At 54.0% G+C, this 60,948-nt stretch overlaps 2 protein-coding genes across 6 annotated transcripts in view; one reads left to right on the plus strand and one right to left on the minus strand.

Moving 5' to 3' along the window:
* Nucleotides 1-10,374, plus strand: part of INSYN1 (inhibitory synaptic factor 1) — an 11,957-nt gene extending 1,583 nt beyond the window's left edge. The window contains exons 2-3 of the mRNA XM_004758373.3: nucleotides 1-334; nucleotides 9,579-10,374. The exon at nucleotides 1-334 is cut by the window's left edge and continues 393 nt beyond it. Of these exons, the coding sequence (XP_004758430.1) occupies nucleotides 179-334; nucleotides 9,579-10,301 (879 nt within the window). The 5' untranslated portion in view covers nucleotides 1-178 and the 3' untranslated portion in view covers nucleotides 10,302-10,374. The remainder of the gene's footprint in view (nucleotides 335-9,578) is intronic.
* Nucleotides 10,375-28,587: 18,213 nt separating this feature from the next.
* On the minus strand, nucleotides 28,588-58,807 carry CD276 (CD276 molecule). 5 transcript variants are annotated; one of them, XM_045070533.1, is made up of 11 exons: nucleotides 58,480-58,684; nucleotides 48,991-49,050; nucleotides 45,380-45,518; nucleotides 42,495-42,833; nucleotides 41,962-42,276; nucleotides 41,034-41,372; nucleotides 40,524-40,820; nucleotides 37,077-37,211; nucleotides 36,004-36,045; nucleotides 34,534-34,569; nucleotides 28,588-32,405 (listed from the first exon to the last, which is right to left on the minus strand). In XM_045070533.1, the coding sequence occupies exons 3-11, from the start codon at nucleotides 45,462-45,464 to the stop codon at nucleotides 32,383-32,385; spliced, it is 1,611 nt and encodes a 536-aa protein (XP_044926468.1). In that variant the 5' UTR covers nucleotides 45,465-45,518; nucleotides 48,991-49,050; nucleotides 58,480-58,684; the 3' UTR covers nucleotides 28,588-32,382. The 5 variants fall into 5 exon arrangements, with proteins under 5 accessions (XP_044926468.1, XP_044926469.1, XP_044926471.1 ...); XM_045070534.1 differs by lacking the exon at nucleotides 58,480-58,684 and adding an exon at nucleotides 58,217-58,449; XM_045070536.1 differs by lacking the exon at nucleotides 48,991-49,050 and having other exon boundaries at nucleotides 58,480-58,807.
* Between the last annotated feature and the right edge of the window lie 2,141 nt (nucleotides 58,808-60,948).

Below are 60,948 nucleotides of genomic sequence, written 5' to 3' on the forward strand. Positions count from 1 at the left end.
GCAGAGGAGGCGGGGTGGCAGGGGGCAGGGGCTGGGTGAAGGCCACCCAGGGCCAGGGTGGGCTGGGGGGCCGTTAAGATGTGGAGCTCTGCCTGGCCGAGGGGGGCTCCGTGGTGGCAGACGCAGCGTGTGCCCGGCTGGGGGGAATATGGGCAGGCCTGCAGCAACGTGGTAAAGGATGAACATTCGGGGCGCCCCGGACCTCGGGCAGCCCAGTGACGACCCCAGCAGTGGTGGCCAGCGGGAGCGGATCCGACAGCGCATGAAGATGGTCATCGGGCAGCTTGAGGGCATCCTGCAGGAACTCAAGGAGGTGGCCAAGGAGCTAAGGGAGGTGAGTGAGGGGCCAGACAGCCCCCCAGACCAGTTTTCCTGGGCCTGGCCCAAAAAACACACATATGTGTTTCCATTTGTGTGTGTGTGTACTCAAAGCTGCATGCACACGTGTCACTTTGCTGGGTACTTCCTTTTCCTTGTTCTCCTTTCCCCCAAATCTGCTTTGCTCGGGACCTCAGCATACTCCAGGACTAGCGGGGCCCTGAGGTAGCAGAGCCAGTTTGGGCAACATGTCATGGGCCCAGGGTTCTGTGGTTAGCACTCGGGGCTGCCAAGGTGATAAATATAGACTAAATCCCACCGTAGCCTCTTAGTGGGAGACACTCTCCTGGGGCCCAAGCTGGCTTCTGATCCCACCATCTGCCTCCCAGACTCCGACCTGCTCAGAAACGGTTCTGGAAGAGTGTTGATGGCCCTACTGAGAAGGCCTAGCTCAGAGCATTCTCGAGAAGTCACACTCAGGCTACTCAGAACCCTTGATCCAGGAAAAATTGAAGCAGCTATATGCTCCCTGCCCTGAGATGGGAATGCATCCAAGCGGCTGCTAGTGGGTACCAGGGTTCCTGTGTACTTTGGTTGGGGGCTGGGGGCTGGGGGCAGGAATCTCATCTAAACGTGTGCATCCCTGTCCAGAGTTCTGAATGTTTCTGCCAAGGCTGAAAAGTCACTGAGAGATCCTGAGATGTTTGTCCCTCTCTGTCTCTCTAAGTGGAGCCCGGTTTAATTACTGCTTCCCACATTGCTGGGGTAATGAGGTACACATGTCCTCAGCCCTGCCCCCTGGGCTGTGTTCAAGCCCAAAATGCATGACCAGCGTTCTGAGCCACTGGCCTGAATTTGCCCACTGGGTGCCATTATGCCAGCCAGGTGGGCTTTAGGCAAATTTCACCTCCCTATAACCAGGGCCCCTGCAGAGATAGCAGAAAGAGTGATTTAACGGGAGTTATGGGTTCCTGCTTTCCCCAGCCAGCTGTGCGGGAGGATGGGGGCTCTAGGAGGATTGAGAAGAAGGGGTGATGGTAGGTGCCAACTGCAGCCTGACCTGAGAGCCAAGGAGCAGGAGATGTTTGAAGGGAGCTGTATCCAGAGCAGAGGGGTTGTGGAGAGGCTGGGACATGACCTGATGTGGGGCAGGGCAGGGCAGCCCCTCAGCCCAGAATCAGCCTTGTGGTGAAAGCCAGATGCCCCCAAGCGACCCGTCCTCTCCCAACCTCACTGGTCCAAAGAACAAAACCCCTCTTTGTCACTCCCTAGCCCATCTTTTTCTAGACCCTCTTTGGGTCCATCAGGGCCATGGGAACCATCCAGAGTCTCGGTCTTGGGCAAGGGTATGGGACTTATGCCAGGAAAGAGCCCACCCAGAAAAGAGCCAGGACTGACTCTAAGCCTGGAAATATGACAGCACAGAACCTACTCTCAATTGAGCATCTTCCCCGATCCGCCTCCCCTGTCCCCCCAAACATGGTCCTCCAGGTCATCCATAGGTCATCCATGCCAGCCCTGTCCATTTTCTGTTTGAAGAAACTGAGGCCCAGAGAGGGCTAGGGCCTTATCCAAGCTCACACAGCCTGCCAGGGACAGAACTAACTGGAACTCAGGTTCCTGTTGCCTCTTCTGAGGCTAGAGCAGGTGGGCCAGCCAGCGACCTTTTTGCATCTTGACTGGGTCTTCTAGAGATGCTATCTTATGCTCATGCCGTGATGCCCTGAGGGGGGCGCCCTTCTGGGGACAAGGCAGGGACACCAGAAGTACTAGGATTTATTTGCAGATTTTTAGATGTTCCCTCTCTCTCTTCTCAGCACATACACTCACCCACCCCCACGTCTCTAACAGCAGAGCCTCAGGTCCACAGGCTGTGCAGCCCAAAGGCCTGAGCCAGGACAGAGAGAGATGCATTCCCTCCCCCTTTATACCCTGGAGGCCATGTGCCTCCACCCAAGACTTTGGCAGGTTGCTACGGCAACCAGCATCTACCCCGTATGCCACTGCCTGCCCGCTGCCAATGGCACCCAGCTGGGAGGGGGGCAGGCCTCAGAACTCCCCCATCCCCCAGGCAGGGTCTGGACATGGGGTGATGGGCCAAAGGGAGTGTTGAGGAAGGCAGGTGAGGCTCCGGGAGGCCCAGGCAGAAGAGGAGACACCCTAGCTGACTTCCCGTGCGATGGGATTTGTCAGGAATGGAGCTACTCAATGGGGATGCCATGACTTGGTTTGGTGTATGGGGTTATAGCCCTGATCTTGGTTCTTGACCCTCCAAGGGGGCTTCTAAGGCAGGATCTACCTGGCTCTTCTCAGTCCCTTTGGGTCTACCCATGCCCATCCGGGGCATGGATAGACCCAAGGTCCAGAGGGTAGAGGCAGGTGCTTGTTTGTTCATTATACCTCCTTCCCCAGACACGACCAGCTCAAGGCTCACTGAGCTGAGGACAGCAAAACACTTAGATATAAAGGCAAGATTCGCATGCAAGACTGCGGGGGGGAGACCACAGGATGCTTGATTGAAGGAGCAAGTCCATTCTCTTCGTCCTGCTGCTCCACTTCCCTTAGCCCCAGACACCACTGATCAGGGCAAACTCTCCTTGTCCCCTGGAGCATACAGCCTGAAATTCACAGAAAGACGACAGACACTAAAGCACTTCCTCCCCCAGACCCTGAGCCTCTGTCTCCTCATCTCTGAAATGGGGATGCCAATCTTCCCCATCTCAGGATGCTCTTACAGGGATTTCTCTGGGGCTTGGTATGTGGTAAGTGGGGCTAACACAGCCCTAAAGGTTTTTGAGTTCCCTCTCCCAAAGCTCCCCCGCCCTCCCAGACCCTTGCTCCAGCTCTCACCGGGCTCCCCCATGTGATAAGAAGCGAGGTCCGTCCCATGGGTGGGTAAAGTTCCTTAATGGACTAAGAGAGGTGAGGAATGTGAAAGTGCTTTGAAAGCTGAAACTGCCGCAGAGGGATGTGACAGTCGATCATTAATTAGCCCTCATTCTCCTAGGTTCCCCAATACTCCAGGATGCCAGGCCAATCCCAGCAGGCTCTCAAAGCTACACAAAATTCCATGCATCTTAACTCAGATGCAGTGCAGTCCAGAGGCTAAGAGCACAGGCTCTTAGAGCCAGAGGTCTCTGGTTCAAATCCAAGATCCTCTCCCTTCCTAGCTGTGTGGACTTGGTCAAGTTACTTCACCTTTCTGGGCTTCTGTTCTCTGGCAAATGAGGATACTGAATGTTATACCTCCACGACCAGCCCCAGGCTATTGTAAGAATTAAATGTACTACCGTGCATAAAGTACTTAGCACAGAGATGGACACAAAACTAGCTCCACATCTTTTCGATATTATTAATGAGACATTCTGGCATTCGCTGGCTCCTTACTCCATGTGTGGCCTTGTTCTTTTGAAGTCCTATGAGCTTCTTAGTCATTATTGGAGTGGTCCAAGCCAGGCCCCTGGCCTTCTGGCTGGTACCCTTCAGCCTTTCCTGCGATAGACAGTGCCACCCTCTTCCAGCATGGAAAGGGGTGCAGAGTGACAGCGATGGGGGAACGGGGTCTCCAATGAGATGCCTTTGGAAGAGAGACCCAAAGCGTACAAGACAAATAGATATCCAGAAGAGCCTTCCGGGCAGTAGGTGCAGCTCATACAAAGGTCCTGAGGAGGAAGTATGGAAGTATACTTGGCATGTTCGAGATCAGCAAAAAGGAAGCCAGAACAGCTGGAGTGGGGTGAACCAGGAGGAGAAAAGCAGGAAAAAAGAAAGGTCAAAGAGAGAGCAAGGAGTCCAATTACACAGAACCTTGTAGACCATGGTATTCAGATATACCCTCCGTGAGAACACCACATGCTCTCCAGCAACCTCCTACTTGTGGTTCTGGTTGGGCATCTGCCTCCCCACTGCTCTCCTGGTTCCCCACCAGCTGCGGGGCCCCGAAAGTCAGGGTCAAATACCCTCATCCTTGCCCTCCAGAAGCTGAGTTCCTCCCCTTCCTCCTGCCCAAGATGTCACTCAGCATAGGAGCTCATAAATGAACCTCAGGTTCACTGTGGGGGGACATAACTTGGCATGCCTGCCCACCTAGGGTGGCCATGGAGGATCCCACACACACACACCTGGTTTTCACAGGGAACAGGCCTGCTAGCAGTTGTGCAGTCCCCTGGGCAAGGGGCTGCCTCTGGGGCGGCATGGAGAGCCAGGGGCTGTGCAGGCACGAGATGGTTGTGGCCCGGCCAGGAAGCAGCAGGGCAGGAGAGGCTGGGGACCACGGAGCTGTGCCAAAGTGGGTCAGCTCTATCACCCGCAGCTCAGCAAGAATTGTGCGGAGTTTTTCTTCTTATTTATTTATTTTTTTTTCCCTCACCTTCCTTTCCTCCCTTTTCCCTTTGCATTCTCTTCCTTTGGACAGATTCACGAAGCTCTCTGGCCAATTAGGCCAAATTGCAGGATGAGAGTCATAAATCACAGTCAGCTCTCTCCCCCCTCCCCAGCTCCACAGCCCCTCCCCCCGCAAGACAATAAATAACATAATCACAAAATTAAAAAATAATCAGTGGTCATAAATAATGCAGATCTCCAGTTATGTAACCAGCTGCCTGGGGAGCTGGGAGGGAGGGGAGGAGGTAGCAGTTTGCCGAGGGAGGTGAAGGGGCCAGAGGTGAGGGAGATACCTGTGCTGGGAGTCCTGAGTCCTCAGCCCTGACTCTGGGGCCTTAGGGAACACAGATGTGCTTTCCTTGGCATGGAGGCTCAGCCAGGGCTGGAGGGAGGGCTGGGCAGGCGAGAGAGAACTGTGGAACTCCCTCTCAGAAGAGCAGCCCCCAGCAATGTTTTTGTTTGTTTTTGTTTTTGTTTTTGTTTTTTGCCCCCAGCAATTTTTTTAAGGCCTCTGTCTCACCTCATCCGCTCATCAATGGCTGTATTTGCCAACAGTGTGCCAATCTCTGTGCCAACTGGGGTTGCCATGGTGGGCAAAACATTCCCAGTCCCACCCCTCGGAGGGCTTACTGTCTCGGGGGTGGGGGGACATCCATCATATAATATACATGCGCATTAAAGTATAGCAGTGATAAATATCAGAAAATATTTTTAGGAAAGGCACAGGGTGCCTTGAGAGCCTGTCATAGGGAACCTGTCCTCAACGGAGCGTCAGAGAAGACTTCCTTCTGGAAGTGAGATGGATGAGTAGCAAAGGAGGGAGCATCCCAGGTGAGGCCCAGAGGCAGAAGCGGGCTCAGGGGAGTGTGTAGAGCTGGTGAGGAGGCAAGCCTGGCAGACTGGTAGCACCTGCTGGAGGACAAAGACCCTCCAGGCCAGAGTTGGTGGGGGTTTGCGTTCGAGAGGCTCAGGAGTCTGGGTAGCAGGGAAGTGCTGGAAGTGGAGGGGTGATATGGTCCCCTTGTCTGATTACTGAGTGCCTTAAATGTAGCAGGAGTGGGGCAGGAAGCTGCCACCAGACAGGGACAGTCGTTCAGATGAGCTAGCTGAGGCAGTGAACAGGACAGCAGTTGGGGATGCCCTCGGGGTGGGGCAGGTTTGTCATGGCTCTCAGCCCTACCCTTCCCCTCCAGATCAGGCAAGTCTTGTTCTTAAGGTGCCAGGACTCCTGACTTGTGGGCTCCGTTCTGCTCCTCCAGTGCCTGGGGCTTACCTTAGTGTCCCCATCAGCAAGCACAGTGAGGGGCTGAAGTCAGCAGTGTTTCCAGTCCCTTTGGCTTTGAAGCTCCATGATTCTCTGATTTTTATGTTGTCATTTCTCTCTCCATTCTCTCTTCTCCCCCTCTCGGTCCTTCTGTATATATAATTATTTCCCTGCACTCCAAGACAATCCCAAATTATGTGCAGGCAAAATGATTATTAAATCTCAGAGAGAAATCACAGATTTCGAGGCATCCGGAGCAGACAGGCAGGTAAGGTGGGGATTGCCCGCCCTCCTCCATCCCCACGGACCCCATGAAGTGAGGTAGAGGGGCCCTGCCTACCGTCTGGGTACACTGGGCACATGACTCCTCTTTCTGATCCTCACTTATGTCATTCAGCAAGTAGCTGTGCCTGTCCCTCAGGCTCGGGGCCAGATTTGCCTTTGAGCTTCATTACCTCTTGGCCATAAGACCCTCTTCTGCTTCCCTCTGCTCTGTCTGGAGACAGACCTACTTGAGGGAACATAGGTACCCCCCATGTGCTAGGATTTGAAATGCCCAACACGTCCCATTATTCTGCCACAGGCACTGGAAACTCCCATCCGCTCTTGGGCCTGGTGCAGGCGCCTGGTCCCGTAGGAGCACCCACGGGCACACGGTGGGTACTGATCTAGTCTGTGTTGTTCTACCTGCTTCCCGTGCGTCATGTCATTAAATCTTCCCAACGGCCCTATCAAATAGATACAACTCAAATTCCCCTTCATGAAGACACTTAGCACAGGGACGCTGGGTAACTTGGCTAAGGTCACACAGCCTGTCAGGGTGAGGCCAGGGTTTGGACCCTAAGTCTGACTCCACAGCCTGGCTTCTTAAGTGCTGGTGGTGCCAATTCTGTGTTTTAAGCCACACCCATAACTAGTGAGGCCCCGTCACCCTGGTGAGGAGAGGAGTTTCATCCCACTTTCAGGGAGGACACGGAGACTGGAGAGGGAAAATCACGTGCTTCAAGTTCCTTAGCTGAGACGTGGCCTCCTTGTCATGACTGCTAGTCCCCCTCTGTCCCATCCCTCCATACCCTGGGGATGGAACCAGAGAAGGGTGTTCTGATGGAGAAGGGGAAGGGGCTGAATGGGAAGGCTGCCTGAGCAGGTGGCCAGCAGGAACTTCTTGGGTGGGAAGGAGAGTGTCCAGGCCTGACAGCTTTAGAGATACTGCCCCTTTAGAGATCCCTGGCCTGTGTGGTCTTCCTCACAGGGCATTAGGAGCTCCAATTCTGGGCCCAGCCTGGCCTCAGCCAACCCTGTGTGGTCATAGCCTGTCACTCAACCAGATTCCTATTAGCTGTGTCCCCACCCTGTACAACAGCAGACTCAGGCTCAACTTGGTCAGGGTCTCATTTGAGGGTATGGCTGTCCCAGAGACACAGGGCCTCCCCTCTGGCTGGCAGCACTCTGAGGTTCTGTGTCTTTGCCATCCCAGGCCCCAGGCCAGTGGTTCTCAAAGTATGCCCCTGGATTAGCCCCTGAAAGTTTGGGTATGTGCCTTCCCAAGTCCCCCTCCCCCACCCCAGGACCTACTGAATCAGAAACTCTAGGGGGTAGGCTGGAGCACACTCCAGTGTGCGAGCCGAGCCCCCTGCTCTGGGCCAGGGCTCCCAACCCTCAAGTGGGGCTCGGGCTGAGCAAGGGCTTCTAAGGGATGTGAGCTTCTCTGAGGGAGAGGGAGTCACTTGGGGGTGGGGGGCATAAGACAGGGTGGCCAGATTGGAGAGTGGGACCCTGTCCCCATTGCCCAAGCCCAGAAATCACAGCAGCACCTCATAGTGGTGTGCAACTTTGCAGGGGAGCAGCAGGAGGGGCTGGAAACTATAGCACCCCCCCCCCATCCCCTGCAGTTACTTGTGCCTGTGGTGTATCTTCTAGAAGCTCAGGAGAGGATGATCTCATGGGTGGAAGTCTGACACTTAGTAGGTGCTCAGAGATGGGAGACGATGACACTGTTCTAATCAGTGCCCCAGGGAGACTTTTCACAGCCCTCCTCATTGCTAAACATGAAGCCCTGGTGAGGATGGCAGGGCTGGGGTCATCACACTTGAATGGTTGAGGTCCAGAGAGGTTATGTGACTTACCCAAAGACACACAGAACAATGTCCAAGTTAAATCTGAAATCCAAATGTCCTAACTCCCCCAGTCTGCAGGTTTCAGCCAAGTGTCCCTGCCACCCTGGGGGCCTGGAGCTATGAGGAGTGAATATCCCTAGGCATGGACACCCCAAAACAGCTTCTCAAGTCATCCCTATAAACACAGAGTTCTAAAATGTCAGAGATGGAAGGGACCTTAGAAATAAACCATTCACCCAACCTCCCCATTTGCAGATTGAGAAACTGAGCCTCAGAGGGAAAATGACGGACCAGGTCACCATCAGAAACCGCTCCCCCGCCCCAACTTCTGACCAAGGAAACTTCCTGCTGCCCCCAAACACCTCAGTCCATGATTTTTGGCTTTGTTTTCATCTTGCACATTGGGGGACTCTCTACCCCACCCTCACCGACCACCTAGCACACCCCTGGGCAGCAGTCATCCTCATAAACATCCGTTAGACTAGGGACTTCCTTAGTTCGTTCAGTAACAGACTGCTCTGACCCTGGGAAAAAGCCCCAGGGAGGTGCTTGGGACGGATCCTGGGCTCAGTGACTCACTGTGTATGTCCTGTCCTTGGGTCATTTGGGTCTCTTGGTCTCTCTACTTGGCTGTTATTGTTTGGCTGTTTTCAGTTTTGGTCGGAATCATTTCTCCTCCTCTTACACGGTCCTCTTCTGACATCTCTGATGGGGTCTCCCTTTTCCTCTCACTGTCTTCATCCCAGTTTCTGTGCTGCAGGGCCTAGGCGAGGGGACGTCCTGAGGCAGGCCACCTGGATAGAGGCAGGGTGTCCCTGCACATGGGGTGAGTTGGGTGCCCTGAGCTTGGCAGCCAAGCTGCCCCCTAAGTGCTTGTCACAAGCGGCTCTGGGCCTGAGAGGGGGGTTTCCTTACTGCTTACCAAATGATGCTTGTGTTATTCCTTCCCCAACAGCCAGGGTTGATCTCCACTCATCAGGGCACAGGGTGGGGACGGAGGGAGGAGGCTCTGGGGTTTGTGGGGGTGTGGTGGAGGAGACCCACGAGGACAGTCATTGACCAGCAGCACAAGCTGGTCCAGGAGGGTTTGGAAAACGGGGGCAGAGTCTTCCTCATGGTCACTCCATATCATTTCTTTTCCAAAGGTGTGTGGTCTGCTCATCTCTTCACTGAGTGGCCTTGCTGGAGGGTCAGCCCTGTGTAAACAGCTGCCTCTCCATCTAAGGAAAATGGAGCTCTGAGCACCAGGGCTGTGCCTAGAGCAGCAGCTGGCTTTGGGGGAGAGGGGTGTGAGGGTGCAGGGCTGGAAGGAGGGGCTGAGGAGTAGGAAATGGCCCAAACCTGCTCACCCTTGTCCAACATGGGCCCTCAACAGGTGGACAAACCTGTGACCATCCTCTGGGGTCATCAGCCAGGCATCTAGCAGGGTGGGACGGGGACATGCTTGCACCCATATGATGCTAGGCCCCCTCACCCCTCTTTCCTTCCCCGGCCAGGTGGTGAGCCAGATCGATAAGCTAACCTCAGACTTCGACTTTGAACTGGAGCCAGACGACTGGACCACGGCCACTGTGAGCAGCACCTCCAGCAGCGACAAGGCGGGCGTGGGCGGCCCCTTCGATCTGGGGCACCTGGACTTCATGACGGCGGACATCCTTTCAGACAGCTGGGAGTTCTGCTCCTTCCTGGACGCATCCACGCCCTCGGACTCCGTGGACGGCCCTGAGCTGACCCGGCCCGGGGCTGGCCCTGACTACCGGCTCATGAATGGCGGCACGCCCATCCCCAATGGGCCTCGGGTGGAGACCCCGGACTCCTCCAGCGAGGAGGCCTTCGGTGCTGGTCCTGTGAAGGGCCAGCTGCCCCAGCGGACCCCGGGCACGCGCGAGAGGGTACGGTTCAGCGACAAAGTGCTCTACCACGCTCTGTGCTGTGATGACGAGGAAGAGGACGGCGAGGAGGTGGTGGCGGAGGAGGAGGTGGGCCTGTCCCCAGAGCCGCCACGTCCAGAGGCCCATGTAGGCCCCCTCAAGCCCTCCCCTGCTCCCTATAAGCCAAGGCGCTCTCCATTGACTGGCCGCCGCCCAAGCTCCACCTTGGCCCCCGAGCAGACTCGAAGGGTCACAAGGAACAGCAGCACCCAAACGGTGTCAGACAAGAGCACTCAGACGTTACTGCCCTACACGGCTGCCAAACAGAAAGCCAAGGGGAAAAACTAGGGGCTGGGGAGGGGCCTGGGGGGCGGTGGGTACATAGAGCTATAAATATATATATATATATACATATATATATATTTAAACAAATGCAGTCATAATAAAATTTTAAAATGCTAAGTATCTAGCCCCAAAGGCCCCAGAGCTTTCTCGGAGCTCATCTTAGACACAGAGGTGCCCCCTCACCATCTAGGTCCCAGAAGGGGTGGCCAGAAGCCCCTTCCCTTCCTTCTCATCACAGGGCTCCTGGAAGGGGTGTTCAAAAGTATGTAAATTAGGTGGGATTCCTCTCTCAGGTTCCTGAGCATACTGGCTCTGGCTGCTCGCTCTGGCCCTGGAGCTGGCCCTGTCCTGGAGGGGATTTATCTGTAGGTGGCAAGCTCACAAGGAGCAGAGTCCAAGGTCAGGGTTAACTCTTGGTCTGACAGGCAGGACTGAGTGCCTAGCGGGTCCCTGGGTCACCCCAGCCAGACCCAAGATCATTTACATCCACCTCCCCCCATGTTTTCTGCTCCAGGGCAGACTTTTGCCTCCCCTTTCCAAAGGCAAACTTACCTGGAGATCCATAACCCTACCCCACCCCCTTCCATCTCAGGGTTACTGAGGACACAGAGCAGGAGCATGGGCAGGCTTCCATGCTGGGGAGCGGGCTTCCCCAGACCCTGGAAGATCAGGCTAGGTTAGGCGGAGGCTTGTTTGGGGAGACTCGACCACCCCCAATCCTTCTAGCCCCCATCCTCAGCTTTGTCCTCTAGGGACAGAAGACTCAGGGCAGAGCCCCAGCCAGTGCCTAGTGTGGCCTGAGTAGGCCCAGTGTAGACCCGAGGCCCATGTGAAAAAGCAGGCAGCAGCCACGGGGCGCGGGAGCGGGGGGAGCTGTGAATGAGGGCTCATGGCAGGCACCTGAACTTCTCCAAGGAGGCAGACCCAGAGAGGAATCCAAAGGCCTTACGAGGCCCCTGCTTCTTCACACAAGGACCTGAACCCACTTTAACAGGTCTCGAGGGCCACCAGCAGAGACAACATGGGAACCCACAGGTAAAAAGGCTTCATCTGGGGCGCGGCCTCCACAGGGACAGCACCTGCCTATCCTTGAGCCAATAATCACAATCCCTGCTCACCGTTTTTGGGCAGGTCTCTGCCACTGCTATACTGAGTGTGTTTTAGAACGTTATCTCATTTGATCTTCCCAATAACCTGATAAGAGAGGAACTCTTACTGTCCCCAGTTTTCAGATGGAAAGACCAAGGTTCAGAGATGTTAAGTAACTGCCCTGAAGTCACAGAGCCTGTGCCACCCTGCCTCCCTTGAGTGTGTGGTTTCCAGGCTGACCCTGGCTTTGCTCTCTTGCAGCTTTGTGACCTTGAGCAAGTCCATTTGCCACTCTGAGCCTATCTACCTGGTCTAGAAAATGGGGCTGCTAGTCTTCACCTACCTCACTGGCTGCCGTGGGCCTTTGACAAGATAAGAAATGGGATTGGACATGCACTGTGATCAATGTGACTCCCAGCCTGGTTTCCAGTGTTTTCCAGGGAGGGGAGCATCAAGGGGTATGGGGAAAGAAACCATACACACCCCCAACTGGGAGCTGTCCCTGGGCCACTGCTTTGCCTTGCCCGCCCCCTCCCCCCAAGGCAGCTTGAGGCCGGGACAGCCGCAGCTCCATCCACTGACCCTCCCTCGGAGCAGGGAAGTGGTGGTCAAGGCACAGCAAGGATGTCATTCCTCGGGGGGCCTCCCTGCTGCCCATTTCAATTAAGGTAGAGTTACAGCCCACCAGGACCCATTGGGAGGGGTCTCTGCTGAGACTGCCCCTGCCTGAGCCCAGCAGAGGGGAGACAGAAAGATGGTGCAGACCAGTCTGGAACAGAGGCTGAGGGTGCTATTGGCATGACACAGGCCGGGCCAAGGATGTGTGGACTGCAGCGTGGGGATCTCCCTTCAGGCCTGGGCTGAGGTCAGGAGTCAGAGCCCTGAAGAGCTAGCCACGGTGCAGCCTCTGGGGCAGAAATCCATGGGTGGGCTGGGGTGGGTGGTCGTGCTAATTGCCGGGGCCAGCCTGAGAGTTCAGGGTCTGAGCCCCTCTGTCAGTCCAAGGCCACTCTTGGGCGGTTCAGTGATAGGACGTGGCTCAGAGGATGGATGCTAGGGGCTCCCCTGAAGAAGGAGCCAGCTGGGGCCTGCCCTATCTGACCATGGGGATGGGGCAGTCCCTTCCCGGGTCTGGACTCACCTAGCTCTGAGGGAAGACATCCACTTCTACCTTCCAACTTGTTTTTCCTCTCTCATGGCCAGATTGTTTCTGGTCTTAACAACAGTCAGGGTAGAGAAACTACAGAATGGTCCCCATTTCACTGAGGAAGAAATGGAGGCCCAGAGCCAGAGATCTCCGAGAGAGAGCCCTGGACAAGGCATTGGCCTCTCCCAGAAGCCCACCCCCCACCCCACCGCTACATACACAGCCATCCACTCTAGCTCTGGGCGTCCATGTGGGCATGGCTGACATCTGTCAGCTGTTCCCTGTCCCGCCGCCTGGCTACTTGCCTCAAATGGACCAAAAGTGCAAGGGGGCCCTGGAAGAGGAAAATGGGTAGAGGTTCTGGAAGGCCAAAGAAGTCATTGATTCCTCTTATAATTATGCTATACCCGCATGGGCTTCCCTTAGAGTGGCGTGGGCTCCTTGTGGCTTGCTTGTGACTTGAAACGCAAAATGTGGCCACCCAGGGAAAGAATTGTGGCCGTCAGAGCTGTGGAGCTGTGGGAGACATGAGCCACAAGCTCCCTGTCCTTCAGACAGAAACAGCTGTCCCCGAGATCCTCCTCCAGACCTGCCTGCTCCTCCATGGGCAAGTCCCTCTCCCTCTACGAACCTCTGGCAGTTTCTGGCTCTCCTCACCCAGTATGTCTATCAGATCTCCCTATTTCTGGGAAATCTTATTTTACTGACCACCGACTGTGTGCTCATGCTTGTGGCAGAGGGGGAGGGAGGCGAGCTTGTGAGCAGGAGGAGTCCTAACCGTCATAAATAGCTCACATTCACTGAGCATGTACTATGTGCCTGGCCAGTGTTCTAAGCATAAGCCTTATCTCATTTATTCCCCACAGCAAACATGAGATAAGCAATTTGATGCATGCCTATTTTCCAGATGAGAGCCATGAAACTCTGAGAAGTTAAATAACTTGCCTGAGGGCACAGGGTGAGTGATGGCACCAGGCTTTGACCCCAAAGTCAGTGACTTGTCATTCCAACATCTGCGGCAGCCAAAATCCATGGTCGGGGACCTCTGGGGGTGAGGGAGGGGGCTGGAGGTCTGAGAGACAGGTGGCCTGGTGAGGACAGGGAGGTGTTGAGAGTGTGAATGACGTTCAGTCTTTAGAGAGCTTGGCAATTAGTGACATCAATGCCATGGCCCTTGACACAGAGCTTGGCACCGAATGGATCATGAATGAGCCCCATTTGCAGAGGGGGCATTCATCGTGGGTTCGTTCAATCCAATTTTATTGTAGACCTCATTTGTGTAGATCTTATTTGTGTCCGGTCTCACGCTGCTTATGCACACACATACACACAAGCCCCCGTGGGGATCTGGTCTGGTGTGGCTGGGGGCTGGGAAAAGGCAAAAGGGAAGGGTGTGAGGCCTCAGGATGAAGGAGTCAGGGGTGACGTTGTGTCCAGACTCTGGTCCCTGGGAGAGGAGCCAGGAGCATGAAGCTGCAGAAAAGCTAGGTGAGGAGACCACTCTGAATGAGGTGGACATGGTGGCAGTGCCCCCAGTGTCTGAGAATAAAGAGGTACCACTCTCTCCATTTTACAGGCAATGGACAGGTGATCCAGTCTCTACATGCGGTCTGATGGGACCAAGAGGCAGAAAGGACAGAAAACCATTTAGAGATCTCAGCACCATCCACCACCCCCCCGCCCCCACCACCAGAGGCAAAGTGAGGCTGTACTGACAGAAGAGGGAAAGGGTAGGAAGGAAGCTGGGAAAGTGAGGCAGGCCTAGCCTTCCGCCTTCATCTCCTGAGTCCCCTTCCTCTGCGCCAACCCCTCTATCTCCCACTGTCCAGCTGTGACTTATATAAGAAAACTGACAGTTATTGACTACCTAGGATGAACTACCAGTAAATGACAGGTTTAGTAATGCCCAGTACGTCGTAAGTTGCTCCATAATTATTTATTGAACCCTTGGATGAAATACAATCTTCACTTCATAGATGACAGTGCAAATGAAGACACCAGGAATTTGTTCAAAGTCGCACAGTCAGAAATTGAGGGGGCTGGGAACTTGACATTGCTAGTATTATTTACTCTATATGTTTATGGAGTACCTCCTCTTTGTAATTGTGTTAGACACCATGTGTCAATGATCTCACCTACTCTACAACACCCGTCCAGGTAACTGAGACCATTACCATTTTACAGATGAGAAAACTGAGACACAGACAGGTAGAGTATCCTGCCCCAAATAACCAGCTTCTAAGTACAGAAACAGGATCTGGATCGAGACTCCCACACGTTCCCCATCCAAAGTAAGCTTTCCCCTTCTCCCGTCTCCAGCAGAGCCTGGAAGCCAAGGGCTTCAGCCATATCGATGCCCACCCTTTTCTGATCCGGGCTGAACTGGCATTTGTTAGGAGTTACAGGGTGTGGGAAAGACTTCTGGGAGGAGGACGGACTTGGAATGGAATGCATTTGCCACGGAGTAGAATTTGGGCACCTGGAAGAGGGCGCCAAGGGTATTTGGGGCCGGCAGAGCCTTGCATAGATGGCTGGGACACGGCCGTCCGGCGGAGAGTAGAGAGACCATGCTACAGCAAAGGGTTGGCACCATTTGGGAAAGATGGGAGCACCAGCAGCAAGGGACTTAAGAGTCTCACCACCCTCCTCAGAGCTGCTGCATGCCCCTGACTGCGGGGGAAGGAATCTAGCTTTCCTGTCTAGTCTGGGACTGGGAGAATAGATTAAGAGAGCTCAGTCAAGCATTAGCCAGGAGAAGCGCTCATGACAGGGACCAACTGTAATGAATGGATAAGAATAGCACGTGATTAGCACATTGCTAAGTAAAACAGCACATTGCTAAAGCCCTCCAAAGTCATTATATCTTAACAGGTTAAGCAGTGTTCCAGCAACGCATTCTCACAGAACCTTCCTTTCCCATCAGGGTGGGGGTTGGGACGTGGGGGCCACATTGCCCCCTTCCAGGCGGATTAGCCAGAGACCCTGATGAGACCTGACTCTGCCCACGTGCCGGGCCCGAAAGCCAGCTGCGCGGAGGAGCACACCACTGTCAACACCCACCTCTCCCACTTCACCTGGCCCCAGCCGTGCCAGCCGAGGAGACCGAGGTGGGTGACCTCAGGCCAATGCTGTCCACACCCAGGCACCATGGCTGATCAGATCTGACTCCCTGCCAGGAACATTCAAGCTCACACACCTGCCTGAGGCTCTCAGTTCCCTGTGCAGGCTGCTCCCTCTCTCTCCTATCCCTGCTGGAACATGCAGAGGGCAGGAGCTTCTCGCTGCAGGCAACCACACAGGGCCCCAGACCCTGCAGGGTGTACTCCCTGCCACCTGCCACGTTACAAATCCCAGTCTCCAGGACCAACTCACCAGCCGTTTGCTCTACCCCACCCATCCTCCACCCTCAAGAAGGCAACACAGGGCGGAGGTCACTATAGGTCACAGCCTGCAGAGGAACAGTGGAAAAAGGCCGGGGAACCCTGACTTCTGTGGAGGTTCTCTAGGGTCAGTGGTAGGGCCTTCCTAGGAGACTTGTAGGGAGGCAGCCAAGCCATATACTGATTATGGGAAGGATTCCAAAGGAGGTCGGGATGCTAAGTCCGCTTTGGAGAGATGGGGAAGAGAAGTTCACTGGCAAGCCAGGAGTACAGGGGGCAGGAGAGAACACTGGCACCATCTCTCCCATTTGGCCCCACCACTGACCATTCCCTCCAGGGACAATGTTGGAAGGAGGTAAATCTCACCCAGGGTGAGAGTGGAGAGTTAAATCCATAAAACTAACAAACAAGAAAGGATGATTCCCTGGAATGATGAGCCCAGCGTTTGGCCTGTGTGGAGTGTAGCCTGTGATCCCAGAGGCATGGGGGGGCGGGGGGGGGCAGGGGGTTTCTGGGAAAGGAGCCAGGAACGTGAAGCCAGAGATCAGCCTGGTGAGGAGATGGCTCTAGGACAGGGCCCAGGGGTGCTCAGCCTAACACTCCTTTCATGGGTGGCACACTGCAGTGTCCCTGGTACCTGAATGAGGGGCTGCACCTCTCAGGATTGGCTTCACCCCAGATCTTGCGTAGACAAGAGGAGGGGATCTTTCAGGGTGGTCACCAGACAGGGAATACAGTCTTGCACATTCAGTGGATGGGTTTTCCTTGGGTTCCTGCCTCCTCAAAGGAAAACCCAGTTCAGGCCCGCCCTCTGGCTTCTTCACAGGAGAAGAGTTCCTCCCGCTCTGGCTGGAGGCTGGGCGCAGGTCAGGGAAGCTGCAGGAGGACCTCCTGCCCTGAAGGGGGCGCTCTAAGAACTTCTCTAGCCCAGAGGCGCCCCCCTCGAGCCCCACCCACACTACTCACTCTCCAATTCCCTTGGGTATTTCTCTGCCTCTCCTGCAGAGGTTGGAAATTGGTGGCCTAAACACTTGCTTTGCTCCCCACACAGAATTTGAAGAGGATTTTACATAAAAATACAGATTTCAGGTTTCCGGGGGAGGGGGGGCGGAATCCCCTCACTTTTGCTCTAAGAAAATTGTCTTTAAAAAAATATATCTGACATTACTGGGCGAGTATCACACCCTCCCCCCCAGTGGGGCGGGCACTCCCCAGTCCCCACACTCCGCCCCTCCCACGAACTCCCCTGGAGGCTCTCAGTCATCTACAGTAACTCCTTTGGGTATGCAAGTCTGATTCCTCTGTGGCTCCCCCCTGCCCTCAGCTCACCTTTTATCAGGCCTCTTCCAGAACATACCTTAGATCCACCCTCACTACTGCACTGGCCTGTGTTTTCCGCATGCAATTGTCTGCTCCTGCGGACTGCAAGCCCCTTGAGGGCAGGAATAATTCGCCCGCTCCGGGGAGCTGGCACAGGTTCTCAGTGAATACGCACTGAATGGATAGGTCTCTCGCCCTTGCTCAGGCCCTCAATAGCCCTCCTTTGCCCACATGGTTCAAACCTCTTTCCAGATCCAGAGTGGGGGCCAAGGCACCTAAAATCTTTCCAAGAGGAGGGGGCGTCATGCCTGGTCTTGGGTGGGGGTGGGGGACAAAGGGACAAGAAGGGCACTTTGCCGACGTTCCTGCTCTTTGAGGTGTCCAGCCTCTGCTGGAGATGCTAAGGCACTCTCCCAGTTTTGTTTTGATTTGTTTGTTTTCTAATTCAGAGCATCATTACAGGGCTGAAGGATGATTTCCTACTTCTTAATAAAGGAATCTTCAAATCAAATACGGCTTGTGTTTATTCCACCAATCCACTAGTTCTGGAAGGATCCTCCTCCAACTTCCAGCCTCCTGCCTCCCCCAGCCACAGTGTTGCCTGTGCCCTGCCCAAGGGTACCGGTTGAAACCTGGGCTGGGCTGGCCCTGCTCACCTGGTCTCCTCAGACCTCTTCTCATTAAAAGGCCTCCTTGCTGTGGCTGGGGGAGGGCCGAGGGGCTGAACCTTCTCTGAGAGGCCCCACAGAGCACAGCGAGCTCCCGGTTGTCACTCTGCTCTCCCCACCCCCCACCCCCTCTGGTTATCAGGGACCTTCCAGTTTGTAATGAGAGCTCCCTTCATTATAGAAAAAGCAGCTTAATGTTCTAGAAACTCACTCTCCTCTCTTCCCCTGCCTCTTCCTGTCCCTGTTTCTCCTCAATTCATCAGGTGCAAAGCAAGCTTTGTCTAGTCATCCTTCACCAGGAAGATGACACTTCTCTGCTTTTTAAAGATGTGAGCTCTGGGCCACGGACACAGCAGTAGGGAACGGCTGTACTGAGTGAACCGTTCTTTCATGAGAGCGCCCCAGTGATCAGGGGCATTCCTGGGATAATTGGAGGAGATAAGGACTCAGCTGCTGGACAGGCTCAGTGTACATTCAGAATTAGGGCTCAGGAAGAGGTCAGGGATAGGACTCAGTCTAGTCTAAAGGTAGGGTTCAGTGTGTGACCAGGATCGGGGTTCAGTGTGTGACCAGGATCAGGGTTCAGTGTGTGACCAGGGTCAGAACTCCATGTGTGACGAGGGTTGGGCTTCCTTATGTGATTAGAATCAGGACTCTGTGTTTGACCAGGGTCGGGACTCCATGCATGATTAGGGTTGGGGCTCTGTGTGGGACCAGGGTCGGAGCTCCATGTGTGACTAGGGTTGGAACTCTTGTAGGACCAGGATTAGGGCTCCATGTATGACCAAGATCGGGGCTCAGTGTGTGACCAGGATCGAGACTCCATGTGTGACCAGAATCGGGGCTCAGCGTATTCTCTGAGTCAGCTCCCAAATCTCTAGTGTAAACCATTCTTTACATACAAAATGCGAAACAACTTATCACCTTCCTGCTTTCTAAGCTCTTGAGAAAGGAAGAAGGAAGAGGAAGAGGAAACTTCAATGGCTCCTGGTGGCCTTTAAGATTACACAGCAGGACATTGAGTCCCTCCATGGGCTGGCCCCTGCTGGCTCTCCCTGCCTCTCCCACCTACCATCCTTCATGAAGGGCAGACGAGTGGTGTGCCGTCCTTCCAGTACCCAATTCCACTGTGCCTCTGTGTTCTTTGGGGCCATTTCCCCTCGTGGACTGACCCTGCTTCTCCTCTGTCCTGTGCAGTTGCTAAAATTCGGGCTCTAAAGTAGAGCACAGCTGGGTTCAGAGCCTGCCCCTTAGCGCATGCTTGTTGTGGGGCTTTGGGCAAAGAGCTTATCTTTGTCAGATTATGGGGGACAATTCAATGACACCCATGCATGGGCCAGGGGGAGGCTTTCAGAGTGCACCCACAAACAGGTGTTGAGGAATATTACTCATTGTCATCATTCATTATTCCCCACTGGCTGGCATGTTTGCGAAACACCCGGCATCCCGTTCCTACCCCCTCCTAGTGGCCTTGCTGGACGTCTGTGGCTGGAAAGCTAAAAATGACACTTTTGGGCCCCCTTGCAGCTGAGGCTCTGTGTGTGAGCTAGGTTCCAGCAATTAGAGGCACTTTGGCAAGACTCGAAAGGCAGATTAGGAGACTGTATATGGCTGCTCTGGGCTGTTTTCGGCCAGCAGCCCAGTTGTGCAAATGCAATAGCATTTGAGCATCAAGTCTTCGGACTCAGGAGTGTGGGAAGGCAGGAGCACGTTCCTTGATCCCTGGACCCGGCTACGGCAGCATTGAAACCACCGGTTCCAAGGATTCTGCCCCCACACCCCGCATTCTTCTGTTGCTATAACTGATTACCACAGTTCAGAGGCTTAACATAACAAATTTATTCTCTTACAGCTATGGAGGTCAGGATCCAAAATCAATCTCACTGGGTCAAAATCAATGTCGGGAGGCCTGTGTTCCTTCTGGAGCCATGGACAAGAACCCATTTCTAGGCTGTTTGCATTCCTTGGCCGCTGGCCCCTTCCTCCATCTTCAAGCCAGCTTCTGTTTCTGACCTCCCATTCCTCTTCTGACTTTGCTTCCTGCCTCCCTCTTATGTAAGGGCCCTTGTGATTATACTGGCCCACCTGGATAATCCAGGATATCTCTCCATCTCAAGATTCTTCACTTAATAACAACTACAATGTGTCCCTTTGCCATGCAAAATAACACTCACAGGTACCAGGAATCCGATGGGATATTTAGCCCCCCACAGTGCCTTTCCGATTGTCACCATGTGCCTGCTGGTCAGTTCTGCGGTATTCTTTTTTTTTTTTTTTCTTTTTAAGGTTTTATTTATTTATTTAACAGAGAGAGTGAGAGAGCACAAGCAGGGGAACAGTGGGGAGAAAGAGAGGTAGAAGCAGACTCCCTGCCAAGCAGGGAGCCCAATGCGGGGCTTGATCCCAGGACCCTGGGATCATGACCTGTGCCGAAGGCAGACGGCTAACCATCTGAGCCACTCGGGCCCCCCAGCTCTGCGGTGTTCTTGCAGTCATTCCTGGAGACCCAGCCTCAAGCCTGCTCCTTCACCCCTTCCAGTGATTTTGTAAATACCTGGTACCCTGTATTCAACCTCTTTCTGCCTAAAATACATGCACTTCTGTTTCCTGCACCCAACCATGACTCAAATACCACGTAAACTCCAAGACTCAGTTCACACAGTCACCCTCTCTGGGAAGCCTTCTGTTATTCCTCTGGGGCCCACAGCTCCTCCTACTGCAAGCTTGTATAAATGTTATCTCCCCTAGTGGATCATGACCTCTCCATCCTATCCCGGGATCTAACAGAAAGGAAGGCCACGTAAAGAAACCAACCAGAGGCCACTGGCTGAGAGCAGCTTCCTGAATGGCAGCCTTGGAGATGCAGGCAGAGGCAGGCATGGCGTGGGAGCACGGGGATCAGCCAGGGTGGGGCTGGGCTTCCCCGGGGGCAGCCAGCAACTCAAGGAGAAGAGCCAGGGATGGGAACACAGTCTCGACCTCACAAGGGCCCTGGGCTCAGAGGAGCAACAGACAGTATTTTCAGCTACAGAAGCAAGTCAGCAGGTAGACACACGTGAAACAGTACATTTGTCAACTCTAGGCCTGCTGCCCGGGCTGGGACTTTGGGGCTCTGAATCCAGAAATGCAGAAACAATGATGTGTGATAGGAGTAGCAGGCCTTGAGGGCAGGGAGGTCAGATCTAGAAGATCACTCGTGAGCAGAGGCTCAGGCTTCCTTTCCTGGGGGCAGAGGAGACAACAGGCCAGATGACGTCCCAAGTCCCCCGCAGGCCCAGACTCTACCTTCCCCGGCACAGGACCAGCAGTCCAGCCCCAGATCCCAGAAGGTTATGCCCCTGCCTGGGTGTAAATGGGGCCAGCAATGGTCCTTGAAGGTGGCAGGTGCAGACAACAAATCAAAGGGAAGTCAGTGCATGGCCACAGATAAGGTAAGTAGGAAGATAAGCCACCAGAGGAAGAACAGCCTGGCAGAAGACCACCTCCGCTGGCTGGCAAGAACTCAAGAGCTCCAGTTGGAAAAGCCAAAGTCTCTGCACTGCCTGGGGCTGCTGGGAGTTGTGACCTGGGGCAGCACCCTTCCCCCTACCCTGCCCCGCCCTCCTCGGTCTCCTCCGTCTGTATAGCGGGAACTATAGCCTCCGCGTGGAAGGACTCTGTCAACGAGGAAAACCAGAAAGAGCTCCGCCAAGCAGGGGTTCAGAAAGGGCAGAGACATGGAAGATACAGGCCCTGGGCCACGGCAGGAAAGAGGCTCCGGCCCGGCAGAAAGGCCTGGAAGGCCTGAGGTGTCCCTAATGAGGTCCCAACAGACGGAGCCAGGCATGAGTGAGCTGAAGGAACCGGGCCTCCCCCATCCCCACACTCAGCACACTTCAAATTAATAATTAAAATGCTTCCTGTCAGATTCCAGCCTGACACGTAATTAGAGCAGCTCCAGGCTTTAGGCGATGGTGATGAAAACAGTTCTTGTTAGAAAGAGACTTTTCTGGGCGTGAACAGGGTGACGATAGAACCCTTCTCTCCACATTTCTCTGCCAGGGCCTCCCCTCCATTCCAGATAGATAAGGACAGAGGTTTTCCTTTTAGTTTGGGGAAGGGGAGGGGCATAGGGAGGGGCATCTATGTCCTATCTGTACTGGGGGAGGTTGGACAGGGTGACATCCTAGCTGACATGAGAAGGCAGCATAAGGCTTTGCTCAAGAAAGGAGGGTAGCTGGGGGCCCCTTGGAGTTTCTAAGGCCAGACAGAAATATCTGGAGGCCAGGTGCTGAATCCCATCTCAAACATGTCCAAACAAGGCGCTGATATCTTATCTCCGCCTCCCCCCAACCCCCGGGGCTGCTGGGGAGTTGTTGAGTTCAGCCACCAACTGTTTGGGACCCAAGGCACCCCTGACCCCATCCTGCCAACCCACGGCATCCACCACTTCCTTCTAGAGCACAGCCCTTCCCCATTCCTATCAACAAAGTGGGGCACAGATCCAGGAGTGCTAGCTGTCAGCTTCCGGGCTTTTCAGACGCCCCAGGAGCACAGCCCAGGGGTGCTGTCCAGGTCCCAAAGAAACTGAGGTTTCAGGCTTCTCCCTTGTCAGTTCTCCCAAGAGCCTCTGCCGGTCTGCTCCTTCCCTTAACCCATTCCTCCATACTTCACATTCCGGTCCCTGAGCCCTGTCAAACTGTCACAGCTCCACATCTGCCATGAGGTCAGGCCCCCCAAGAGAGGGAAGGGATCCCCACTGCTTAGCTCGTTAAAGGAGAGCCCTTTACCCTGATGGGTCTCCCCTCCAGAACTTGGGTATTGCCAAAGCTACCTATTAGAAGAAAGTCATTTTAAAACAACATTGTGTTTCTTCACTGAAGTTGCCTTCATAAATATTTTAAAGGTGTTTATTAAGAAAACTACAGGAGTGGAAGTGAGGCTGCTGAGGTTGGGAGGAGAAATGCCCTCAAAATCTCGGCTTCTGCTGCCATCACCACCAATGGAACACATTCTCCTTTGGAGGGGCGGGGTTGTGGGGGCTGCAAAGAGAACTGCGTTCTGTTGGGCAGCCCTACCCCTTGCAGGAGGTGGCTGCTCAGATAACCATGTCCCTAGGCTCAGATCAAACCCCATAGGGCTATATAATCGAGTCCTGTGGACACAGCCCTGAGCTGGGGACAGGGGCCTCTTGGGTTTTCCTCTGAGATCTGCTCCCAGTTGCTGGCCAATTGCTCCCCTCCTCTGAGCTCAACAGTACAGTGGAGAAGAGGCTGAGGCTCCCGTCCTGGGCAGGCTGATGTACGCAGATTGTGGATGCTGTCCTTTGCTCTCCTACCTCATCTCCTTCTCCCTCCACCCCTCCACCCCACCCCCACCAGCAGGGGCCAAGTCAGACCAAGAGAAGCAGAGCCCGAGCAGGTGCACAGGGTCAGACTACCCCCAGGAGCGGCTTGGCTTGCCTCGCCCTGCTCCAGTAGGCAGGGAGAGGCATGGGGCCTGGGGAGGGGGTAAGAATGGTATATGCCTACTGCCCCATCGTCCTGCTGGCAGTGGTGGGCAGGAATGGGGCGCCATGGCTGCCTCTGATGCAGCTCCTCTCCCTGGGAAAGAGCTTCTTTCTCTCCCCCAAGCCAACACCAACAAGCCAATTACACCCCGAGAAAGCAGGATCGATCTGCAGGCCAAGGGATTACATTGATCTACAATGCTGGTACCCAGGGGGCTGTGGCCGCTTCTCTCTTATACCTGGAGCTCCTTCAACTGCCATCTTCAGCTGAGCAGTGAGAGTCCTCCCCGATCCCATCCCCCACCCTGTCGGTCTGTCCCCTCTCCTTTGTCTGTACTGAGCCCAGCGCCCTCTGCTCAGACTTATCTTCCCACGCTGCATGAGTGCAAGTGAGGTGGCCCCATGAAGCCTCGGTCCTGTGGGTGACGTCTGCGTCTCAGCCAACCTGCGAAGGAGGGTGCTACTCTTGGCCCCATTTTACAGACACAGCCTGCGAGGACACAGACCACTTCCTCCCCAGCTCCCCAGGGGCTAGCCGGTAGTGTTTTCTTACCCCAGACCTGAGGGGTGGGCAAAGGGAGCTTAGGGAACCTTCTCTGGTAAATAACAGAGAGAGAGAGAGAGAGAGAGAGAGAGAGAGAATGACTTGCAATTACCATATCAATTGTTTCTGGGTAAATAGGTACTTCTAAGAGATTTTTAAAATAGATTATTTCTTTAAATAGGTTAAGCACCCTTTGGCAGCCTCATTTACATTACTCATTCGCTAGGAAGTTCTTTTTTCAGGGATAGTGCAGAAGCAAACTTCAGGCTCAGTCCCTGCCCTTCAGAGACAGGGTTCACGTGGTCTGGGTGTCTCCCTGCCGCCCACAGGGTCTACTCTGTGCCCAGGGCTGGGCAGACCTGCGGGGCTGAGAAGGAAGTGAACTCCCAGAGAACAGTGGAGGAGCTCGTGCCTTCCCCTGGCAGTGAAGCACCAAGGAGCAGGCAGAGGTGTGGGGGGAGGCACGGCGGAAGGGACAGAGGGCAGATCCGGTGGGAGTCAGGGGGAGCTTGAGCGAAGCTTATAAATAGGACGGAATGTGGTGCGTGCAACTTCTGCCACCCTGCCAGTCATCTCTGTCCCCTTCTCCCTTGTCACGCATCCTCCAGACAGGGCAAAATGCTCTCCTCTCTCAGCACTGCAGGGCCCATCGACAAATGCCCTAGGTCTGGAATCCCTGGCTGCCAGCATTCTCTGGTTGCGCTGACCCAGATCCTCCCAGCTGCAGTGGGCAGGCGGACACCCAGAAGGGCAGGGTGGATAGAGACGCAGAGGAAATCAGCACCCCAGCCATGTCACCCAGGCCCTTAGCATGGTCACCCGCAGAGGCTGAGCTGCATCCACAGCCTGGTCCCCTTCGGGTTCCTGGAAGGTTCTCTGAAGGTGCCATCAGTAAGCACATGGACTTCAAAGCAATTATGAAAGCTCTAGGAAGAAAAAAATAGTACGTTCATTCATTAGCAACAAATGACACTACATTATCTTAGCAAAGAAGGCAAAATGTCAGGTCAGCGACTGGCAGAGATGCTTCTCTGGTTGCCTTCCTCCAACACCCCAAGACTGGGGGGTCACATTCTTCAAGAAACATTTTAGAGAGGATACTGAGACATGAGAGCAAGAAGGGGGTAGAACAGGGTACCGACAACAGCAACGCCCCCCTTGCCCCCGGACCCAAAAGCCTGATGGCCCAGGCAATTATGGGACTAGATAGAGAAACTCAGGAAGGACTCAAGTCCAGAGACCCCACAAGATGACGGCGAGGGGCAGTGGATAGGAAGAAGGCTACATTCCCTCCAGTCACTGGCTCCTCTGCAGTACAGTAGAGGCTCGGGATACCCTGGGGCAGAAGGAAGTCTGAGACATGAAGGGAAGGAAGCAGGAGGAGCACGAGGCTGCTTCTTTGCGCTTGGCTCATGCATGCACACTGACGGCTGCAGGGAGCAGGACAGATGGTCTTTGTCTCTGTGCAGAACACAGTGCTGGGGGGGGCGGGTAGGGAGGGAGCCAGAACCAGCCACGTGGCTGTGCACATCTGGATGCCTGGGGGTGAGGGAGAAAGGGAGGCAGTGGGAGGAGGTGGGGAGGAGCCCCATTTCCTACACTGAGCTGAAGGGTCTGAGCCATCATCCATGACACCCCAACGTTCCTCAATCCCCCAGAGCTGGGTGCCTGGTCTGACTGAGGGCAAGAATTCGGGGTTCCTGCTCTTCCCTGGGCCCCACAAAACAGGGCTCCCCCTTCTTCATGCACATAGGATCACAGATTCCCTCAACCTTTTTTTGCACCTGTATTTTTAGCACTCCCTTTAATGAGAAAATAAATACCCTTCGGTCTGATTCAGTGATCACTGAGAACAGCTGGCTTGTCTCTGGTGCCTGGTCTCAAAGGTCTCTGCTCAGGATTGTCCCTCTGAGCCTTATTTTGCATTAATTTATAAGCCAGGCTAGAGCCTCTGGGTCACACACATCAAATATTTTGCATCAGAACTTCTAGGGATAGAGCCCAAGTGATGAAGTTCCAGAACCTAAGTCAGGTTCGGTGGGGTGAGGTTCGGAGCTGACGACTAAAGAAAGAATTCTTAAGACATCTTTGGTGCAAAATGGTGGTTTATTAAAGCACGGGGACAGGACCCGTGGGCAGGAAGAGCTGCTGCCCCGGGTTGTGAGGAGTGGCTGGTTATATACACAGGAGTTGGGTAGGTGAGGACAAAAGGGTTGTTCAGAAGGGCTATTGGGATAAAGAAGACTGTCAGGATATGGAAGGCCTGGTTACTATCAAGCCAAGGCCACTTTCCCTCTAATGAGGCACTAACATAAAAACAATTGGGAGTCTCCTGGTGGAATGTTACATTCCTGCTATCAAACGTCCCTGTTAGTGAGATTGAGGTCTTAAAAGAAATTTAACTTTATTTACTTTTCCTTCTACCTCCATCTCCTTCGGTTTTTTTATGGAGGGGAGGGTGACGTTAGGGCTTGAGGGACTGAGTTATGTATCTTTGGAAATTGGGCTATTGATAAGACAACTTCTTTGTAGTAAATCTCAAGGACATTTATAAACCAAGAGAGACTCCTGCCTTGCAGGACTATGATCTCTGCAAGTTAACTATTTGTTCTTCTTTTAGGGCAGTCAGGGGTGCCTGTGGAATGTCACACATATTACCAAGGGGAGTGGGTGGAGAGGGGGTGCAAGGTGCCAGCCCCTGCTCCATCCTCAGCCAGCCTCCTGTTCCCTCATCACAAGCACCAACATTTTAAAAAGTCTCCTAAGTGATTCTAATGTGCAGCCAGGATTAAGAACTATTGGACTAATGGTATCTGGAGTTGTATCACTAGGAGCAAAGTGCTCAGGATCAAGGAGATAAGAGAACGATCTATTATGAGCTGAAACATTATCAGGCCAGGGCCTCCATCTAAAAGGATGGTGATGAAACATGTCCAGAGGAGGCCAATGGGGGTGGGGAAATCATATTCACTGAGGGAGGTTGAAGAGAGGTTGAAGGATGTGTCTGCTGTTCAGACACTGGGGAAAGGCTGGGAGCAAAGGTCAGAACCCCTCTGTCTCTGAGGGCTTGGATGGATCTGCCCCATGAGATCCTGGGTGTCCTCTGTTCTAACAAGCACCACCTCCTTAGTGGTGAAATCATCACCACTACGGACAGAGGCACGGGACTACCAGAAGGCAGAGACTGAAGGGAGTTGGGGGAAGTTGGAAGGGGAGGTGAACCATGAGAGACTATGGACTCTGAAAAACAATCTGAGGGGTTTGAAGTGGCGGGGGGATGGGAGGTTGGGGTACCAGATTGTGGGTATTATAGAGGGCACAGATTGCATGGAGCACTGGGTGTGGTGAAAAAATAATGAATACTGTTATGCTGAAAATTTAAAAAAAAAAAAAAAAAAGAAGGCAGAGACTGAAGGGATAGTGGCCCAGAGCAGCTGGGAGAGGAGATGACTGCAGGCCCCACCTGCTCCTGAGTAGGGCCGCACCCCTGAGTCCCTTTAAGCCCAGCTGTGTGCTGGAATTCCCAGCACCCTTCCTGCCCTATCTAGGATCCCCGCTGCTAGAGGCCCTAAGTGTTCTTTGCTTGCTCATTCTTGCTGCCACGGAGACTGACTAAACAGGCTGTCCAAAACAGCTGGCAACTCCACCAACTTTTTTTTTTTTTTAAGATTTTATTTATTTATTTGATAGATGGAGATCACAAGTAGGCAGAGAAGCAGGTAGAGAGAGTGGAGGAAGCAGGCTCCTTGCCGAGCAGAGAGCCAGATACGGGGCTCAATCCCAGGACCCTGGGATCATGGCCTGAGCCGAAGGCAAAGGCTTTGACCCACTGAGCCACCCAGGTGCCCCATGTCTCCACCAACTTTTAACATATACATGTGACCCTGAGATCCCACTTCTGGGGCTCCATACCATACAAACTCGAGCACAAATCTGCCTTATCTGTATCCAAATTCTAGGAACTGGCAAAGTATATTCTAGGACAACAGTTCTGCGAGATACTATGTAGACATTTGAAAAGAATGACCGGATGGGGCATCTAGGTGGCTCAGTCAGTTAGGCAGCTGCGTTCAGCTCAGGTCATGATCCCAGGGTCCTGGGATCTAGTCCCACATCAGGCTCCCTGCTCTGTGGGGGAAGCCTGCTTCTCCCTCTCCCTCTGCCTGGCACTTCCCCTGCTTGTGCTTTCTCTCTCTCTGAAATAAATAAAATCTTAAAAAAGAAAAAAAAAGAGGAATGAGGGATGTCTTTGAAAGAAGCTAGACACAAAATAGTATGTACTGTAGGGTTCCGTTTATATGAAATTGAAGAACAATTGAGTGGCTCGGTCGGTTAAGTCCAGGTCATGATCCCAGAGTCCCTGGATCAATTCCCACATCGGGCTCCCCACTCAGTGGGGAGTCTGCTTCTCCCTTTGATCTTCCCTGATCTCGTGCTCTCACTCTCTCTCAAACAAATAAAGAAAATCTCTTTAAAAAAAGAAAGAAAAAAACAATATATATGGTTTCAGTTTTATAAAAGTGTTAGCCTAGGGAAAAGTCTAGAAGGATAGCAAACCTTTAACAGTGCTTCCCTCTGCATGCAGGGACTGCAAGTGAAGACAACCTCCCTGTACATTTCTGTGTTAAAGAACAAAATTCTACCGAGTAAATCTGAAGATCTAATTGGCTTTATTAAACAATTCAGGCCACCAAGCTAGGAGAGGGAAGCTCCCAGAAGTTGTACAAAAGGGAAGGTTCTTATAGGAGGGTGGGGCAAGAAAGATTTTGGCAAAAGAATTGTTCTAGGCAAGGCCACTTTCCCTGGCAGAGAAAAGCAACAGGAAAAGCCAGGGATCTTATCATGCAGATGACCTCATCTTCCTTTGGCAGACAGAGAAGGCTCACATGGAAGATTCATTGGCAACCCTACAGAAAATCCCTACTAAGACGATATTTTGGGGGGAGGTCAAAAGTGCAATTAGATGACACATTAAGCCCCAGTGTAGGGACTTGGCCTAAGCGATGCCATTTTGGGCCCCTGGTGCTTTGTTTGTATTTGTTAGTTTAACATAATATTGTTTGCATTTGCAATGTTCACACACATTACTGCACGCCTTCCTCAGCTCCTGCTTCTCTGCGAGAGCCCTGCACTTGGAGGTCCAGGATTTTGCTACTTGGGGCAAACCTTGGCTTCACATTTCAGTTTAAGACTTGGGCTTTGTAGAAGGACCTTTGGTACTGGTCAGCTCAGAAGCTGTGAGAGTCACTCTGCTCACTGGCCTACACAGTCAGCAACTGCCCCCTGGGACGGGCAAGTTCAGATGCCTCCCCCCTGAACGGACCTGGGGAAAGCACAGACCCTGCTCTTGCACGAGCAGAGGCACGCTGCTCTGTTAAAGGACAATCAGGATGGCTCAGGACCCCCAGCCCTGCTGTCTTCACCTCCCACCCAGGCCCCTCCCTCTGAGCGATCAGATCCACTAATTGGTCTTCACAGCCCTGCTTACAAGTGCTCCTGGAGGTGAATTCTGGTCACACCTCGAGCCAGGCAAATGAACCCTTGCTCTGTCCCCTCTTTAATATGGATATGACACCTGCAGGCTACAGCTTGTCGCACTGTGAGAATTATTTCTCCATTAAAATGCAGAAGTTGGAGCTTTGCCCAGGAAAGGCAGCTAAAAATACTGCTCTCTGGGGCATTTATGACAGGGGACTTAGTGGTTACCTTCCTCACCCCTCAGTCCCCAGGAAAGCCCCCCCACCGGCTGGGTCCCTCCTGCGAACATTTGATCCAGGCTTATCCTGGCCCCGTCAGAAAGAAAAAACACTGGTTCCCATGCCTCTTCTACAGATAGGCAAACTGAGGTCACTGTGCTCCATCTACAAAGTCACCTAGGGAGTAAGAGTGCAGCCCCAGCAGCAGGGAAGAAAAATAAGCCCCCACATGCACCCCGGCCTTTATGGTTTGCCTGTCTCTCTACCCACTGTCTTGTCCAACCTTCAGAGAGATCTATGAAACATGAACCACTGCCGTCCCCACCTGGCAGGTAGAGCTTAGCCCAGTGGCGTGAGCAACGAGCTCGAGGGTACAAGGGGGAGTACGGGGCACAGGCAGAGCCCTGGTACAAGTCTTTTGATTCTAAAATCCACCCAGAGCACCCGTGGTGGGACTTCAAGCAGGGTGACCAGTTTCACTGCGAGGGCCACGGGCTTTCATAATAGGCGCTCTGGTTTGTAAAGATTGCTGTGCACATTTCAGGGGAGGACTCGGCGCCCTACTTAATGGGTAAGGAAATCAGGGGTCAGAGATATGAAGGACTCGGTCACAAGTTAGTAGTGCAGCTGGGAACCAAAGCCAAGTGTCCTGACCTCCAGCACAGGCCCCTCCTGCTGCCCCAGCGCCTTGTCACCCAGGGGCAAATGGGCACAGTGTGTTCTCCAGGCTTCCACACCCCTGAACCCAGCCCCCCTGGAAACCTGCTTATGCCACATTCCCCCCTTCTTCTCAGTCTTTGGAGGTGGAGGATGGTGAAAACCTCAGGTCTGTTTCTTATGTAAGAAAAGTAAGGTCCAGAGAAACTAGATGCCCTGCTCAGGGTCACAGAGTAAAATGAGGTTCCGGCCCTGGACCTCTGATTCACGTCCAGTGCCCATTCCAACGGGTCAGTCACCAACAGCATGCAGAGAGAGCTCCTTCCTGGCATCAGCTTCCTACTAGGGTTCAGCTTCCCCATCTACAAAACGGGGTGCTAGAAGTGGCCCTAAACAAGCCCAGGATCTGAGCCTCCCAAGATAAAGAAATTAGGTGGTGCTTCCGGGAAAGGGAGGATCCAAGCCTTTCTAGACTGCCAACTTCACTGTCCCAGGAGGAAGACTGTGGCCAGGGAGGGGCTGCATGGTCACAGAGGCCCAGCCACTGAAGGACGATGAAAGGGTGGAGACACAGGCCTGGCCCACTCTGGCCTCAAATGTCCAGGAGAGGATGCTTCCTGCCAAGTCCTGCTGCCCAACCTTCTTCCACACACTTCTCGGAGAAAAAGCTTTCTACAAAGCCATTTATTTTTCCCAAACTGCACCCCCAGTTAACAAAATTCCTCAAAGTCCCACATTTAAATTAGACATGTCACCTCTTCCATTCCCGGAGGAAGGAAGAAATGTCAGCGGGAGGACATCAGAAGCATTCTGGAGGCTGGGGGCCGGTGAGAGACAAGCCAGGAGGTATCCTCCCGGCTCCAGAATAGCACCATGGTGGGAGGGGGTGGTGAGGGGCTGCATCCCTGTGCCCTCCTGGCCCTGCCCCATCCCCAGGCTTCCCCTACACTTCTGCTCTCACAGGGTACCGTGGCCGCCTGCCCCCCTGCTCCCACCTGGAAAGACTTCGGAAACCATTAGATTCTCCGACTGTAGCAAGAGGCTCTGCCCTGTCTCCAGGTTGCTATCCCTACCCCCTGCTCTGGGGAGGGAATGAGGATGCGGTGGGCATGAGGTATCCAGCAGGCTGTGGGCACAGAAGAGGGTACTGTAGGGAGCAGGGCAGGAGCCTGCTCGAGAGCCACAGACTGTAGCAGGCAGGTATCTGTCTCCTCACAGGTCTCTAGTTGAAGGACAAGCTCCTTAAAGGAGGGGCCTATCTTCTCACACCATGTCCCAGGTGCCCAAGGCAGTGCTGACACCCTACGGATGCTTGATGAACATGACTAGAATGGGTGAACAAAAGGAGAGGAGGGCAAAGCAGGGGGCTAGGGGCTGGCCCCCAGGGGGCCCACACAGACATCCAGACACCCAGTGTGACCAGCACGTGCTTTCCGTGGGGAGGCAGTTCCCAGGGCACAGCCCAGGGCACCACGGGAGAGACTGGGCCAAGGGAGGTCCCTACCTGTCCTGGCACGTGTTCCAGCACATGCACCTGTGTGCCTCTGCGGGCCTGGGGGAAGGGCCCTGAATTCACTTAGTGAGGGAGGGAAAAGGCTGGGGCCAGAGGAAGGGGAGGTGGGAGACGCCTGTGGACTCGAGGAGATGCTGAAGCTGCAGTGTCCCTGTCTGAGGAGATGGGCTTAAAGGAGCCCAGGGTGGGGGAGGGTGGAAGAAAAGGCTGAGAAATGAAAACTAGTGTATCAGGGCCACTGAAGAAAGAAGGCCAGGGGTGACTGTGTATCTTGTCTTTGGAGAAATCAGGCAGAAGAGGATCAGTCTGAATATTGAGTCCTTTGGAGAAAAAGAGGCAGCCAGACTCGGTCCGTGCAGCATATCCATGGAGAAATAAGGCGGTGGGGTGGTGTCCGTAAGAAACCAGACAGCAGAATGGTTTATGTATCGTGTCACCGGAGAAATAAGGCAGCAGGATGACTTGGGAATCACATCCATCGGAGAACGAAGGCTGCGGGGAGGTCACTCTGTCCTTCAGAGAATGAGCAGACCTGCTGGAGTGGGAGCCGTCTGTTGAGGGCAGGACCCCTGGCCCGCATGGTCAGGCTATTTCTTGTCCATCATCTGCATTTCATGATGGAAAGAAAACATGAGGGAAAAAAACATTAAAGCAAGAGTTCTACTCTTGGGCGCGCTCCAGAACCCCAGGCGCATGCTCACACACTTCCGGGCGCGGAGGGCGTGTGGGAGGGGCCACCGCAGTCTGACTAGCAGCCGCCCCTCACCCTTCTGTGCTCATCACGGCCCTGGAGGCCCAGACGGACCACAACACAGGAGCTGGGCATCAGACAGACCATGGGGCCCCCAAGGGAGGCTGCCTAGTCCCCGCCAGCCTCTCTCTCCAGCCCCAGGGCTGCCCGCCCCCCCACCTTTTCCAACCACTTTCACTGGCACACTTGTCCCCTCCACTCTCCCCCTCCTTTCTATCCCCTTCGGTCTTTCCTGGCTTGGCTGCCTCCCCTGCACTAGCAAGAAATCCTGTCCAGCTCCCCTTTCCACGCTGCTGAGTGCCTCTGGGTTTTGTCTCCACATGGGGGCACTAGTGGACTGGCCCCGCGCCACTCCCTGACCTGGCAGGGGCTCGGAGTGTGTGTGATTCTGCCGCTCCCTCTCCCATTCTTTGGGCTCTGTCTGTTCCAGGATAAGCAGTACCACCCCTCCCGCGCCCGCCCCGCCCCAGCCTCCGGGTGCAGCCTCTGTGCACACAGTGTGACCAGAGACTGGGGGGTCAGCCTGACCCGCTGGGAGCAAGACGGGGAAGCCCACTGCACCCTGCACCCAGGCCATTCTCCTGCAGCTCTCTTCTAGAACCAAGCTGACATTTTCATCTCCATCTGCTCAATCCTTCTATGCCTCATTCAGTTCAGAACAACAAGGAGGCAGATAACTTATCTCCATCCCTCCAAACCCCAACATTGACCTCTTACTGCTATGGAACATTCTACAGCATTTAAAACGACTTGCTTTACCGAGCCCTTCCGCATTTGTCACCCTGCCTAGACCTCACCAGTGGTGTGCATTCCACTCATGAAGAAACCTCCCCGAAGGTCAGAGGCAGAGACTAGACCCAAGGTCTCCCCTTCTGACCCTGGGGCCTCTTTCTTCTGCACAATGCTGCCTTCCCAAAGCCCCCTTTACAGACTGTTGTGAAAGTCTGAGTCCACGATCCTCCCTTATCACGTATTTTGTGCAGGTTTCTGAGGGCCCCATTGCACCCCAGCCCCCCCACTTTCCTGTCCTGGCCTCTGAATGTTTCCTGAAGACAGAGGCTGTGTCCTTCCCTTCTCCTCTAAATGCAGGGATGAGCATCCAGGAATTTAGTTAAAGTTTTCTTTCCTGAAAGGGACACCCAGGCCACCTGAAAACGTTTCCATAACCTTTAGCAACCAACTTTGATTTTCTAGGTGGAAGCCACTCACATCAAGTGGCAAATCTGCTGCAAGGAATATTTTGTTCAAAATACACACACACACACATTTCCACACAAACACGCATACATAGATGTCACTGTTGGTTACTTTCAGTAAGGAAGAATCTCACACTTACTTCCAAGCAACCACTTGCTACTGTAACCACCGATGTTGCGGAATACAAGTAATAATGATTGTTAACATTCACTAACTGCCTACTACATATCAGGAACGTGGCTCCCCAGCCGAAAGCCATAGTCCCTGGCCTCCCTGGAGCTCAGGGTCATGTGACTAGATCCAGACCAATGGACCGAAACTGGAGTAACAGGAGCTATTTCTAGTCAAGCCCTAGAAAAAAATAGTCCCTCCTTCTCCTCCCTCCCCCTTGCTTCCAGAGAGGGCATGGGAGCTGGAGCAGCCAGCCTGGACCCAGGGATGGAAGTTCTGAGTGGAAGAGGGCAGAAACCAATAAATGGAACCTAGTGCCAGGACGTCAGTGGCCTTAAGGTCACCTACGCTTAGACTATTCCAGAAGAGAGAAAAATAATCCCCGTCCTTGTGAAGCCTCTGTCACATCTACACCCACTTAGAGCAGCTGGGACCGTGGTTACTCTGCCTTCTGCCATTCTGTCAGGGGGGAGTCCCGGCTGCTCTTCTGGGAGGGAGTCTCAGGTCACCAGTGAGCCTGCGATGGTGACCCCCACCGCCAACCATCTTCTCCCACCTCCCGCACACAGATGGGCCAACCCACAGACACAATCTCAGGCACCACATGTCTTTACCTTCTTTGCTTTCAGAGTGTTTCAGAGGCCGCAGGGCTGCAAAAAAGGAAGGAACACACAGTGAGGGGGGACCGTGGCCAATGGCGGGGTCAGGAGTCCGGCAGAGGGATGGGAGCTGAGAAGGAAGTGAGGCTACATGGACTGGGAGAAGTTGGGAGGATGAGGGCAACCTCCCAGCCCCAGGCAAGGGGCCCTAGGCTGCTGTCCCAAGGCCCAGCTCCACTCTGTATCCTGCCACTCCTTTCTCTAGGCCTCAGTTTTCCACATCTGTACAATGGGAACAGCTACCCTGCCCTCCAGTGAGCTAGAGATGCGGAAGTACACCGAGTCTGTTCTGCAAATAAGGGTGACGGGAGAAGCTACAGGAGGCTGCAGCCGTTCCTAGGTCATGAGGTCATGAGGAACCGAGACTGAGAAAATCTCTAGGCCATGCTCCACTCCCTACCCCCTCCCTCTGACAACTACATCTGCCTCTGAGCAAGGAAAATGAGGCCTGATCCCAGGGCTGTCGCCACACCAAAGGCAGAGAGTTAATTGGCATCATTTACAGCAGTCCCCAGGTGTCAGTCTCCCGCTCTTCCTTCACGGGGGTGGGGAGGGGACCGATGTCAACTGACACCGTCCCAAATGGCTCCTCGGGAAGCTGGCCCAGGAGCCCCAGGAGGGAGGGCGGTGAAGCCTCCAGTAGCCACGAAACACAGGCGCCACAGCACTTACCCCAATCTGGGCTCTAAGTTGATGTCTTCAAAGCACCATGCCCTGTGAAAACCACCCCTGTGTCCAGTCACTCAAAAGAGCCTCCGGTGTCATCAAGGCAGGGTCAAGAGAACATTTTACAGAAGGACACTGAAGCCCAGAGCAGCAAAGCACTGTGACCAAAGTCACATAACCTCTAACCAGAATGGAACTGTCTTAAATTGTGTGCCTACTAACAAGGCTCCAAGCTACCAAGCATGGACCAGGCACCAGGCCTGGTGCGAGGCCCTTTATATACATGATCTCATTTAAATAAGCCCATACAATCTATGAAGTAGGCAGTTATTAGGAGGAAGCCAAGACTCAAAGATGAAGAAACTGAGGTCCAGAGAAGCAAAGTGACTTGCTCCAGGCCGCTCAGCCCACAAGCGGCAGCTGGAACTTAAACCCAGGCCACCCTGTCCCCTGAGCCCTCCTTCCCCTAGAAGGCCACCAGACCCCACAGTGCAGGGTCTCTCAGAGTGGAGCTGGCCCAGTTAGGAAGGTCAGGTGGGCAGGAGAGACAAAACAACACCTGGGAGAGAGCCAGGGGAGACCCACGTCCAGGCCTCACACTGAGGTAAAGACCAGACTTACCAGGGCAGGAGGCCACAGACCACAGAACACACTGCATCCAAACCCCAAGCAAACGTGGTTCCTCGGGATCCTAGAGTTCTCTCCCCATCCCTGCGTCCTTCCCGCAGCCCATAAGGCCCACTCGAAGCTCGGGCTTACCGGTCTTGGATCCTTCTCCATCCCCATCCTGGTCCTCAGCACCTGGAAGACAAGGACTCCATAATGAGGCTTTCTCAGCCCCCAGTCATCCCTGCACATCTCCACCTGGGAGTATGGGAGGCAGGAAAGTGGGCGGAGTAGGCCTGGCTTGTGGTCCAGATGTTGGACACAGGGTGGGAGCCTGAGACCAGCACAGAGCAGAAGCCACCGCTCCCCCATCCGAGCACCATCTCCTCCCCGTCACCCCTCCTCCCAGCCACACCCATTGCTCCCCCATCCACCCACTTACCAAGCCCCCCTAGCACCAGCCTCCAACACCAGCGGCACCCACCTAACCAGTGCTCCTGTCCTTCTACCAGCCCCCTCTGCCACCCACTGCACGAGCCGCCACCCGTCTGTCCCTTCTCCTCTACATACGTACCCTCCTTCCCGACACCCAGCCAGCTCCCACTTCCGACCATCTACTTCCATGTTCACCAGGAAAGCCTTCGTGTACCCACCTAACCACCCACCGGCATCAACTCCCGACTCACCAGCGTGTGTTCACCACCCACCACTCCCCAGAGCTGACACGCTTCCCGGACCAAGCTCAAACTGCCCGTCTACCAATGTCAGCTCACCACCTGCCAATCACCAAAGTCAACTCTGATCTCAGCCCAGCTAATGGCAGCCGCTTTCAACTCTGCCCACTGGGAGGCACACACACCCTCACACAGGGCCACACATACCATACGGCATTCACACGCGTGCCACTAAATGTCCACGCTCTACACCCACGCATCCACGCACAGACACGCTTGCGCGACTTCCACCCTCACCATCACACCGCAGGCCTCCACATACACCTCTCACCTCCGTCCTGCTGCTACCCACGCTCAGCCTGCCATAGCCGCACCCCGATAGGCATGTTTACATGCACGAGACACATTCAGCCTCGGGGTCACACACACAATGAGGCCCCATTTGCACACTCACGTTCATTTGGTCACCAGAAAGCGACCCACATGCTGATGCCACAGACACACCACCACACGCAAAGACACATGTGTGTGCACGCACCCTCTCTCCCTCACCTGCATTCTCCTCCTCACAGCTCTGCTTGATCTTTCTCCAGCACACGAAGGCCAGGGCCACCAGCAGTGCAACGAGACAGACAGAGAGCCCCACGGTCACCCACAGGGCCTCAGGAGGGAAGGTCATGGGCTGCCCTGGGAGGGAAAGTGGGGAGAAGAGGAAGAGATGGTCATGCCTGGCCCCTGTGGCCCTGAGGACTGCACACCCCTGGCCAAGAGGTGTGAATAGGTAGCTCCCACCTTCACTAGGCTCCAGCGTTATGAAGAGAGCTCACTGATGTTCCCATGCCCCTCCCCTCCCCCCACCAAGACACATCCAAGCCTTGACCCAGCTGTAGCTGGTGTGGACATGCCTCAACTTGGCAAGGGTGAAAAGTCTACAGTTGATGATGCTCTAGAACCTTCTATGGTTCCCCACTGACATTTGAATAATGCTTCCATCCTCTCAAGGACCTCTATTATGTGGCTGCTCCTTCCGCTTCCCCAGCCTTTCCTTCTGCATCCACCTTAGGAACCTCTGCTCCAGCCAAGCTGGTGAACTAACCACTCTCTGCGGGGACAGCTGGTGCCTTCCAGCCCCCACGCCAGTGCTGTCAAGTTCCCCTACTTTAAAAAATGTCCCCAAAAGCTCACCTACTTTAAGGTTCACCTCTTCAGAAGGCCCTCCCTGACTCTTGCAGCCCTGCCTGATGATATCCCCCATCTCAGAGATCGGGAGTCAGCAAATTATGGTCTGCGAGCCAGGTCTGTCCTGTGGTCTGTTTTTGTACAGCTTGTTGGCTAATAATAGTTTTCATATTTGTAAAGGGTTACCAAAAAAGAAACAGGAGGAGCAGAAGGGGAAGGAAAAGCAGCAGCAGCAACAGAGATTGTATGTGGCCCACAAAGCCTAAAATATTTACTATCCAGCCCTTTACAGAAAATGCTTGGGGAGCCCTACATGTAGATGGGGGTGGGAACTGAGGGCGCCATGGTGAGGGTTCTGGGTTTACCCCAGAGGGGGAGACTTGCCAGGGGAATGTTTCCGTGAAACGCTGAGGGCCCTTCTGTTAGCTCTCTCAACGGCAGAGGGAGGGGCTCGAGGCACCCGCACCTGGGTCTGGGCCAGCCACTGTTCTGAGCTTGCCAGCCAGCAGCCCAGTCCCTGGGCCCATGCCGAGTCCTGGGCAGAAAGCTTGGGGACCTCAGAGCTAACAAAAGACAGCACTGCTCTCCTCTGCTGTCTGCAGACCAGGAGTGCCCAGGCCAGCAGCAGCAGCCAGCTGGGTCTGCAGAAGGCATGGTCAGGGCCGACAGCACTGCCAGGAGAACCTTCGGCAGCAGAAGCCCTGCCAGGGTCATGGGCATTTGCAGCAGACGTTCCCTCCAGCCGGTATAATTGGCAGAGCTGCTGCTCAGGATGTTGCAAACAAAGAGACCCATCACCCAGGGGAGCGGGAGAGGACAGCAGCTGAGACGAGGGGCCAGGAAGGCCCATCCATAAAGCCCAGGAAAGAAACACCTGGGGATCCCGGGCACGGCCCTTGCAGCAAAGGAGGGAGCAGAGCCACCAAAATACTCAGGAGGAGGGAGGATGTCTGTCTGTGTTCACTCCTTGACTGGTGTTAGCACCTGAACACTAGCCAAACTGGCCCTGGAGTAAAGAGCAGGGCTCGGGCCAGGGTGTTGAGGCTCCACTCCCAGGGAATGCTCCATAAAGCCCCTTCCACGCACACAACATGCTCTATGTCACGAACCTCTCCAGCAGGTGTGGGAGAGCCCAGGCTGGAGGACTGACATTCTGAATCCTAGAATGTTTTACCAGGCATAAAGCTGCCTGAAGCAAAATACAGGCCAAGGGCTCCAAAGTAGGCCAGACCTGCTCTTATGAAAACAGGAGGCTGGGTGGTGGGGAGGAGAGAAAATTAGGCTGAGAGGCTAAAGGTTGGATTCTGGTCCTGGGTCATTGGCTCACCACTGGGTGCTGGAGCCAAGGGCCACACACCCCTGTGCACCTTCTAAACATGCAAACTATTGCATTTACTGTTTATCCAATTTTCAAAGAGGCCCCTGGCCCCCGAAATAAAGCCACTGTTCTAGTCTGCAGACTTGGGAAAGTTCTCTCTTCTCTCTGGGCTTTGGTTTCCTCATCTCTGAAAGTACTTTAAATGTTAGCTACTGAAGTTTAAAATAAAAGTGTTTTTCTCTTAGATGAGGTAAGCGTTCTCCTTACCATTCCATTGACACCCATAAGCCCTTTCTGTACAGCGTGGCAAATACCCAATTCAACCCCAGGGGCAAATGATCACAAAGTCCACCTGCCCTTCGAGGCTCTCTCAACTCCCACCTGTCCCTGGAGACTTCTCCCGACTGCTCCAGCCCACTCTGGCCCCTGCCTCCTTTCGCAGAAATCTTCCCTTTCTCTGTCAATGTCACTCTACCTGGTGTTTCTTATTCTCTCAGGAAACCCACCAGGGGGTGGAAATCACAGGAAGGGAGGACAGGACAACCAGACAGACAGAACCTGCTGTCCTGATTCCAGAGGCTATGGGGAGGCCGGTGGGAAAGCTGAGTTGCCTGAGGGACTGAGGAGCCAACCTCATGTCCCAACACGGATGGAGACTGCCTCCCTTGGCCTGAGTGTGGGCCTGAGCCCTCTTCACGCCCCCAGGCACAAGGAGCATCACTGAGGTGAGCAATGCAGGAAGGGAAGGTGTTTGGGCTGGGACCCCAAATCAGACCCCAAGCAGATAGGGGGAATGGCCAAATGGGCGACATCAATCTGGTGTTTGGCCACACGGGGGCAGCAGAGATTGCCTGGGTTGAGAGCTCCGCTCTAGAAGTGCGGACACCCTGGGGTCCGGTCGGGACCACCTGGAAATCCCTAGCTGTCTCTCACGGCCTCAGATCAGACGGTGCCATGGCTCCAGGAACACGTTCCCGTCCCCCGAAGCAGCTGCAGTAGGAAAGCCCTCCCTCACCATGCCGCGTCTGCTCTAGGACTCCCTAGAGCACCTCCAAATTCTCGCAGCCACTCCCCTTTCTGCCTGCGGAGCACAAAGACCCTCTAAAGCGCTTGTAGGGGGCGCCTGGGTGGCTCAGTGGGTTGAGCGGCTGCCTTCGGCTCGGGTCATGGTCCCGGAGTCCTGGGATCGAGTCCCGCATCCGGCTCTCTGCTCGGCAGGGAGCCTGCTTCCCCCCCCCCCCCTGCCTGCCTCTCTGCCTACTTGTGATCTCTCTCTGTCAAATAAATAAATAAATAAAATCTTTAAAAAAATAATAAAATAAAGCGCCTGTAGGAGGGCCAATATTATACATGACTTTCACCAGCTCCTTAAACCAAGTCCCTCAAGGACTTCTCGGTGGAGGCTTCTGACCACCCCGATCCACCTAAATTCTAACTCAGGGTCTAGATAAAAGGCAGCAGCTCCCTCCGTCTCCCCGGCTGCTCACCTGCCTCCTGCCTACCTGTGATGGTGACTGAGCCGTGCGCATCCTGCCGCAGCACAGGGTTGCGCACCAGGCAGCTGTACGTGCCGTTCGCGCCCAGCACCACCCTCAGGACGCTGCGCACGTCGAACAAGCCCTGCTCATTGGCCATCTGCGACGTGGTCACGTTGCCCGTCAAGGGTGCGCCCTGCCCGTCCTGCCACAGCACCTCGGCCTCCGGATAGCCCCGGTAGCTGGAGCACGTGATGGTCACCGTGTCCCCGGGCCGCAGGTCCTTGCTGGGCTCCAGGGTCATGCTGGGCTTTGAGTAGGGAGCTGGAGTGGGGCAGGCGGTAGAGCACAGAGGTCGAGGTCAGTAAGGCAAGGAAGGGGCGGGGGCAGGGGGGCGTCGCAGTGGAGGAAAGGACACCTGCAGGGCTAGGGGTCAGCAGCGGGGCTTGAGTTGCGGGGTCAGTGGGGGCGCGGTGGGTGGGGGACCGCGGGAGGTGAGTGACGCAGCCCGCGAGGGCGCCCCCTGCCGGCGCTCACCCGCCACCTGCAGGCTGACTGCTGCGCTGCCGAAGTCCCTGATGCTCACAAAGCAGGTGAAGCTGCCCTCGTCCGCCACGCGCACGCGCTGCAGCCTCAGCGACGCGTTGCCCTGGGCCAGCAGGTCCGGGAAGAGTGCAGTGCGGTTGGCGTAGGCGCTGCCCTGGTCGCGGCCCTCGGCGAAGCTGTGCACCAGCTGTTTGGTGTCTGTCAGCTGCCAGATGAGGTTGAGCTGCGCCAGGCTGAAGCCGGGTTCGGGCGAGAAGGAGCAGCGCAGGGTGGCATCAGCACCCACCAGGGCCACCACGGGGTCCTCGGGGACCTGGACCTCCACGGCACCTGGGGGTGAGGTTAGATAAGACGGTGAAGGGGGTTGGGACGCTCTGGGCTACCAGCCCACAGCCTCTCAGATTTCCTCCTTCATTAACCCCCAGTTCCTGTCCCATCGTCCCGCTTTCTCTCCAGACCCAAAAGCAGATAGGGTCTCCGGATTCCCAGATGTAGAGTCCCCCTAATCTTAGGACAAGAATCACTGAGGTTGACCGTTGACCTTGGCCTGACAATGCCTGTTCTTGGCGGCGGGGGGGGGGGGGGGGAGGGAGAGGCCGGGGACAGCATCCAGCCCTAGCAAAACCCCCCTCCTACATGATGGATCCTTCTCCTATCCTAACTCTCTTTCCAGAGGTTTCCGGAGCCCTGGAGTCAGTAGCCCCGGAGAGTGAGGAAGGTCCGTGATGGCTGTCCTCGGCCCCTACCAGCAAGGTAAGGCTCCCAGCCTACTCGCCCTGTTTGCCTTTCCCGTCGCCCTTGCTGGGAATTTCACCCATCTGGGAAACGGAAGGTAGGGAGCTAGATTAAAATCCTGCAGCCCCTGCTGATAGGACAAGCCTCTCCCTCCCTCATGGGGACATTCAGACACAAAACAAACCTATGGGGCTTCTGTGGGGCGTGATGGTGACCGAGCCGTGCGCGTCCTGCCGCAGCACAGGGTTGCGCACCAGGCAGCTGTACGTGCCGTTCGCGCCCAGCACCACCCTCAGGACGCTGCGCACGTCTAACAAGCCCTGCTCGTTGGCCATCTGCGACGTAGTCACGTTGCCCGTCAAGGGTGTGCCCTGCCCGTCCTGCCACAGCACCTCGGCCTCCGGATAGCCCCGGTAGCTGGAGCACGTGATGGTCACCGTGTCCCCGGGCCGCAGGTCCTTGCTGGGCTCCAGGGTCATGCTGGGCTTTGAGTAGGGAGCTGGAGTGGGGCAGGCGGTAGAGCACAGAGGCCGAGGTCAGTAAGGCAAGGAAGGGGCGGGGGCAGGGGGGCGTCGCAGTGGAGGAAAGGACACCTGCAGGGCTAGGGGTCAGCAGCGGGGCTTGAGTTGCGGGGTCAGTGGGGGCGCGGTGGGTGAGGAGGTGAGTGACAGGAGGTGAGCGACGCAGCACGCGAGGGCGCCCCCTGCCAGCGCTCACCCGCCACCTGCAGGCTGACTGCTGCGCTGCCGAAGTCCCTGATGCTCACAAAGCAGGTGAAGCTGCCCTCGTCCGCCACGCGCACGCGCTGCAGCCTCAGCGACGCGTTGCCCTGGGCCAGCAGGTCCGGGAAGAGTGCAGTGCGGTTGGCGTAGGCGCTGCCCTGGTCGCGGCCCTCGGCGAAGCTGTGCACCAGCTGTTTGGTGTCTGTCAGCTGCCAGATGAGGTTGAGCTGCGCCAGGCTGAAGCCGGGTTCGGGCGAGAAGGAGCAGCGCAGGGTGGCATCGGCGCCCACCAGGGCCACCACGGGGTCCTCGGGGACCTGGACCTCCAAAGCACCTGGGGGCGGTGGGGTAGGGTAGTGAGAAGGGGTGGGGCCTGGGACCCTCCCTAGTCCTCCTCCGGCTCTGGGTTAAGTGCAGGCCAGTCCACTCATCCTTTAAGGCCCGAGACGCAAAGCAAAGTTTATTACCTGTGGTCCTCATTCAGTCAACAAGGCTACAGCAAGCACCTACTATTGTCGAGCATAAGAGGAATGCAACAGAGAAGACGACCAAGGCCACACCCTTTCAGAGCTTACCTTTTAAAGGGAGGTAGGGACAAACTAAGACACAAATTCTCATTAGCATGGGATTAGGGATATGAGAGACATAAATAAGCCAAAGGATTGGAGGTGGTCGCTTTTCAAATATCTGACTGTGGCATTTTCACATAAGTATGTTGTCTTTATTAATTAGAAAGGGGAGTCTAAAAAGGTATATATCAAATGTTAATAGTGGTTTCCTCTGAATGAGAAAGGATCACAAGGGCTTTCTCTTTTTTATTTTCCTAAACAAACATGATTTGCTTTTATATCCGAAGGAAGGAAGGCCCACACCTTTCAGCAGGGCAGTGAGGCTCATTCTTACTAAGAGGATATTAAGTTGAAATTTAAGGGAATGAGAAGGGGCCTGACATGCAAAAAAGCCAGTGTAAGAATATTCCAGGCAGAAGAAATAGCAGGTGGGAAGGCCCTGAGGCAAGATTCAGCTCCTTTAGTGAGATTACCAGGTAGCTGTCCACTGTGGCCTGAGAGTCTGGATGGGAGGGCTTTGCAAGACCAGTAAAGAATGTAGTTTGTGGGGCGCCTGGGTGGCTCAGTGGGTTAAAGCTGCTGCCTTCAGCTCAGGTCATGATTCCAGGGTCCTGGGATTGAGCCCCACATCAGGCTCTCTGCTCAGCAGGGAGCCTGCTTCTTCCTCTCTCTCTGCCTACTTGTGATCTCTGCCTGTCAAATAAATAAATAAAATCTTAAAAAAAAAAAAAAAGAATGTAGTTTGCTACATGCAATGGGAAGTCACTGCAGGTTGAGGGGGTGGTAATCAGGCATAATCTGCCTAACAGTGCTTACAGCTCACTCTGACTGTTTGGTTTAAGAACTACTTCAGTTCGGTTTGTAAGAAGTTGGCTTAGCTCCAGAGGTGGCAGTGGTGTTGGGGCACACGGGACAGAGTCAGGTTTGTTGGCGAGGGCCTGCTGATGAATGGAAGGTGAGGGAAATACAGGAGCAGGAATCCTGGAAGCCTACTGTCAACTCATCCCTAGAGCCAGATTCCCCTGTTCGTCCTCTGCCCTTGATCCTGTGGATTGGCAAGCCTCCTCACCCAGCCACCTCTGCCTCCCTTCTAGCTCTTCTTTCAGAGCCCTGGGAAGTTAGTGAGAGGGGGCGGGTTCCCTGAGCCTTTTCTTTGGGGAGACATGCTCCCTATTCTGGCACTGCCATTCTTGGGTAAGTGGGTGCTCTGGGCACTAGCAAAGCAAGAACACTCAAAAAACGTAAAAACCAAACAGTCTTGATACAACGCTGGCTGGATATAGCACCCATTAAAGGCTTCTTGCATTTAGAAAAATAGTATTTTTACTGCGAATTACAGGGAAAGGCTATCATGATCTTCCCTGTGTGTAGAGGTTTCTAAAGGTCTTATGCTGGTCCTGGATCTCTCGCTGCAACCACATGTCCCAGGCCGCTCTCCAACTGGTGTCCCTTATAGGGGGCATTTAGGAATGTAACCTAAGGAATCACCCAAAGCCCTTCAGAGAAATCAGAGCAGCCACAACCAGAGTTGCTCCTCCTTATGACCAGCAGGTGGCACCAGACACTCAGCTTTGTCTTCCCCTACAGCAGACGAAGGCAGTTCTGCCCTCTGCCAGGGGCTGGTAAGGATTTAAAATAGGATGAGGACATTGTTATTAAAAATAATGTCATTATTGAATGCTGACTCTGTGCCAAGAGCTGTGTGGGAAGAGTTACATCATTTATCCAACATGGTTACTGAGCAGCTACTATGTGACTGGAACCAGTCCTAGCACTGAAGACAGACCCTGCTCTTTGAGCAGAGCGGACAAGAAGCAGATGAATGCACAACATGTCAGGCAGAGGTAAAGGCCAGGAAGCAGCATGACAAAGTAAGGTCGAGGGTAGGGAGAGGTGGTGTGCTATGTTACACAAGGTAGCCAAAAAAACTTTGCTGAGGAGGTGACATCAGAGCAAAGACCTGAATGAAATAAAGGATCAAGTCATGCCTATGTGTGGGCACAGAAAGTTCCAGGCAGAGGGAACAGTACATGCAAAGGCCCTCAGGAGAGAGCACGCACACTGTGTGTTCAAGATACACATTATCACAGTAAGTGCTCACATGCCCAAATTACAGTAGAGGAAATGGGTTAAGAAATGCAGAGTAAGTTGCCTGTGGAATCCCGGTGGAAATGAGTGGACAGGCAACAGGGGACAGTGGGAGGACGTTGGCCAAAACCCTCCCCATCCCTGCTAGACAAAAGGGCTTGGCAGGAGCCCTGCTGGGAATGGGTGCACCCCCCCCCTCCAGCCCCCACACTGCTCCCCTCACCTGTGATGCAGACCCACAGCGCTGCCAGGGCCGTGGCCAAGGGCACACGCACGCCCACACCCGCGCTGGCCCAGCAACACAGCATCTTCCCAAGAGGCAGCTGACAGCTGGGCTCTCCGTGGTGGAAGGCTGCCCCTGCCTGTGAGGAAGAGGAAGTGAGGCCTTTGTCTCCAAGGGTCTTCCCCAGGCCTGCCTTCGCTTCATCCCCACCCCCTAACCAGCTCAGGGAAGTCTGCAACCGCCCAGCGGCAGGTCCTCCCTTCCACACTCTACAAGGCTCCCCACCGAGGGCTTTTTTTTTTTTTTTTTTTTTTTTTTTTGAGACATGCTGGCAGGAGGGAACTGAGTCACTGGGAAGGCTAGACCAGGGCACACGGGGCAGGGGACAGCTGGACCCACCCCTTCAGAACTGAGATGTTGGTACAAAATACAAGGAAGATGAGGCAAGGTGGCAGGTAGAGGCAAGGCTGGCCGGCCCAGGGCAAGAATGTGCGCAGATCAGTTTGGCTCAGTTTGACTCCAGACGACAGCTGGTGGGGAGAGTAAAGGCTGAGGCGGGAGCCAGACGGAAAGACAAGCTGAAAGGTCTGAAGTTTATCCTAAAGGTAACTGGGAGCCTCTGACAGTTCTGGAGCAGGAGAAAGGATATGGTCGGAGCTGTGCTCCATAAAGATGACTGTTAGCATCTGCAGGATACAGGAGAGGAGATAAAGCAGGTCTGGGTGAGAACAACAGCACTGGAGGGCGTGGGGAGAGAGGAAGGGGGCAGTCAGGCCAGAGGAGGTTTTGAGCCTCATGAGAGGGATGGATAGTCACTGAGACAGAACATGGAGGTGGTCGGTGTTGCACGTGTGAAGTTAGCAGTGTTTGTGCAGAAACCTCCTGGAGAGAGTACTAGGAGGCAGCTGGTGTCAGAGGATGGGGCCCGAGAAAAGAGCACACTTGCTAATCGGACACTCAGAGGCCAGGTCTGGGGCGAACACCAGAGGCTGGAGTGAGGGCTGAGTGAGAGATAGGTCTGTGGCCGCAGACGAGACCTCCCTGGGCCCAGCCCTGCTCCTGATCCTGGCTACCCCCTCACAGTGTCTGACCTGGGGGGCTGAACCCACCTTCACCCCATCCCACAGCTGCTGTCTGATTGTTCCCATGTCCCAGGGAAGCCACATAAGCAGTGTGGACTTGGGCTATCCAGCACTGTTCAACAAGAACAAGGTCGAGGGTGCTTGGATCCTTAGTGGGTTAAAGCCTCTGCCTTTGGCTCAGGTCATGATCCCAGGATCCTGGGATAGAGCCCCACATCGGGCTCTCTGCTCAGCAGGGAACCTGCTTCCTCCTCTCTCTCTGCCTACCTCTCTGCCTACTTGTGATCTCTGACAAATAAATAAATAAATAAAATCTTAAAAAAAAAAAAAAAACACACACAGTCAAGTTCACGTTTTCACAACCACCCAGGGAGACAGCCAGATCCACTCAGTCCCATTTTGCAAGAGAAAAAAATAAAGCCCCTGTAAGCGAGGTGCCTTTGGTAATGTGATATAATCTGCTAGTTAGCAAGCTGCCAAGGCTTCGGGTTCCAACCTCCTGCCGCGGCTTTCTGCCCTCCCCGGAGCAGACCATCATTTTGGTCTCGGGCACCAGGCCTCAAGCCTTCCAGTCCCAGGCAAGCACACTCCGGGCCCCGCCCGGCCCCACCCCACCCCACCCTGCCCCACCCCCAGCAGCTGGGCTGAGGGAGTCCCTCAGCCAAACCAGGTGCATCCTGCACACACACACACACACACACACACACACACCCCACTCCAGCTGTCCACAGTGGGGAAGCCCTGAATAGCCACTTCCTTCCCAGACACTTCCGGTCCAAACCCAGAGGCCTCAAAGCCTTGCCGCCTGCTGAGTCAGCAGGCTTGCTGCTCCATTCATAAAGGCACCCTTGGCGGGCACCACATCCTGCCTACAAGGGCAACCACTGGCCACAGGAAAAGCTAGCAGGCTGCAGCTTCTGTGCTGCGCCCCCATCTCTACCCCCATCCCCACCCCCAAAGAGGCACTAGGACCTAAGGATTAAGAAGCGTCCAGATTCTAAGACTCCTTTTCTCTCTTTCAGCCCCAGAAGAAAACCAAGGCCTGTCTGTTCTTCCCAAGCCACCTCCCTCCTTCACCCTCCCACTGCTGCTCATGCCTGCCACTCCCACCCCGACCCTCCTGTGACCTTCCTCACTGGCCCTGCTGTCTGAACTCTGCCCCTACAAACCCCTCTCTCAACAACGTCTGCTCTCAGGACCTAAGATAGGAATCTGCTCACAACCTTACCTGTGCTCAAGAACCTTTCATGGCTCCCCATTCACTACAGAAGTAAAGCCACTTTCCTCTGCCTGGCACTTCTCATAAGACTTCTCTTATGAGATCTCCATATGTCAAGCTTCTACTCACCAGGGTCTTTGGGGAATGCCTGCCACCTCCATGAGTGTGGGGGAGCAACTCCCTCCTGACCAGACCTAGCAGGGCTCCCCAAAGGCCAAGCTGTCCCTCACTCCAGAGGGAGAACGAGAGGCTTTCCAGGAGTGGGCGTTAGGCTTCCCCATTTTGGTTACTTTCCTAGACTCTGAACCCAGCAAAGTTCCCACTGTCATGGCTCACGCTAGGGAAAAACCTGACAGCCTAGAGCCAGGAAGACCCGAGCATTCCAAGAAGTTCCTACCCCAACAGCTGGGGCCCCAGGGACTGAGAGAGGGATGGAGAAATACCTCTTGGAGACAAGGTGCTGCTCAGGGAATGGGAGCATGACCTGGGAACAGAAAGCCCGTCACTGCTCTTTGGGACAGACAGGCTGCCCCCCCTGGAGACACACTGATCTCAGGCTGCATTGTCACCACCCTGCCCACCTCCTCTACAAAGGGGAATTTTCATCCCCTGGCGGGACCTGCCCCGGAGCCAGTATGTACCACCCCTCCCAGTGAGTCACCAGCCAGCCCTCCCTCTTCCTCTTCCTTCATCCCCATCTCAGCCAAATGTGGGAACTCCAAGGAGTCCTGCCAGGAAAGAACACACAGCGCCTTGGCTTTCCCTGGGAAGCAGGACTGAGGAGCCCAGGCCACCCTTGGCCTGAAGGTGCAGGAAGTTCATTCAACCCCTGCAGAAGTGCATCCATAGAGAAGCCCCCAAGAGAGGACCCAGTATGCGCCCCCATTAAGCCCAAACCAAGAAACAAAGGCCGAGACTGGGCTCTTCGTATAGAGCTCTCGGATCAAGAGGAATTCCTTGCTCCCACCATGACCACCCCATATCTCTTAACCTCCGCCTCCTCCCAATCCCTGCAGGGTCCATTTGTACAATGCTTCCCACCAAGAGGGCAAGAAGGAGCAAAGCACATGCCAGTGTTGATCTCCGCTAACCAGTGTAGCACAGAGGCAGAGCTGTTGCAAACAGCAGATAAGCACCTGGATCAAGCTATGCCTGAAGCGAGTACACACCGAAACAGCCCAGATACATGAGCCGATCTTTTTTTTCCTCCTCCTAGTTTGGGCTAAGTGTCTATTATCTGCGATCAAAAGACTACTTGAATATACATTCGTTCGTGTACTGAGAAGTGCATTTAACTGTTCACTGAGTACCTGGTAGGCAGGCCCTGGGGCCCGAGAGATGACGAAGCTGTGTGTCTGTCCTCAAGGAGCCTGCAATCGAAGAGAGAAGTGCATGTGAATCACTGCACTTCAGTTCAGGACATTATTAAGGTACAGTGAGGGCTACTTGCCGCTACCTGAGACATAATATAACCCTAAAGGTGAGTCCAGAAAAAATAGTGAGCAGCTCCCCAGGTAAACAGGCCGGACAGAGTGGCTTCTCCCCAGCCCCAAGACACCTGTTCTCCTGGCACTGCTGGGTGCCTCTCAACCAGATCCCTTTGAAATAGTAGAAAATGAGCCCAAAGTTCAGGATTCTTGTCCCAGCTCTGTCACTGCTGTGCAATTTGTAACAGGTAACTTCCCCTCTCTAAACTCTGTGTTCCTATGTATAAAAGAAATGCTTGGCTGGATCCTAGCAGAACTACATTAGTACGTTAAACCTTCATGTACTATATCCTTGAGGTCGAGCCAATTAGCTGCCAGGCAGGTCACACTGAAATGTACAAAACGACTGTGGCAGAAACCACTCATTTCCCCCCTCATATCTATTCTCCTCTTCTGTAGAGTTTTTACTTAGGCACATGGCCACTCAGCTGAAGACTACAGATCCCAGCCTGCCTTGCAGGGAAGAGGTGTGTCCTGTGACCATCTTCTGGCTAATAGAATGTGAGAGGAACTGATGTGTACAACGTCTGGGTCAGACCCTTAAAGAGAGCAGCATACCCTGTCTTGTCTCCTCCCCCTTCCCACCAGCTGGAACACAGCCGTGGTGACCATCTGAGACCATGCTGCCAAAGGCAACACTCTGGGGACTTCAGAATGGCAAGACACGAGGCCCTCGGAGAGGCTGCAGGATCAGCCCAGGACGGACCCACACCGTCACATGGGTGAGAATAAGCATCTACTCTAGCGTCACTGTTATTTTGGGTCTTTCTGACAGCATCTGAAGTGACTAATTTAGGGAGCCATCCCTCCCCTCCTTTCCCTCTTTCTCTCTCCTGCTCTTCCCACCCCATAAAAATTACCACTGCTCAGAGCGATGAAAGGAAACAACATCTAAAATAGATGTTTCAAAATACGACCTGGACACTATCTCCTCTGAGTCACATGGTGATCCCTGGGCCCGGCTCAGCAGATATTTCAAGGGTAGGAGCGACCTGGCTTGGGGATTGTTCTGTCTGTAAGGGAGGGAGGGGCTGAGACAGACAAGGGGGTCTTGAAGGCTTGAACAATTGGGCACATGGGGGCACACATCATATAATGGGGACACCTGGAAATGAAGCACGTGTAGAAGGAAGAACAATTTCTACTGGGCTTGAGCTACACAGAGCATCCACGCCAAATGCCACATGGACTGCTGGACACATGGAGTCAGAGATCAGAACAGGACAGGAGCTACCCACGCATTGGGAGTGATGGGAGCCCAAGTTGGGATCATTGAGGGAGATTATGGAAAGAAGAGAGATCCTCCAACCAATTCTGGAGAATCTGCAGAGGTTAATGGTCACATATCAGAACTGGGTGCCTCTCTTGGGCCACCCTCACAACCCATTTGACCCCACCAGTGCTGGGTACCACGGGCCTCCTGAAGAAATCCATTGGCTTTGGGGCAGCGTCACTGGCATAAAGCTCTGCTTTATCCTGAAACCAAACCTGTCTCGTGTTCCGCCCACCAGTCCTCCTTCAACCTTATATTACAAGTCCACCCCCTCCCTGCACGTTTTAGATCTTCTCCCTTGACGAGGCCACCCTGAGCAGCCGTGCCACATTGTTCATCAAAATAACCGAAATCACAGACGATTAAATCTGTGGTCAGTGACTGGGAACCATTCACTTTCATCGCCACAGACCCTCGTCTCTGCTGTCCTCTTCTGATGGAGCTGGGGAGGGGGTGGGGCTTTCTGGGATACTTCATTTGTGCCACTATTTATTACATTTCATCCAGTTAAACCTGGTCCATCACCCCAACTGCCACAAACTTTTCTTTTAAATTGCTAAATCCATGGAGTGTGAGGTTGACCCTTTCAACCATTTTCAGTGTACAATTCAGTGGGGGGAAGTACAGTCACAGTGTTGTGTGACCATGCCATGATCTTCTGCAGTACTGTTGTGACAGTTCCTGGCCCCTGGAAGGTGCTTGATAATTTTGTGATGGAAGGAAAAGAAAGAAAAATGAACGTTACCCAAAAAAGGTTACCCTCTTTTCCCTGCTTTGTTTCTTGTGGCATTGAGATCCTCAGGAAGAGGACAGGAATAAGGAGACCCCACAGCACTAGGTTTTGCCTCTGGATCAATGCCCACCCACTGTTCAGGGCCTTGGGATTAGGAATCTCCCCCTTCGTGCTGCCACCCAACTGCGCATCACAGGACTTATCCCCACTTCTGGTGGAGGGCCGGTCAAATGGGGAGGAACCAGGAAAAAAAAAAAAAAAAAGGCTCCTCTGAAGAAAATAGACTCTTCTTCAAGTGCTCCACTAATAACTGGTTCCAGGATTTTGTCAGGGGTTAAGGACACAATCCCCAATCTGTCGCTCCCCAAATTTGCCATTTTCCCTGTAAAACCGGTTATTTGCCCATCTCAAGTCTTCCAGCATTCATCTAGCCACTCATACGCCAAACATGATGAAGTATTATGGGCATGGAGGGTCAAGCAGTTCCCTGGAGGAGTGAGCCCCCACAGCATCCTCTGAGAAGAGAGGGACTCTGGGGAGTGGCTTTCGGGAGATGGGGCACAGGTGGTGGTCAGGGGTTGCCTAAGGATGGATTCTGTACATAGTGGGAAACCGTGGAGGGCTACGGCCCCCACCCTTACCATGTACCCCGGTTTTCCTGAAATACCCCAAACAGCTTCCAGACATCTTATCTCCAAGTTCACTCTGCACCAGGACAATCAAAGGGGCCAGAAGACAAAGCCATGGAATCCACCAGATCATCACCTCCCTACCTGGCCTGAACTTCAGTTCCTTCTTAACAGCCTCTGCAACTTCTTTCTTTGAGAAGGAAACACAACAGATGCTAAGCGGACCCTCTCTGTCTTCAGCAGTCAGTCTTGAGGCTCTTAGCAACTTTCTTCCACGACCTTTGTTCTAGAGCGCCTCTCTCCTTCTATACCGATTCCTTCTAATAACAGGGCTCCCCGGTTCTGCAGGGAACCCAGTCCCTGTGATGCTGGTGTGACTGACCCCTACCCTTGGGCCTCAGCAAGTGACTGGACCTGACTCACTGGAGAACCCTCAGTGACTGGCTCCAGAATGGGCCGATGAGCCAAACCACACCCAGCCGGGCTTCCCAGGGCTGTTCTGTTGGCATGAGTGGAAAAGACTCTTTCTGTAAAGGTCCGGATAGTAAATATTTTAGACTTTCCAGGCCATCTGATATCTGTCACAGCTACTCAACCCTGCCATTGTAGCAGGGAAGCAGTCATAGACAATGCATAAATGAATGAGCAGAGCCGTGTTCCAACACAACTTTATTTATGGACACTCGGATTTGAATTGCATGTAATTTTCATGAATCACATGATTTTTTTTTTCAACCATGACAAATGTAAAAACCATTCTTAGCTGTGGGCTATACAAAAAACAAGCAGCAGAAGGTTTGGCCCATGGGCTGTAGTTCATAGGAACTGGTTTAGGGACACACCAGCTCCACTCTCAAAGACACCCAGCTAGCAGCAAAAATGGGAACCAGTTGGGAACTGGTACATTAATGACGGCGCCTCTGCGTACTGGAGTAGTGCACAGCTTTTTAAAAGAATGTATACTGATACAGAAATAAGTCCATGACATGTGTCACGTCAGTCAAGCATACTGTCAACTGTATGACCTCATTTCTGTATTAACATATGGCCCCATGGCTGCAGGTCTGGTCCCCTACCTCTCTCTCCATCTCAGCATCACCTGTATTTCAGCGCCCAGCCTTCCTCCTCCACCACCGAACCCCTCGGGGTTGGCTCCTAGACCTTCTCCTCAAGTCTCTCTATTATTTTCCCCTAGATGATTTCACCCACTCCTATGGCTTTAAATATCGTCTATATGCTGGCAACTCCTAGATTTTCTTCCCCAAGCCCACACCTCTCATCTGAGCTCCAACTGTCCCCTAAACATCTCTTCGCTGGTGACTCACAGGCATCTCCCTCTTCAAACTCTGGATCTCCCCTCCTGAGCTCTTCCCGCTCAGGAAAGGCACTACTCTCCACCCTCTGCTCAAGCCAGAAACCCGAGTTTCTCTTGCCTCTACAGTCCGTCACCAAGAACAACCATTCCTGACCCCAAACTACATCGACAGCCAAGCCCCAAAACCAGCCTGTTGCCTGCTTTAGTTCAGCACACCCATTAAGAAAGGGTTTACTTTTCTAAACGGTTGGAAATCAAAAGAGTATTTCATGAGACACAGGAATTGCACGAAAGTCAAATCCCAGTGTCCGTAAATAAAGTTTGGTTGGAATGTAGCCACATTTCATTTACGTATTGTCTGCGGCTGCTTCTGCAGATGACAGCGGAACCGTGCACTTGTAATCCGTGCAAAACCTGAAATATTTACTTCTGGCCCTTTGCAGAAAAAGTTTGCCGGTGCCTGATACGGCTTCACCCTCTGTTTGTCTCCACCTGTGCTGCTCTCACTGCTTTGCCAAGTCCTTGTCGTCTCTTGCCTGGCTGACTACAAAAGCTTCTTCACTGGTCTCTCGACTTTCCCTCTGTCTCCTCACCCGGTTCTATACCCCAGTCTTGACTCCACACAGCAACCAGAATAACTGCTATAAAAACATAAACTGCATCAGGCCATCACTTCCAAGATGTCATCAGCTCCTCCAGGGCCCACAGAGCCCTACCTGCTCTGGCCTTGCTCACCTCCCCAGCCTCACCTCCTCCCATTTGTCCTTCCCCCACACTCGCCTCTTCTGAGTCCTACAACAGTGGATCCTCTTCTCCTGGGTTTTTGCAAACACAGTTCCTTCCTCCCGGATGACATGCGTAACACCACTTTATCCCGAGAGCCACCTTGGCAGAAAAGTCAGGAAGCGATCGGCCACCCTAGGGGAGTCCCTGTTACTCATTGCACAGTTTCCTTTTCCTCGTGTCATTCTGGACCCTCCCTGACAAGGAACAGTGTCTGCTCCATTGACTATTGTACCCTTGATTCCAGCGAAGACCCCGCACATGGTGAATGAATGAAAGTGACCATGTGTTTAGAGAGAGATGGATGTTTGTATATGGGAAAGGGGTCTGGAAGTGTGACAGTGAACCCAACCCTGGAACGTGGGAACAAGGGCAAGCATCTACTCCTACTTCTTAGTTAATATATTTCTGTGACTTTCACCATGAGTGTCTAATTCTTTCATTAATACGTAAAGGAAAACAGCAACTTGGGAGATTTTTAAAGATTTCAGACCAGGCTCCATCACTCACTTCCTAGGCTCCCTTGGCTCCCATTGCCTCTCTGGGTCTTTGTCTCCTCAACTCTCTAAGGTCCCACCACCATCCTGTGCTCTATGATCACATGCTGGGCTGTTGTCCTCACAAGAGCCTTCATGGGAAAAGTGAGCCCTGGTGTTTAAGGAGATGACTTTGGTGTAGAAGACACAGTTTCAAATCTAGACTCTGCTACTTCCTAGTCATGGGACTTTGGACAAACATCCTCTCTGACCCTCAGTTTGCTCATTTATAAAATAAGGACTTCAAATTACTCTCTTAGGGAGATTACAGGACAGCTGGAAATAGCCCCCTGTGGACCTTGCTTTTTAGGCCTTTTGTGTTGTTAAATGGAATCATTAAGCCACCTTGCCAGCCCCAGGGTACAGCTTGGGCTCTGGAGCAGGCAGCCCTGGGTTCAAATTCTGCCTCAAAAGTTTTTTTAGACACATGACCAAATATAAATGATTTAACCTCTTTGAGACTTGATTCCTCATTTCTAAAGCAGGAGTAACAACCCCTATTCCACAAGGGCTGCTATAAGAATAAGACCATATGCAGAAAGGACTTAGGAAAGCACCTAGCACCCACAAGCAGCAGTAACAAATTATTCCTGCTGTTATTATTGCCATAGTCATGCGGACGAGGCCACCTGGGCACCCCCGCCCCCAGCCAAGAGCTCCTCTGTCAGGCTATATACATCTAGGTCCCCCCACCCCCAGTGCACATTCCAGTATCTCCCCTGGGAAGCCCCGGTTCCGGGGAGCCCATGTTGACTTTAGGGTGACCTGGGAGCCCTGCTTTTCAGAGGTACTATCTTTTCCTACTCCAGGGCTCCCAATAAAAAATGCTTCTCATTCCCCACTCCTAGCAGGTTTCCCTCTGATACTCTCCAAATGCCTCAGGAAGGCCAAATGCCCAAAGGAATTAGGGGTGTAGAGGAGGCATCCATTCTTTGGACCACAAAGAGAATGACAGAGTGGGGGCAGCTGGCTGGGAGCACAACTCAGACCTGGAGGGTTGAGAAGGGCCTCCGGAGGCACAAGGGTGCAGAAGGAAAAAGGGTGCTTCTGGAAAAGCAAGCGCTCCCACCGATGCTCGGACTGGGATACCCAGGTCAGGCCTGCCCTCTCCCCAGCTCTCCAAACGAGATCTCTCCCTGTTCTGGGGACGGACAGCAGCCCAGGTCCAGCATGTGCCAGCTGTGTGTCTTTGGGGACGTGACTTCCTTCCCCTTTCCGGGCTCTGGCTTCCCCATCTCTACCACGGACCTAATGACGCTCGACTTTGGAGAACTGACATGATTAAACGAGGTGATGCTTGTGAAGCATCCAGCACAACCCCACCTCCAACCTGGAACCTCCGTGTTCCTAGCTGGAACCTCATACTGCAGGGGTGGCAAAACTGGGCTGTGGCAGCCGGGGTTGCAGAAAAACACATGAGGCCTTGGTCCAGACGTTTGATGTATCTGAGACCAAAGGAAATTTCTCACGGATCACATCAATCAGTTCCCACCCTCCTACTTCCCACAGGCCCAGGCTATGCCTTCCCCTGCAGCTACTGCCCAACCCCGCCCCCCAATGCCGCCACCCGGCACTCCTACCCTGGGGTCTGGAAAGAGGACAGCAATGAGAAACGGCCACCCACTCAGAGGATAAGCTCATGGGCAGTGACATCATTCCGCCTGCCCTTCCTCCTCCTCTGACCCCATAACTCAAGTCCACAGCCTCAGGCCCATGTGGTCATAATCTTAGAGGCTGTTTGTATTTGGACCATTTTTCTTCACACTCAAACCCCACATGTCCAACCAAGAACCAGCCAGCAGCAGGCCAGAGACGTGTTCTACAACACTTTCCAGAAGTGTCCTTAGATGCGGTGGAATCCCAACTCACAGGTCTACAGCCATCCTGCCAATCTGACCCCAAGCAGTACTGCTTAGCTCATGGTCAAGGCCAAATCCTGCTCCAAAGAATCAAGATTTATGGCTCCAGACAAGACAGGGCTACAGATTAAGGACTGAGGAGTTCCCCCAGGAAGGCTCAGAAGTCATCCTCACAAGAGGAAGGACACCACCTCCTCAGAAGAGACGATGCTTCTATAAATGTCCTTTCCACAAATGTTCAAGCACCCCGCCCCCCGTCAGGCATCTGAGCATCTCAGACATGCAGCTGGTCTGCTTCCATCAGGTGACTGGTCAGAGCTGCAGAGGACCAGGGACAGGAAGGAACGCCAGCTCCACAAATCCCAGCACCCCTTCCCATCTCAGCCTTGCATTAACACACGCTTCTCCCCTCTTACAAGCTGGATGGTCTGATTTCTTGCAGCCCACGAGTCTGGAGTAAATTGGAAAGCTCACTGAAGGCAAGCAGGAGAAACCATCAGCGATGTCATTGAAGAGAGGAAAAAAACCTCCAAATAACAGTCAAGTGATCAGTAAAAGTGTGGCTGAAGCCACTTAGTGCAAAGCTCACTTCCACAAGAGTCCCCTCTGACATTCACACCACTGACCCGAAATCACGAAGAAAAATTTCAGTGACGTCAGGAGTGTCCTGATGTACGTAATATGGCAGAGAAAGATTTCCATGCTTGATAGTTAAAATAAGTGTTAGTGCTAAGGCTCAGGAACTCTAGATATCAGGGAATGTACTCACCCCAAATATTCCCATTCCCAATGAGCTGGAACTATGAGCCATAGCTCACACCCTGCAGCCCCAGAGCCCTCCACCCCGCCCCACCACTCAGATGGGCCCAACCCATCAGACAAGTTTCAGCTTCAATTTCAAGTTTAGACTTCAATTTTTCCCAGCTTCCAAAAGCGTCCCACCTATGTACAGGCCCTCAAACTGCAGGGAAGGCTGCACAGCATCAGATTTCCTAGGCATTTCTGAGCGGCCAGAGGGAATGAGAGGAGACTGGACTAAATGCAGACCTCTCTTAAAGACAGAATAGCTTCATTACTTTCTAATACAGAGGCCAACAGCTAAAGACATGCATGTAAGAAAAGGACCTGGGCCTTAACTGAATGATGAAATTGACTCATTTACAACTACCCACATCCAGTTTGAAGGCAAATTGTTTTTCTCAATTAGATCAAGCAAACCCTTCCCCTCTTCCCCCATCGCTCCTGCACTACCATTTGCCTAAGGTTTTCCCCCAGTGATAGATCCATCCATTTCTGAGTCATCTGTCACGCATTTCTCATTAGGGCAGGTCTGGCTTAGAAATAAATCCCCTTTTCTGGCAGTTTGCTGCCTTAGGCCACCAAACCTGCCAACTCCCTGGTTAAACAGCATTCTGAGGGCCTTGGGACACTGAGGTTCAACCCCCCTCCCAGTGTGTCCCCCATCCTGGGTCCCCACCTTTGGGACACCAAGTTTCCTACCTCCTCTCTGTCCTATCTCCCCCGCCATCTCTTGGAGAATTTCAGAGTCCAAATTGCCCCATCCTGCTCCCTCGTGTTCGCGCCTCACCCCCAACACCTATTCACCCCTTCCCCCAGGTCAGCTTTCCCTACCTGTTCTTTTCAGAATCTGTCCCCCTCCCGCCCGCTGCTGCCCCCGTAAGTCCTCCCTTTAGGCCCAAGAAGAGTGGGCCCCCTTGCCCAACCTTCCTCCGCAGCTCTCCCTCCTCGGAGCTGGGACTCAGGGTGTTTTCCTCTGCAGGGCCCTCTGGAGGGCCCGGAAGACCCTGCTTCCCCGCTAACCCCAGCTGGCTTCTTTGAGCTTTCCAGAATCACCAACACAGTGACAGATCTGCCCCCACGCCCCTGCACGCCCAGGGCCCGGGGAATCACAAGCACCCACCAGCCTCCTCCAGGACCTCCCGGGCGAGGGCAGGTCCCACTGTGCCCCAGCCTCCTCGGCGACAAGCTTAGGGCGGGGTTGGATTGTGGCGGCCCCCGCTGCCTGGGGGCCCAGAGCCCAGCTGCGCCGCGGACCCGGGGAGTGGGCCGGGCGCGGGCGCCCTGAGAGGGAGGGCACAGCACGCGGTCCGGCTGCCAGGCACCGCTCGGCCGCAGACAAAGGCCGCCCCCACCCTCGCGGGCCCGCGCCACGCAAGCACTCACCGCGCCGCGGCCGGCTCTCGGGACGCGGGGACGCGGCGGAGCGCTGTCTAGCCGCCGCCGCCGCGAGGCCGGGCCCGAGTGGGGGTCGGGGACGGCCCGGAGAGGCCGAGGGGAGGGGCGGGGCGGGCTGGAGGAAGCCGCGGGCCCGGAAAGGCAGCCCGGGTGCGCCCCAGAGGCGGGATTGGCCCCGCGGCGGCTGTCCCGGGCAGTGGCCTGAGCCCGCCCGCTGGGCAGGGCATCGGCCCGGACCCCGCCCCTGACCCCAGACCAGATTCTGGACTCGGGCCAGGGGGCGCTGGTCTGCCCGTGCCCCTCCCCCTCCCCGTTCCCACACTCTCAAGATCCGACGTTTATATTCTGCGAGAGGGGACAGACAGGTGACTGCCCGCTGACCACCCCACCCTCCAGGCGGCTGGCGGCAGAGCCGGATCTCCAATCCCGGATCCCTCGAGCCGACCCCAGTACTGTGTTCTCCCTCCGCCCGGGGCTGGTACCGCGGCCTGGAAAGGGTTAAGTGGACTGCGAGGAATTAAGAGCTGCAGGGAGCTCTCTATAAATACAGTGTCGTGGGCGCCTAAGCCAACCGCAGGGTAATTTCCACTGAGCTGGTTTTCCTCTTTTCCTCCCACCCACGGCCACCCGACCAGCCCTGCCCCCAACCCCGGGCCAGGCTCCAACAGGGGGAGCAGCTCTGATCCCCGTGTCTGGGCTCCGTCCTTAGAGACCCCAGCTCCAGCCTGGGAGGAGATTGGGGGCGGGGCCGGGGGGGTGGCGTTAGGCGCTTACCTTTGCACATCCCGTCCCTGCATCTGCTCTCTGACCTGTTCTTCATCAGTTACAGACAGGAACAGCTCAAGTGTAGCAAGGTTTCTGGGGGCCAGGATCTAGACTCGGAGCTTTCCCTGCTGGGACCCCTTTAGAGGCTCACTACAGTCCCACCAGATAGATAATATTAGCTCCGTTTTACAGGTGAGAAACCTGAGGATGGATAGAAGGATTCGAACCCCGTGCTTTTGCCAGGCTCACCACCAAGTGGCAACAGAGAAGGAGGAGGGGGCTCAGGAAATAGAATGAATGCATGCGCATCTCTGGAAGGTGTAACCACTCCTAAGTTCTCTAGTATTTTATCTCATTTAATATTCACAACTCAGTGACTGGAATGCCATGATTATCCTCATTTGACAAATTAAAAAAATTGAGACATAGATTAATAAATTACTAAAGGATAAAAGTAGTAATTGGAGGAACAAGATTTGCCCCCTTGAATTTAAGTGCCGAATGCAAATTTAATTCTGTGCCTGCTTTTGTGTATGTGTGTGTGTGTGTGTGTGGCACATGGGTACGGACGTTTGTGTGAGCAACTCTGTATTTGAATCTATGTGCACATGTGTTTCTGAATTTAAGTTTGATAGCGGCTATGTCTATGTAACTGCTTCTAGGGATGGGAGCAGAGAACAGGGGTTCAAGGCACAACCATCTGGCTTGGAGGTCATGAGCTTCTCCACCAATGCACACTGCTCCCCCTGCCCTATCAGGTCCTGTTCCAGGCTGGGCCTGACTTCATAGATCGCAGGATGAGCAGCCCCCACCAGGCCCCACAACCTGGGGAGAAATATCTGAGGAAGAGGTGTCCTTAGGCTGAGAGAGCCAGGATCCCTCCAGCAGGACCCTGGAGGTGGCATAGAACTAATCTAGAAGAATGGAGTCTCCTTTCCTCCACCAAGAGTCAATCCTGTACCTTGTGCCCTGCAGTGGTGACACAGGTCGTATCCCAGAGGACTTAGAGTGTGGAAGCAGACACTTGACTCAGCCATGATGGACAAGGAAGGAATAGCACAGGACAGTTTATATGGGTGTGTGTGGGGAGAGATATTTTTTCATAATTGCTTAAGAGAACAGGTCAGGAGGAAAGAAAGTGAGTATTGCCTCACATTTCTGGAAGCAGTGGCTTGAGAGGGTGCTGATCCCCCCGAAAGGATAAACAGCTAGGGCAGGGAATAGATAGAGTGTCTGATATGGGCTCAGCTGAGACTCAAACACCTGCCTTGAACACAAACAGCTGGAGTGACCCTCCCTAATATACAGGAATCTCCACATAGCAGAGGGTGTTTTTCTAGGCCTAGTCAAAAATACATCATTTCCCAGGCTCCCTTGCAGCTAGAAGTGATCACGTGATCCACTGTGGCCAATGAGATGGAAGTGAAACTCTCAGGTTGGGGCTTTGAAAAAAACTTGTTAAAGGAATGGGCTTATGCAAAGGAAGACAGCATGGTGGTTCCTCAAAAAATTAAAAATAGAATCACTATGGGATCCAACAGTCCCACTTCTGAGAATAAACCCAAGAGACTGAAAGCACAGTCTCAAAGAGATGTTTGTATGCCCACGTCCATAGCAGCTTTGTTCGCAATGACCGAAAAGTAGAAAAAACCCAAGTGGCCATCCGTAGATGAATGGATAAATAAAATGTAA

The sequence above is a fragment of the Mustela putorius genome, unplaced genomic scaffold (assembly GCF_011764305.1).
Source record: "Mustela putorius furo isolate JIRA1106 unplaced genomic scaffold, ASM1176430v1.1 tig00003972_pilon_pilon_pilon, whole genome shotgun sequence".
Lineage (NCBI taxonomy): Eukaryota > Metazoa > Chordata > Mammalia > Carnivora > Mustelidae > Mustela > Mustela putorius.

Coding starts and splice junctions, on each gene's coding strand:
- CD276 (XM_045070536.1), bottom strand. CDS start 45,464: ATGCTGTGTTGCTGGGCCAGCGCGGGTGTGGGCGTGCGTGTGCCCTTG. Junction 40,821..41,033: donor AGTCAGCCTGCAGGTGGCGG/GTGAGCGCCGGC, acceptor GCCCCACTCCAG/CTCCCTACTCAAAGCCCAGC. Junction 36,046..37,076: donor CTGTGAGGAGGAGAATGCAG/GTGAGGGAGAGA, acceptor CTTGTCTTCCAG/GTGCTGAGGACCAGGATGGG.